The sequence below is a fragment of the Lygodium microphyllum genome, chromosome 26 (assembly GCF_053477565.2).
Source record: "Lygodium microphyllum isolate KBCC chromosome 26, Lygodium_microphyllum_v1.1.10, whole genome shotgun sequence".
Classification (NCBI taxonomy): Eukaryota; Viridiplantae; Streptophyta; class Polypodiopsida; order Schizaeales; family Lygodiaceae; genus Lygodium; species Lygodium microphyllum.
In genome coordinates this window covers 57,887,913-57,960,001 of record NC_141160.1, presented here as the reverse complement: position 1 = coordinate 57,960,001, position 72,089 = coordinate 57,887,913, and the positions used below count along the sequence as shown (strand labels likewise).

At 40.6% G+C, this 72,089-nt stretch overlaps 1 protein-coding gene across 5 annotated transcripts; it reads left to right on the top strand.

Annotated features, from left to right (window-relative positions):
* The first annotated feature begins 24,844 nt into the window (after positions 1–24,844).
* LOC148013306 (lysine-specific demethylase JMJ27-like) lies at positions 24,845–70,475 on the top strand. Of its 5 annotated transcripts, none has more exons than XM_087668407.1 (15): positions 24,845–25,094; positions 25,395–25,452; positions 25,639–26,466; positions 26,563–26,677; positions 26,771–26,891; positions 26,970–27,027; positions 27,113–27,791; positions 27,889–28,218; positions 28,312–28,566; positions 28,661–29,701; positions 29,922–29,994; positions 30,082–30,167; positions 53,734–53,853; positions 69,636–69,703; positions 69,795–70,475. In XM_087668407.1, the coding sequence occupies exons 3-15, from the start codon at positions 25,676–25,678 to the stop codon at positions 69,817–69,819; spliced, it is 3,762 nt and encodes a 1,253-aa protein (XP_087524533.1). In that variant the 5' UTR covers positions 24,845–25,094; positions 25,395–25,452; positions 25,639–25,675; the 3' UTR covers positions 69,820–70,475. The 5 variants fall into 5 exon arrangements, with proteins under 5 accessions (XP_087524533.1, XP_087524534.1, XP_087524535.1 ...); XM_087668408.1 differs by having other exon boundaries at positions 25,525–26,466; XM_087668409.1 differs by having other exon boundaries at positions 24,845–25,452; positions 26,774–26,891.
* Positions 70,476–72,089: the final 1,614 nt, after the last annotated feature.

Here is a 72,089-nt window from a genome sequence, read left to right as displayed (position 1 = left end):
CTGATTCTCTTTCACAGATTGTCACTGAAAAGCTTGACAAGAACAACTTCCAAGCATGGAAGTTTAGAATGACGAATTTCCTTATGGGAAAAGGATATTGGGAATTTGTTGCAGGAAATGAAGAAGAACCAGTTCTTCCTGATGTTCCCAATCAACAGCAAATGCAGGCATTTAAAGCATGGCATGAGAGAGCCAGGAAAGTTATGTATTGGCTGTCTATCAGCATTTCAGACTCTATGATTGTGCATATTCAGGATGCAAGTACGCCAAAGGAGGCATGGGATACTTTGTCAAAAATGTATAGCACAAATACGCAAGCCAGGAAAATGCAGCTCAAGCAAGAGTTGCATAATGTGCAAAGAGAAAATATGAGCATCAATGACTACCACATGAAGGTGAAGAAGATTGCAGATGCACTTGCTTCCATTGGGTCGCCAGTGGAAGATGATGATTTAGTTTCTGTGACCTTGAATGGTCTAGGAAAGGATTATGCACAGTTCTAAACATCCATTTCTGTCCGTGAAAGATTTTCTGATTTTGAGGAGTTGATTGCTCTTCTAATTTCTGAGGAGCAGAGAAATGGTGGTGCATCTTCTTCAGGAGGAACTTCAAAAGAAGCTGTCTTCTACTCAAATGCTAGAAGAGGTAGAGGTAGAGGTAGAGGAGGCCGATTTGGAGGCCGTGGTAGAAATCAGAATATGCAGCAAACTCAAGAAAACCAGTCCTATGGAGGAGGACGTGGTAACTCTAGAGGCAGGGGGAGCCAAAGAGGTCGTGGTGGATGGCAAAGAGGCCAAAATGCAAACAGTAATGTTGAATGCTACTACTGTGGTAAAATGGGTCATATGACTAAAGACTGCTATAAAAAGCAGAATGACATCATGAATGGAAAACTGCAACAAGGAAATTATGCATCTTCCAGTAGACAGGGTGATGACAGAAATGAGCATTTGTTTATGGTGCAGCACATGAACAATTCTGTGACAAGTGCAGAAGAAAGCAATGATGTGTGATATGTTGACTCAGGTGCATCAAACCACATGACAGGTCATGCAGAATGGATGGAGGATGCAAGGAAAATGGAAAAACCAGGATTTGTGGAGATTGGTGATGATACTGCACATCCTATTGTGCAGATTGGAAAAATTTCTTTGTCTATGCAGGATGGGAAAAAGAAATACCTGTCCGATGTATTTCATGTCCCGAATATCACCAAGAATCTGGTTTCTGTTGGTCAAATGGTTGAGCAGGGCTTGCAGGTCAGATTTAATCTTCATGGATGCTTCGTTGAGGATATGAAAAATAAAGGTCGCTTGATAGCAAAAGGAAAGAAGAAGGGTAGAATGTTTACATTGGATGCAGACATGTCTGAATTGAGTGCAGCAATGTTTGCACATGGGACCGGTGTAGTTGCAGATATTGATATCTGGCATAAACGCATTGGTCATGTTAATGTACAACGACTTAAATCAATGCAGGCCCAAAATATTGTTACAGGATTGCCCAAATTCAAGGTTGCAGAAATGTATAAGGTATGTGAAGCCTGTTAGTTTGGAAAACAGGCAAGGAAACCATTTCCTAGACATGTTCAAGAGAGTGAGAAGCCATTGGAATTAATCCACTCTGATGTGTGGACTACTAAAGCTGCATCTCTTGGAGGCTATCATTATTTTGTCACTTTTATTGATGACTATAGCAGAAAAGTTTGGGTGTATTTTATGAAAAAGAAAAGTGAAGTTTTTGGGCATTTCAAAACTCTTAAAGCTATGGTTGAAAAAGAAACAGGCCTGTAGATAAAATGCCTAAGGTCAGATGGAGGGAGAGAGTACCTCTCAAATGAGTTTGCAAGGCTTCTGCAGGAGCATGGCATAAAGCAACAATATTCATGCAGTTATATCCCACAACAAAATGGAATTGCAGAAAGGAAAAACATGCATATTGGAGAGGTATCTCGTGCCATGCTCAATGAAAAAGACTTGCCAGATTTTTATTGGGCTAAAGCAGTTGCTACAGTAGTCTACATAATGAACAGGACTCCCACTGCAGCAATACATGGAATGACTCCAGAGGAGAGGTATACTGGTAGGAAACCAGATATTTCTCATTTGAAAATTTTTTGTTGCATTGCCTATGTACATGTGCCAAATGAGTTGAGATCCAAGTTGGATCCAAAAGCTGAGAAGTGCATCTTTATTGGTTACTCTCTGCAGCAAAAAGGGTATAGATGCTATAACCCTTCTACTCGTAAGTTTACAGTTAGCAGAGATGTTGTTTTTGATGAGATGAGTAGCTGGTATAAACCAGTAAATGTGATTGATGATGCAAATGCACAAAATGGTAATGCTGCATAGAATTCACAGCAGCAGTCACAAAATATTAGTGGGCCTGGAACGTCTTTTAGCAATGGTTCACATTCTTCGCCATGGACAGGCAGATTGAGATCAGGAGAATCTTATCAAAGCAATGCAGATAGTGGTATGTAGGTATCACGAAAAGGAAAAGAGAAGGTAGATCAGCCCATGTTTGATGTGAATGCAGGTCACTCTTATGTGGATGGTGAATCCAGTGGCTCAGAACAGAGCATTGATGATGAGTTGGGTATTCCTTCTATTGTTACACCTGGAGTAAGAAAGACCAGGGATGTTTTGAGAGCACCTGGGAGTGAAACTATTTTGCGCAGGTCTACGAGAGCTAGGTATCCTGTGGATAGGCTGAAATATGATGGATTTACAGCCATTCACTATGCATATATGGTCAAAGTGATACAGGAACCAGAACCCACTTCTTTTGAGCAAGCCATGGGAAAAGAAAAATGGGAGAAAGCCATGGATGAAGAAATGGATGCATTGGAAGCAAATGCTACATGGGAGTTAGTACCTTTGCCTAAAGGTAAGAATGCAATTGGCTGTAAGTGGGTTTATAAGGTGAAGCACAATGCAGATGGTTCTGTGAACAGATACAAGGCAAGATTAGTAGTCAAGGGGTATGCACAAACATATGGCATTGACTATGAAGAAACATTCAATCCGGTTGCAAGGATGGCAACTGTAAGAGCAATCATTGCTATGGCTGCATCAAAGGGATGGTCTTTACATCAGATGGATGTAAAGAATGCCTTCTTGCATGGTGATTTGCAAGAAGAGGTCTATATGGAGCAGGCACCAGGTTATGTGCATGCTGTTCATCCTGAGTTTGTCTGCAGGTTGAAGAAAGCCTTGTATGGCTTGAAGCAAGCACCTAGAGCATGGTCTGACAAGATAGGACAATATCTTGTCACTATTGGCTTTCAGATTTCTAAGGCAGATTTCTCACTTTATGTGAGAAAAACAGAGAAATGTATTATGCTACTTGGTATTTATGTTGATGATTTGATTATGACAGGTGACAGTGATGAAGATATCCTTCATGTGAAAATGCTATTGAAGCAGAAGTTTGAGATGAAGGATTTGGGAGAGCTGCGTTATTTCTTGGGCATTGAGGTGATTAGATCACCAAGTGGGATACAACTCTTGCAGAGGCAGTATGGATTGGACATGCTGTCCAAATATGGGATGATAGGCTGTAAGCCTATTTCAGTTTCTTTGGAGCAGAATGTGAAGCTGAGCACAGATGCAGGTGAGCTTCTAGAAGACCCTACTATGTACAGACGCATAGTAGAAAGTTTGATTTATATGACTATTACCAGGCCAGATTTGAGCTATGATGTTGGATTGGTAAGTCAGTTTATGCAGGCTCCAAGGAAACCATATTTGGATGCGGCTAGACGCATACTCAGGTATGTGAAGTCTACATTACAGTATGGACTATTTTATGAGACTGGGGTTCAGATACAGCTGCATGGATACACTGATGCTGATTGGGCTAGTAGTATTTCTGATAGACGATCTACCAGTGGATATATGTTCTCTTTTGGAAGTGCTGCAGTCACTTGGAGCAGCAAGAAACAGCCTACAGTTGCCTTGTCGAGCACAGAGGCTGAGCACAGGGGTGCAGCAATGGCTGCATGTGAGGTAGCTTGGTTGGATAAGCTACTTTATGATATGCATCAGTCTATAGATGGACCAGCTGTCAATTATTGTGACAACATGAGTAGTATAGACTTGGCAAATAACCCAGTCTATCATGCTAGAACAAAGCACATTGAGGTGCATTATCACTATGTGCGAGAGAGGGTTTTATTAGGTCTTATTGATCTAGTTTATGTCAGCACAGAGGATCAGGTAGCTGGCATATTCACGAAGGCATTGGGCGCAGAGAAGCTGCGCAAGTTTAGAGACCTACTTGGTGTGCAGGAATTGGGATTAAGCTCGAGGGGGAGTGTTGAGATATCGAGCTCCACTCGTGATACGCCAGGGTGACCGTTGTGTATTTATGTCACCGACTTGTCAGTTTGCAGACGCGGTTGGTACACCGCCCATGAATAATAGCTACATGATAGCTATCCTTATCTACTCTAGTTTGTGGCTCAGTTAGTATGCCACCTTAGTTAGTTGAGTTTGGTTTGAGACCCATATATAGGGTTCTTCTATTTCTTTGTACTTGAGTTCTTTTGGCTTACACAACTAAGAAGAGGAAAACTGTTTTCAGCCTCCACCTCTGTGTGTATTCCCCCATTGTGCAAGCAAGAAAGCTACAAGTGAGACTCCTTCCTTCTCTCCCACAATCTTGACAGCCTAAATATGCTACATGCACTCCTAAGTGCGCACACAAAGTATAGGTGAAGCAATGAGTGTGACCAAGTTGTTCACGTATATTCTATGCTTCATTAATTTTTTTGACTCTATTATAAAAAACACTTCTTGTGCTCTTCAAGGTTGCTTCTAATTTGTTTTCAAGTTGCTAAAGTATCATATATTACCACCTGGAAACATGATGCTTGAGTTTCATTATGAAAGCTTGGCATGGACTACAATAGCATCCATGGATGTGTCAATGATTGTGTGATGTTTTGAGAGGACTATGAGACTATGGAGACACGTTTGAAGTGTGGTGCTCACAGGTTTTAATAGGATTGCAAAGGCAAACCATCCCTCAGAAGGTTCTTAGATACTTTTCACTTATACCACGTATACATCACATGTTTCATACATCGAGCATGGTGAACTTGACAATGTGGCATGTGTAGAATAGATCCACAGATGAAGTCCAACGAATATCAGCGAATTCGCATACAACATGGAGCCAAATTGACTCCACCTTTCCAGGCTTTGCACAAGAACCAAGGGATCTTCGGCTTGGTCTTGCTATGGATGGTGTGAATCATTTGGTTTCTGCTCAACTTTTTACAGTGATGGCCTATATTCTTTGTGAACTACAACATCTCGCCATGGTTTTTTGTGAAAAAATGACACATAATCCTTAGCTTGCTTGTTCTTGGGCACTAGAAAGTCAATAACATGGACATCTATCTCCATCCATTAGTTGATGACCTCTAAATTTTGTGGGAGGAGGGGGTCATTGTGGAAGACATGAGCAAGCACGATAGTCAACAGTCTGCTAATATATGAGCCATTGTCATGTGGACCATGCATGACTTTCTGGGATTCGGGTGCTCAGGTAAGTGGGCTTCCATTGTTGTTGGTGATATCTGACATAGCTCGTTTAAGTTTGTGTTGACTAGATAGGGTATTGTAACAGGTCTGGTTACCTTATGTTATCATGCATGTCCACTGTATGGACCATAGTTAGACTCTTGAAGGTCATAGACCATGAAGAAGATGGTATATCAAGGATATGCCACTTCTTTACCAGACGGTCATGAGCTTGAGGGAAGGTTTTCTTAGATGACCTCCAGCACGAATGAATTCCCAAAGCTAGTATGAGTTGAAAATGGTCCACAAGGAGTCACATCCAAGTGGAATGCGACGATTCTTAGTTTTCTATGAGTTGCCATTTTGGACCCACTTACATATCAACCATTTGTTGGATCCCATGCATATTTTCAAGAATGTGGATAGCTTATTATGGGACCAAATCACACGAAAGAGTGACACTATAGAGGCACAAATGGATTTGAAGGAGGTAAGCAAGATGGAGGCGCTTTGGCCACAATCGAGCATTGAGTGGTCACTTGCAACTACCTCATGCTCCTTGGGTCATGTCCATTGAAGAAGAGTGCATTGTGAAGCAAATTATCAGGTCTATCCACACCCCGACAAGTATGATGTGTTTTCTCAGGTTTTCTTTTTCTAAAGATGACCAGCAACAATCAGGGTTGAAATCCCATGATTGGCATAAGATACGTTAGTTTTGTCCTGACCTTGATTGTAAAGTAGCTTCAATATTTTGCTATTTAGTGTCTACTTGATGTTCATAATGCTACTTCATTTCTGATAGTTTATACTATTGATCGCAATCGTGAGGTGCCTTATTTAAGAAATACACGAGGTGATTTATAGGTTGTTGAATTTAGTGCAATGGATCTCATAAAAGGAGATCAAGACATCCTCTATTGAATCCGCAAGGTGGGGAGTGGTGGAGATGGTCTATCTCTTTGCGAAGTACCTACTCACGAGTATGCTCACGATACAAACTCACCTCTTGATGCATCTCGTAGATGAAGTGGACATTGTGGGACCCATCTATATGCGATGGATGTTCTTCTTGGAGTGTTTCATGAAAATCCTAAAGAAGGGCTTTGTGCGGCAATGAGCTTGGCCACCATAAGGTAGCATAGGTGAAGGTTGGCTAGTGTTGGAGGTATAAGTGCATATTTCAGAGTGGCTACCAATAGTGGATTCAGACAACAGTATGCGATGGTCACTAAAGGATGATAATAGATTGACGGGAGATATGGTGGTTGAAAATGGAGTAGAAAAAAGAATAGATGCTGCCATGGAGGAGAAAGTGAATCGTTTTTATACGTTACATCATGCATCCATGGAGAAGTGGCTCACTAGGTACGAGTAGGCCAGAAAAGATCGAAAAGAAGCACGATCAAAATTTTGACACAATACATGCCATTGATCGATTTGATAACCTAAGGGCATAAAGCAGATATTGAGGTTTATGTATATGCAGTGGTTACATTGAGCTTTGATCACAGCTTCTCACGAAGGGGTAGAGGTCTCTATCAAGGAGTGGGAATTCTCGAGGGGATGTAGTCCAAAGGCTAACCTCATGTTTTATTTGTTGTCATATCTAGATTTTATACACAACAACTAATCTAATTGTTTGAAAGTACATTACAAAATCTATAGTGTGGCGTGGTCATACATGTGATATTTCCAAATTAAGCGCATTGATAAAATGTGTGCCATAATGAATTGTGGTGTCATAACAAAGTTCGAGCAAGAGAGTCGACGACAGGCCATGGATCTGAATACCATAGTAATGAGATGGAGTATTTTGGAAACTTATAAAGTGTTATCTCAATGGATTACCATAGCTTCTCCATAATCATATTTGATCTAAAGCGGTTTAAAATGGTATTGGGATGAGCTAGGCCAACCATTCAATGAGGTCCATCTAGATTTTTGAAAATAGATTCCGAGAAAATATGGACAAATTTGCGTGACATACAGAGTCATTATAAATAAGTGCATGACCTATTTTTTAAATTTTTTCATGACACAAAACAATCACAAATGTTGATTCACTCTTATATGTGATATTAAACATGTAATCTTCTATCCAAATCCCCAACAACCTCTATGGTGGTATGTTGTGCCATCAAATCCTCAAAGTGCATGAGTGTATGATGAAAGCAATGTTTCCAACTTAAACGAGGAGAATTCGCAGGTGGAGGGTTCGATATTGCAGAGGGTGGAGGGCAAAGAGGGCTTGGAGCGTGCTGAGGAGATAGGCACAAGTAACGTAGATGAAGAGATAGGAAGCCAATAACTTTTTGAGAATGAAGTGGACTCCTCCTTCTGTGGTGACCTATCTATAGACCTTCCAGTGTATGCCGAGCTATGCTGGGAGATTGACATGGGACTATAGGCTAGGTTACATTTACATATGCTTACTCAATTTGTTGATGATTCACTTTTAAGGGTGCTTTAGTATATGCGTTTTAATTAGCATTCTCTTTTTCCGAGTTATATCGTTGTGCTTTACCTAAATCCTTATGTTGATTATGTTAATATCATTTTCTATCTATTCATGTTACCTTTGATGATACCTAGAGAGCAAGATGAGTCGAAGGATGACCGATGAGGAGTTGCAAGAGATGTTCACACATATGTCTCCAGATTAGATGGCCCAATTTAGAGATATAGTGGACCAAAAGTTGTCACGGACATTATCAGGTTATTCTAGGAGGTCTACTTTAGCACAATCCGATGCTTTGATCTCTAGTAGATGAGGATGATGCTCTAGACTGGCCCCGAATGGAGGGAGTGATTCTTTTGGGGGGGAATACTGCAGAGATGGGAATGTTATGAGCCTGCAGTCGGTTGCAGAGAGGATTGCTACTCCTCGCTCTCATACCAATTCCCAAGAGAGTGGCTTAGGTGCGTGGAGGCATCGATGTAATGTCTATGTCTCGTTGATCTAGTGGATACTTGTCACCTCCAAGATTTGACACACCTGTAGTGACATCTACTCCAGTGACTTTGGGTTTTGCTTAGCTATCCAAAGGTGGCACCCCTATGGGTGATATTCCAAGAGATACTACCCCTATAGGTATGCCAGATATACAGGGGTCTCCTGGTTATGCCTAAGAGCATGGTCGCAGGTGGAGTGGACACACCTTAAACATTCCCCAATAAGATATGGATACCTCGTAGATGACAAGACAATTGCTATAATCATGAATGATGACAAGACATCTCTTATAATCATGAATGATAAGGGGTGGAGGATAATGTCTTGCATGAGAGAGTTGTGCCGATAAGTACTTAGACACAACATTCTAGACCATTGGAAGAATATACCCAAGGAGAGGAAGGACTATGTAGTGGCATCTTTGCATGAGGAGTTTCTGGCACCTACGCGATAGAGGGGTTTTCCACTGGGTGAATGATGGAGTGTATGCGTGCATATATATCACATAGACGATTAGACATACGCAAGGTAATCAAGAGTGGTGCCTCAAAGCCCGAGTGGCTAGATGTAGAGGATTGGCAAAGACTCAAGGAGGAGACGATGGTGGCAACAATGGGAGGTAGCAAGGGCACGATTAGAGGCAAGGGTCATGCATCGTTTGAGAAGTGGCAACCATAAGACTTATTTGGAGGACTTTGTAAGTTTTCTTTTGGTTCTTCTCACTTTCTTATTTGGAATATCACTTGTACTAAAAATCTTATCTCTAACACTGCCTTTTTTTTTGTATTGCAGCACTCCATCACAAATCGTGATCCCACAAGTTTGGAGACTCGGTACACAGGGAGACACGGTCTCACTGCACTTATCGATAGATTGTATGAGCGTGGTGGCCTAGTATGTCAATCCTCTTTCTTATCTATAGTCACTAGTTTTTTTAATGATGCATTATGTATAGTGGACTAATGTCTGGTTGTTCATTTTGTTGAGTTTGTTTGACGTTCCTTTGCATCAAGATGAGCTTTTAGATGGCAAGGATCTATAGCATGCTTTTGGATTCGTGGAACCACATTATCTTCTTTTTTGATCATGTGATCTATATGGACTTCTTCCATGTAGCATTCTTTAGATATACTTATCATTCTTTGTATAAAATCACACTTTGTGATATTTACAAAGATAGATTTTCATGTTTGTTTTGGCTCTCCTATCCATGGTTCCATGCAATTTCATGAGTTGTCATCACTAGTCTTGTACTTATTTTATGAGTTATCAATCTTGTGGTTTTAAGTAGTTTTTGCACCCATCTTGATGATGATTGTGTATCCAATATGTAATTGCTTTGCAGAATATTATACAACACATAGTGCTATGGGTGGCAGGGCAACACCAATTATTTTCCTCTATAACTATCACTAATTTATTGTATGTGTCACTATTTGTGTTGTAGAGCATCGCTATTTGTGTCACAAATAATGATGCTATCTCCGACGAATTTGTAGAGATGCTTTTATTGAAGCTTTTAGTGATGATAGGGCAAATTTTTTATGAGCATTTGCATCATTCGAACATCAATATGTTGCCTATATCTTGTAGTGCTTATGAGGATCATTGAGTTTACCAAGAACTTGATAATTTATGCTACATCAAATTGACAAATAAAGGCATTCAAATCCTCATTGCAAGATCCAATGAACTTTGAAAAGGAGGTACTAGGTGGCTAAGCCATTGGAATTGAAAGTAATAGTGAAGTTGGGGGTATTGAGGGGACAACAATCAGGTTGATAGAAGCCAAGAAATGACTTGTTAGGTTTCGTGGAGCTGTGGACACAATTAGGGGAAGGAAAAAGTCACTACCTTTTACCTATCTCCTTCAAGTCCATCCATGCTCCCAAAGTGTCTCTCTTTCCCATGATATGGTCCACAATAAGGTACCAACATTCTTGAAAATGTGCATAGGATCTAATAGTTGATCTTAGAAAACTAAGAACCATTGCATTCCACTTGGAAGCAACTCCTCATGGACCATCTTTCACTCATATTAGCTTCAAACATTCATTTGTATAGGGGTCCTCTAAAGAAACCTTCTCTCAAATCATGGCCCTCTAGTAAGAATGCATTGTGTCCTTGATAAACCATAATCTTCATCATCCACAAGCTTTAGGACTCCAACTTTGGTTTACACAATGGATATACATGGTAATTTGAGGTGACCAAGCCTACCACAACATCTATATCTATTCAACACAAATACAAATGTGTGATGTTAGATACCAATAATGAGAATGGAAGCTCACTTACCTAACCACTCCTCGAAACTCAAAAAGTCATGCACGGTCCACACAAGAATGACTCATACATTAATGGGCCACCTCCTAGTATGCTTACTCATGTTTCCCATAGTAATCTCCTTCTCACATATTATCTTAAGCTCATCAACTAATGGATGGAGATAGATATCCATATTCTTGACTTTTATAGTACCCGAAAATGAGCAAGCCAAGGATCATTGTCTTTTCTTCAAAGAAAGCCATGGTGAGATGTTGTAGTTCACAAGGACTACTAGTCACACACTCTAAAAAGTTGAGAAAGCTGCAACATGGGTAGCAAAGTAGTGCAAATCCCTTGAGCCATCATAAGGCTTTGTTAACAACCTAAGTGGGCTTCTCCACTAAGAGGGTTTGGAATAATTTCTTCCCTACTATTCACACAGAGCAAAATCGTAGCTATGGGTTCTTCAACAGTCATAGCCAAAAAGCTTCAAGCTTTCTTCTTCTAACATTAATCACCCTGGTTGACACTAATAGTGATTCTAATCACTGACTTATGTGATGTAGAGTCTCTTGCAGATTTGGAAGCTCAATCTCAGGTTCAAAGACACTTGAGGAACATCATTAAGCTCATGAGAAAGCCGCGACATATAGACATATACTATGAGATGAGTGCTTGTAAGCACTAATGTTACATCTCATACTCATGATCCTAATTCTAATTAGCATGTGGAAGAGTTTCTATCTTAAGCATATATATTGAGTGCATCACTATCATTATGAGGCTATCTGTAGGTTATAAATACATAGACCATTGTCCTCATCCCCCATCTCATCTTGTAACACATCACAATTAAGCCTGCTACGTATTGATCATCTCTTTTTGCTTCCGCACTCATTAGCCATTGTGTAAAGGACTAAACGCTGCCATTGCCTAGAGCAATCGGTAAGATCTTCCTATCATGGCCATGGCCTATGCTGATGTTAGATCTCAAATCCATAAGTTTGATGGAAAAGACTTTCATCCATGGCAATATAAAATGATGGAACAAGGCTACTAGCCCTTCATCAAAGGGACCAAGGTTATTGATCCATCGAACCCACTTGATGTAGAAGATGATGAAATAGCCCAAGACATAATCGTACTTCATCTAGGCGAATCCTTAATCATCACATTGACCAACTCTCCACTACCAAGGAGAAATGGGATAAGCTTGAAAAGCTTTATGGTGATAAAGGAAAGAACTCTAAATTTTTTCTTAAGATCGAATTTTTTAGTCTGGAGTATAAACAAGTAGAAGACCTAGATAAGTTCATTTCTCACATGAAGGGGTTCATGGAACAACTATTCTTAGTTCAAGCTTCAGTTCGTGATGAAGATGCCATTGCAATTCTCTTGAAAGCTATAAAGAAGGTATTCCCAATCCTTGTAATGACTCTTACCAATATCTCTAATCCAATCTTGGAAAGCACCATTCCATCTTGTTTAAATGAGGAGAAAAGAAGTCAAGGATCTACTTCTTTTGAATAAGAAGGGACATCTTCTCAATAACTATTGGAAAAAATATCCTGACAAAATGAAATGCAACAAATGTAAGAAGATAGGGCATATTACTAGTAATCTTCTTCTTGTACTCTCTCTCTCTCTCTCTCTCTCTCTCTCTCTCTCTCTCTCTCTCTCTCTCTCTCTCTCCCCCTCTTATGCACACTCTCTTACTTTCACATTGATATTTCAACACATGATTGGTACACACTTTGCTAACCATTAACTCAAAGTCGAAAGACTGCTTAATCAACTATTTTTAGCTCAAACTCACCGAAGCGTCACACATGGTCTATAGACAAGTGACATTTTTGTCAAATTATAAGCTTACACTAAGTGCAAGAACATGGGATATGCTGATGAGATACACCTCTCGATCTCCACACATCATGAGCCTCATCATTGTCCATTTCTTTTATGTAATGGGCAATACATTTCTCTCTCTCATTTCCTCTCTCTCTCTCTCTCTCTCTCTCTCTCTCTCTCTCTCTCTCTCTCTCTCTCTCTCTCTCTCTCTCTCTTTTCCTCTCTATTTCACTCTCCCCCTCTCTCTCACACTCATTCTCTATCCCTCTCTCTATTTCTCTCTCCCTATATTCATGTCTCGCTTCCTCTCTCTCTCTCTCTCTCTCTCTCTCTCTCTATGTATATATATATATATATATATATATATATATATATATATATATATATATATATATGTATGTATGTATGTATGTATGTATGTATGTATGTATGTATTATCTCTCCCTCCCTCTCTCTCAATCTCTTTTTACCTCTCCATGTCTCTCTATTTCTATCCCTTTCACTTTCCCTTTCCCTCTCTCTATCTCTATCCCTTTCCCTCTCCCTCTATCCCTCTCCCTTTCCCTCTTTCTACCCCCTTGCCTCCATCTCGACTCCCTCTCCCTCTCTCTATTTCTCTCTCCCTATCTCCACGTCTCTCTCTCTCCTTCCCTATCTCCTTTTACCTCTCCATCCCTCTATCGCTTTTCCTTTCCCTTTCCCTCCCTCCCTCCCTCCCCCCCCCTCTATTTCTCTCTCACTATCTCTATGCATCTCTCCCTCCTTCCCTATCTCCTTCTACCTCTCACTCCCTCTTACCCTTTCCCTATTCCTCTCTCTGTCTCTCTCTCTCTATTTCTCTCTCTCCCTTCTCCATTTTATCTATATCCCTTCCTCTCTTTTTCTTTTTCCTTCCCTCTCTCAACTTTCTTTATTTCTATCTCTTCCCCTCTCTCTTTCTCTCTCCATTTACTTTTGTCTCTCCCTCCCTAGCCTCTCTCTATTTCTCTCTCTCCCCCTCCCTCTCTCTATTTCCATCTCTTTGTCTCCATCCCTCTCTTTATTTCTCTCACTATATTTTTCTCTCTCCCTCCCTTGCTCTATTTTCCCTCCTTTTCTTTTATTTCTCCCTCCCTCTATTTCTCTCTCTCCCTCCCTTTTCTTTATCTCTATCCCTCCCTCTCTCTCTTTTTTCCTTCCCTCTCTCTATTTTCTTTACTTCTCTCTCCCCCTCTCTCCATTTTTTCCTCCTTTTCTTTATTTCTCTCTCCTTCTCCCTCCCTCTATTTCACCCTCCATCTCTCCCTCCATCTCTCTCTCACTCTCTCTCTCTCTCTCTCTCTCTCTCTCTCTCTCTCTCTCTCTCTCTCTCTCTCTCTCTCTCTCTCTCTCTCTCTCTCTCTCTCTGTGAAGGAGCATCGGAGTGATGCTTCGATCGGTAAGGAAGCGTTTTTGAACCATGGCTCGTACAGTTTTCTCTGCTCTTGGGCAGCTTTTGTTGTAGAATCCCACCTGGATAGTTGACAAAGCCGAAGAAGCAACATACTGAAGCAGCACAACATAGAGGAGCATCCTGACCTCTCCCATTTGCCTCAACATGGTTGTCTCACCACAATGCAGTAGCACAGAAGCCTGAGACTGCGCATTGTCTGGACACCCAGGTCACATGGGGCAACGGCTTCTATCTTAGTAAACCAAAGGACCATTACAGCTAGCAATAACCTCCAACTTCTGTTGAGAAGGACCTATGTAACACACACACACACACACACACACACACACACACACACACACACACACACACACACACACACACACACACACACACACACACACACACACACACAGAGTCTCTCTCTCTCTCTCTCTCTCTCTCTACACCTACCCTAGAAATACCCACAGGTCTAATGTGCCCACCTGCCTTGCCCATCTGATATACCTGCCCTAATCCTCACATTCGGTTACTTAGACCAGAAGCTCAGTATCTAGCCATTAAGAGTGATGTCACGCACTCATGTAGTGATATTGAAAAACTGTTGATGTTCTACACCACTCTCAGCTGGCCCCTGAGAAAGTAGATTGCACACCTCTCTCTCTCTCTCTCTCTCTCTCTCTCTCTCTCTCTCTCTCTCTCTCTCTCTCTCTCTCTCTCTCTCTCTCTCTCTGTGAACCAGGAAAGATGACTATGGTTGGAGATACTAACGAGGGCCTTTCTCGAAGTGAATGATCAGTCGCACGTAGCAAAGCCAACTCAACAACCACAAATTCACCTCTCTCTACTGGCATGTTGGAGCAGCCATGTGTTGGAGAAATCTCATGGGATGGGATATGAAGTTTTTTGGCAACACTTCAAGCATCAATCAATGCACAGAATCAAGAAATCACATGCTTGGCTCTCAAGTGTCAAGCGTTGGAAAGTAAGAATACACAGTTGGAACAAACTGTGGAGGAACATGCCAAGAGAATCACAGACTTGGAAATGAGTATGGCAACATGCACATGCATGGAAACACCAAAAACATGGGCCGGAGTAGTATCACATACTTCCCCAAATGGAGGCATGCCTATACTTCATGCAAAGGGTGGTGATGCACTGGTAGATTATGTGGATGCACGTGAACGTAAAGAAAGAGAAAACCGCACCCAAAACCTAGTTATTTGGGGATTGCCCGAAACAAATGATGAGACTACATTGTCTCTTACTACAGAAGTCATGTAGTTTTTTTGTAAGCATTTTGCCATGCAGATGTACATGTCTTTGGTGCTCGACGTTTGGGCAAGAAGAAAGATGATGGGAAGGCAAGAGCCATTGTATGCACTCTATTGGATGCACGTAAGAGAACTATACTTTTAGACAGTAGTCGAGTATACCTCAAGGGAACACATTTTTATGTAAATGAGGATTGCACCCCCATGCAGCAAAAGGAACATCGGAAGCAATACAATAAGCAAAAGAAATCTAGTGATAACACTTCAAAGGATGCATAGGGATTCGCGACCCATGGGAGCTATGTGCTTGTGAAGGTGTTGTTTTGGAATTGCAAAGGGTTTCCATGGCATAAAGGTGAAAGCATTAATGCTATGGTTGGTGATATTGACATCGTGTTCCTCGCCGAGACATGGGAGCAGGAGACATGTAGAATTTCGAATGTCCCAGGGTACATAATTCATTGCGCATATTAGCCACATGTAGGAAAAAGAGGGCAAGGAGGAGTTGCATGCATATACAAATGTCATTTGGAAGGGATGATTGATGTATGTAAAGTAGACCGACATAAGTGGTACATATGGTTTATGCTCAAGCACACTACACCAATGTACATTGTGGGATGTTACATTCCACATAAGGAGTCCCCCTTCTATGCAGACATGAAGTGGATTCCCAAGAACCTTTTGAGTATGGATACATGCACATATATGCAACAAGGACATGTAATGGTCTTAGGTGACTTAAATGCGCGTATTGGACGTATGCAATTTCAGCCCATAGTGCGTGATGAGCTAGACAAGGAAGAGGTTGTGGATGTAAATGCACATTGGTGTAGATAGATAGTCTGAGGATATAGACATTAACGCTCACGGACGTGCTTTGATGGATATGGTTAATGGTTTGCACATGTCGATATTGAATGGTATGAATTGTTTCCCCGATACTAAAGGATACACGTGCTACTCAACTAGTGGAGGTTCCATTATGGTAGATTATGCAATGGTACACGTGAATGATTTATACATGATCAGTGAGTTTTGGTTAGGTTAAAAACATCTAGAATCGGATCGTATAGCTTTGGGCTTGACACTTGATATTTGCCACCATGTAGGACAGGTAGGGGACATAGTAGGTGCTGGTGCATTCTGTATTGATGTAGACAAGAAACAAGCATATGCTGGTCACCTGGATAGTCTTATGAGCAATCTTACTAGAAGCACATGGGCTGATCTGAGAGATGCAATGTTAAATACAGCTATAGAGGTTTTTGGGAAACCAAAGAGCAGTCACAAAAATGTCAAAGGATTGCCATGCAAGAAATGGTTTGATGATGAATGCAAGGATGCATGTAGAAAGCTGAAAATCCTCCCTAAGGGACAAGAATGAAGTGAGACAAAAAAACAATATAATGCTCACACGTAAAAAGTGATGACGATATGTAGTGGCCAAAGAAAGTGAAGATGCTAGGGAGTTTGAGAAATGTCTAAGGCAAGCATGGAGAAATTTGCAAACCAAACAGTTGTGCTATGGGGGATTTTATAGATGCTATCATATGCTACATAACTTTACATGCATAAAGAGGTATAGCCCATCAAATGTAATGTACATACGTAGTCATTTAGTGCTCTGTTCACTTTAGAAACATTGGAGGCAGCCCTTAACAAGATGGCTAATGGAAAAGCATGTGATACTTTGCAATTGAATGTGGAGATGTTGAAATGGACAACAAAGGAGACGAGACTGTTTATGTTGCATGTGATACATCATGCTTTTGCATATGGTTTTTCCCAAGAATGGTAGGAGAATTGGATTCAACCGTTGTATAAGGGAGGAGATCGCAAATTTCTCACAAACTACTGCATGATTATGGTCAGTTCAGCCATGGCAAAGCTATTGAACACTATCCTAGAAATGCAATTGAGTAAACGGGCAGAAAGTAATAACAAACGAGCTTATGGACAAGTAGGTTTTCGCCCTAGTCATAACACCATAGACCATTTGGTTACTTTATGTGTGTTTATGGATGAGAGTCGGCTTGAGGGAGCAACCTTGTATTGCTATTTTGTGGATTTTAAGAAGGCTTTTGACATCGTATCAAGGGTTGGTTTATGACAACGAATGCAAGAATTAGGGGTCCCAAATGATCTATGCATGGGAATTTACAGGATATATTAATGAGTGGTGTGCCACCTCAGAGGTCGCAATGGGTTGTCACAAGTATTTGAGAGTAATATGGGAGTCAAACAAGGTTGCTCGCTCTCCCCTACATTATTTGGCTTATGCATTGATAAGCTAGAGGAAATACTTCTCACGGCTATGAATAAAGAGGAAGCCAAAAGCTCGCATATTGGTATGTTTGCCATCTTGCTCCTGCTTTATGCAGATGATGTGGTCTTCTTTACATATACTGGGGAATGTATGCAACAGTTCATGGGGATTCTTGAACGATTTTGTCAAGATAATGGTTTGACAGTGAATGTATCAAAAACAAAACTAATGGCTATGCGCACCAAGCAATTAAAGACCCCACCAAAAGTACATTATGCAGGACAATCTATGGAGGTGATATCTACTTTCAAATACTTGGGGATTGAGATACCTGCAGACCATAAATCGCAAACATGTGTGGAGCGGCAGGAAAAGAGAAGTATTATCACTTTGAAAATGACTGCAGCCATACGGATACTAAATGTTGGAAAATACGTTGTAGGATTTTTTATGCATATGTTCTATAGACGATATTATATGGAGTGGAAGTGTTGGGGGGGAGGGGGCGGGGGGAGCATCTCCTCATCTACATGGAACAACATTGAGAAGCTACAAAAAGCTTTTATTCGTAGACATTTGGGCATCAAAAGTACCACACCATATGTACTTATGCTTTTGGAAATTGGCCGTCGGCCAATTGAGGTACATGCTATGATCCGAGTACTGAGATATGCCACCCAAGTACGTCAAATGGATGACATTAGGCTCCCCAAACGGGCATGGGATGCTAGCACATGCTTACAAAAAATGTGGAAAAGTAAAGTGCTTTCAATAGGATGGGTGCTGGATATATGAAATGGTTTAAAGGGTGGGGAGTGGATAGATATCTAGATATGGCATCCGAAGATATATGCATGGACACATTTCAATCAGACCTCTTACGACCCTATCAAGCAAAACATCAAAGCAAGGGAGCAAATGGCAAACTTGCTTATTATAGTATGCATATCTATCCTTCATGTTGGGAATCCTACATGCAAGCAGAGGCACACACGCAGCCATACATAGCCAACCTGCTCTCAGTGGTATTTAGATGAAGTATTGTATGACTTCAAACTCGATCACATACTTTATTGATTGAGACAGGTGCATGGAGTGGATAGGCAAGAGAGACGAGGTTCTGCAAGCTATGTGGACTATAGAGTGTAGAATCAGAGGTACCTAGCATACGCGCACATACGGGGGCTAACTTTGATATCCCTTTATAGGGGCTACTTCACCAATTTTTGACCACTACTCCTATATCAAAGTTAGGGACTCTCATCGCCCGCATGTTATGCTTTCGGGAGAACCATGCTGCATAGATCGTTCTTTCACCGTAGCTACCCTTTCCTACCATGGGGGGGAGGAGAATCATTGTATATCTGGAAAGGTCCCATGGGTCATAATTTGGCCTTCCGTGAACGATAATAAACTACTTTACTCTACTCTACTCTCCCTCCCTCCCTCCCTCCCTCCCTCCCTCCCTCTCCCTCCCTCCCCTCTCTCTCTCTCTCTCTCTCTCTCTCTCTCTCTCTCTCTATCTATCTATCTATCTATCTATCTATCTATCTATCTATTTGTATATCTCCCTCCCTCTCTTTATTTCGACCTCCCTCTCTCTCTCCTCCCCCTCTCTCTCTATATATATATATTCTCTCTTTCTCCCTCTCTTTTTTTCTTTTGTATTTCTCCCTCTCCCTCCCTCTATTTCTCTCCCTCCTTCCTTTTTATCTCTATACCTCTCTCTCTTTCTCTTTTTTTCATTCCCTCTCTCTATTTTTTGTACTTCTCTCTCTCTTTATTTATCTCGCCCTCTCTCTATTTCTCTCTTTTCCCCCTTCTCTATTCCTCCCTCTCTCTTTTCCCTTCTCACTCTCTCCACACACACACACACACACACACACACCTCCCTCTCTCTAAACAAAAAGAAACAATAGAAGAAAAGAAAAAAAACAAAGAGAGAAGAGACAATGCAGTTACCTAAAAGCTCGAAGAAGAATCTATTCATGCTTTCCTCCTCCTCCTTCTTTTCCTTCATGACTTCTCTCCTTCTTCTCCTTTGTGTGCCTATCTCCTTCTCCTCCATGGATGGTAGTGGCAGTAGTAGTGGCTGTGGCCTCACACACACATACACATAACCTCCCTCAAGGGGTGTACCTATAAAAAATAATCTATATAACATGCATTCAAAGGGTATTAAAAATACCCTTTCTTTACATGCTATAAGGCCATAAAATGACCCCATTTACTTTACTAAACTTATGATTTTTTTTCAAATTATAAACCCCTTTTATAAATATAATCCTATAAAATTTACTAAATAAGATATCATTTTCTTTGAATTCATGTGGTATATTACATGTTATATAAGGTGGACTCCTTGGGTAACCTCCCTTACTTTGAGCTCTCTCCCTCTCTCTTTTGCTCTCTCGCTCTCTCTTGCTTCTTGTAAAATGTCGTGCTGAGGCATTCAATACCTTTTTTTTTCTCAGTACATTGTCACTATTCGCATCACAAAGCATTGTTATGTGTGCTGCAAAAGTGCCTCGATATACATCGTAAAGCATTGCTATTTTTTATGCATATAATGACATATATAGTGACACTATTAAATCTCTCAGAAATGGTTATTGTTATGCTTCCATTTCCTTGTAGTAAAAAGAACTAAGAGTTAGGATAGAAGATTCTTAAAGCCCTCTTTAACACTTGCTTAATCCAAACTCGCTCTTTTCTCAAAGTTAATCCCCTTAGTTCTCTTTTTTTAAACTCTAGATTATTATATTTTAATATGCAATAATAATTCATGTAAAAAGAGTACTAGATACATAAGAATAACCTCAATGTTTAAATACATAAGCTGGAGGCTTATGTAAGAGATGATTGATAGTATCCCTTTACATAAGTCACTTTGGATGGGGTCCTTGTAATGGTAGCAGCTCTTTCAAGAGGAAGAAGTTTGAGTCACCTTCTATAGACCCATATAGTTTTAGTTGTTGGTTTGTTATTTACACATAACAATTTATCTTCATGGAAGCGTAAAGAAGAAATAGACTAATAAGTTTAAGTCTCCCAATCGTTGAATAACTCAAAAATGATAATTAAGATAGTGGGTATTGCTAGCATAAATCCTCAAATAAGTATCACTTCTAGGCTATAGATATATAATACCCATCCTCTTGATGGATATAAGACATGTGGAGGAATGTGTATCTTATCAACTTTCAAGGATTTGAAAAACTAGTTCTCTTAATTGATAATTTAGCGATCTATCAACGATCTGGTAACTAGGGAAAAGCCGTAATGGATTAAGTATGAAATATTCTTTTATATGAAAGAATTTGCTTAGCACAAAATATGTATTTTACAAAAGAAATAATTTGTAGTACAAAAGAATATTGGTCTATAAACACTGGGGTTTCACTATAGTACAAAAGAATATTGGCCTATAAACATTGGGGTCTCACTATGCCTGTCATGTCTTGCTAGTCTTTGTAGCTAAAGGACTATTAGAACAAAGATAAAGATATTTAGTAAAAAAATTTAAACGAGCTATTTAGTTCCATAATAAATCTCCATGACATCTTAAGGGGTTAATAAGCTATAAAAATAAGAATAATTTGTTTAGATTTTTTGTATAAAAATTAATCAATGAGCTAAAATCATATATTTAATTTAATACTATTTATTAATTTAATAAGTTATATAATAATATTAAATTAATTTTATCTTGAATTGGACAACTTTAAAATATTTGTAAAAGGAAAAGCAAAGAATAGAAAGAACTTCACTTAATAAATTTATTCTTAAAGCATACCTATTTAGGAGTAGGGGAAAGTTAGAGGATAGTAAAAGCTTTATTGATGAATTTATCAAGTAGACTTGTGTATGAGTAGGTAGAAATTTAGAGGATAATAACTTCTTTTCTTATTATCCTCTAAAATCCTTTTTCTTGCAAACAAGTCCACTTGAGAAATGTATCACTTCCATCATAACCTCTCTTTATTTCCATGGTAGAAGTTTATTTTGAGAGAGTAGTAGAAGGTTGCAAGTTTTGAGCAAGCACTATCTTCGAGTAGACTTATAAGGGCAAATATTGACTTCAAGTAGAATATTTGTTTGTAGACTTGTAAATGGGATTTATTGACTTCATTAAAATTTTATGATTTGTTAGTAGACTTATGTAGAAAATATTTTGATTATTTAATTTAGAGTGTAGTAAACTTTATACATGAAACTAACATTAAGTCACTGTGCAATACATAGGTATTATGCATTTTAGTAAACAACAAGCTTGCACCTTAAAAAATAGCAAAGTTCCAAAATGACAAGACATCGAGGTGATTGAGAATATGCAAAGGAGCTATACCAAGGTCCCACTAACTTGCAAACGGAGTGTGTATTTAAGTTGGAGCTTCATGTATCAAATAACATCTCTTAAGGATAATAGGAAATGTAGTTACTTACACAAATCCACCACCAAATGTAAAAGTCTTCTTTTGGTAGTTTTGGAACAAACATAGAACAAAAGAGGCTAAAGGACTGCATATTGATAATATTGATGTATTAGGATCAAGAACTACATCTAGAGTCAATGAGTATGATGAGGGGAAAGAATTATGGAATATTCAAGATGGTAATGAGGCAAGTTCATCTCATGCAACACATATCTCAACACAATCTTTGCAAAATACAAGGGGTGCTAGATCTTCTAATGCAAGACAAAGTTCACACTAAGAGGACGGAGAGCAAGAATTGAAAAGAAAAATAAGTTAATATATATCTAAAGTGGACATATTCTTTTATAGCATGTGGTATTCCTTTTAATTTCATCCAAAATCCAATATTATCGGACGATTTAATCTCCACAACTAAAATTGAATTCACTTTGCTAGACTATAATGAAATGTGTATAAAATATTGGGATAGAATTCAAACAAAGTTAGAGACATCTAAAGTTCTAAGTATTTTATTTTTTTCTATTTATATGAATGCACAATTGTAATGGATGGTTTGGACAAATAATCAATGCAAGACATCAATTGATAGTGTCATTATACATTGAAGAGGCACAATTTTTTTGGAAGCAATTGATACATCTCTTCAAGAAAAGACGATTCATTTCATAGAAGACATTTATGAGTAGCCATTAGCAAACTGGGAGATCCAAAGAATGTCACGACTATGTTATTAAATAATGCCTCCAATTATAAGAGAGAAGGTACACACACAATGGCCAAGTACTCATAAATTGCTTGGGTTCCTTGTGCATCTCACACTCTTAATTTACTATTGAAGGATATGAAAAAGTTACCAATTATTCAAATTGTGTTATGGGATGCAAATTACAAGCATTATTTCAACATCATTTTGATAACTGCTTAAGAAATTTTTGTGCCATAGGATTTTCTACTGCTTATCTACTTCTTAGTAGATTAAAAAACATGAAAGATGTGCTTCAAGAGAGCACTATAAGTAGATTCTACCATAATTGGCTCATTAAGAATCCTCAAATTACTGTTGGTAATGTAAGAAAATGTGTCAAATGTGTTCAAAGCAATACATTTTGGCAAAATTTGGAAAGAATCATTGCGTTGGTAAAGCCATTTGTGCTCTTATGCACATGGTTGATGAGAACTTCATCATGGGATAGATTTATTGTCACTTCCATGAAGCATTAAAAAGAAAAATGATCTCACCTCTTTCAAGTCACAAAACACTACAACACATAGGCCCCATATTGACATTCAAAGTGATGGAAATATTCATGCAAAAAATTTCCCTTATTGTTGTTAAAAACATGGATATATGTGTCTCTATAGATCCATTGCTATTTGCGTGTCATAACAATGCAAATAATGATGGTTATAGAGTATCTCGCAGCACAAATAGCAACAGTCTTAGGTTATTTTGTGATGCAAATAGCAATGGTTATAGAGAGAAAAGAATTTGGATGGCAAGGTATGTAGCACACACACACACACACACACACACACATATATATATATATATATATATAGAGAGAGAGAGAGAGAGAGAGAGAGAGAGAGAGAGAGAGAGAGAGAGAGAGAGAGAGAGAGAGAGAGAGAGAGAGAGAGAGAGAGAGAGAGAGAGAGAGAGAGAGAGAGAGAGAGAGAGAGAGAGAGAGAGAGAGAGAGAGAGAGTCTGTGTGTGCGCGCGCGTGTGTGTGTGCGTGTGTGTGTGTGCGTGTGTGTTTTAGCATCACTTACTGTTTTGTATTCCTTAGCTTGTGTTATGTTTGTTTGGGCAAAGACTTTAACTATCAAACTCTATAAATAGTAGAGTAGGTTCTAGTTATACATGCATCTAGAATATATTATAAAACTCACCCACAAAGTTGGAGTTGTGTACCTCATCTTATATTTGACCAAGAACTAAAGTAAAATCGCGATGTAATGTTCTTTGGAGTTAAATAATTTCTTAGAACTTGAAGTCCTTACCTTATGTGTATCACAACTTTTTGCCTATCCAATGACTTTCCAATTACAAGTAAAATAAAGTCAAGTAAATGGGTGCACTGTGGGGGGAAAGTTGGGAGGTGATGAGGACTTCTGTCTTGCTAAATTGGTCACCCCTCTCTACTTACATAAAACTCTTTCTTGTTGAATTAGTCACCCCTCTCTACTTATATGCATGCACCTCCCATTGTACTTTGTTTACTTTCCCTTGCCCTACAAGTAGAGCTGGTCCATTTTGAGAAGTGAGACCTTTGTGCTCTAAATGATGCGTTTTGCAATGGTAATGTTATGAGGAACAAAGCTACAATGTTAGCGCAACTAATGGGGCTATGACCACATGTCCAATGTAACATGGATCTTATTTAACAATGCATTTTGAGATAGTACAGTGTTTATGACGTTGTTTTGTCACATGCTATACGTTTGATGCCAATTTTTCCAAAGCCTCATCATTAGAGGGCGAGAACAAGCTACTTTATAATAAATACTTGTAAAAATAAATTCTCTACTTTGATGGAATCCATCTTATCATTTGCTAACAACAATTGTCTTTGGAGAGAGTTGTGATTGTTTGGCCGCAGTTGCAAACACGAACTTTTCACTTTTCAATCTAGAGAGCAAATGTGCGAGCATGGACTTTTTCACTTGTGAATCCACATAAGTCAAGACCCCTAGGGTCAAGGGAGATGAGGCACTATGTGGGTGCATGGTGATGGCCATTGAGATAGACCAGATTTTAAATACATTTTTAAGTGAGTTCAACTTTTGGGAGTGACATAGGGGGGAGGGGTGGGGGGGGAGGGGGGCTGGGGGGGGGAGAGAGAGAGGAGTTGATTTTGGAACTGTTCACGAATGGTAATGGTGGGCTGTGGATTGCCCTGTCAATCTGGGGTTAATACTATGTTCTATGCAGAAAATGCCTGTGGGCAATGCTGCATCAATCAACACAAGAACAATAATAATGGTTCTATTAGGGGAGAAGGGGGGGAAAAGGACACCACAACAAAGGCAGCACAGATGGCCATGGGCACAGGGGTTGCAGTCTCTTCTGGCTGTGGACTTGATGAGAATTGCAGGTATCATCACCAGGTCAATCTCTTGAAATAAAAGGAAAGAGAGAGAGAAATAAGACTAGAAAAGCACATGCTTGTTGAGAAGCAGAATTCGATCTTTACAATCTATCTTTCGTGTCTTTCTGGATTCTCTGTTTGTCTGTCTGTCTGTCTGTCTCTCTCTCTCTTGTTGCTCTTCTTCTTCTTCTTCTCCTCCTCGTCGTCGTCCTCTTTCTGTCTCCGTATCTCTCTCCCCGCCCCCCTCTCTCTCTCTCTCTGTGCCCGTGCACGTGTCTTTGTCAGAGGTCTGTTTTGCATATGCAGGTCTGCCGCCACGGATAGAAAGCGGATGAAGCATCGTCGACTCGTTAACTAATTACAGGTTGGATTGCCTGCCATGTTTCCTCCTTTCCTTTTGATTGCCTTCTAATTCTTTGTCTTCCCCTCTTTGTAGATCTGTTTCTATCATAAAGGACCGTCGCTCTAGGTCATTTGTCCGTCTTTCTCCAGATCATTGTCTTCTGCATCCTTGAACTGACGAAGATCACTCCTTTCGGCTATTGCATAGGTGAGCTTCCATAAAACTCCGTGACTTCCATCACGCCATGGGTCGTGCAAAGAAAGGTACTGTCAAGGAGGATGCTGAGGAAGTTCCGGATGAGTTCCGGTGCAAGCGTTCTGATGGCAAGCAATGGCGGTGCTCTGCGCGGGCCATGGAGGGCAAGAGCATGTGTGAAAAGCATCACACTCAAGCAAAGAAAAGAGCTGCTATTGGTGCAATGAAGCAGGGCTCTGCAAAAAAATTGAAGACCAAGGCTTCGCGACAGGGGGGTGCAGATGATGATGAAGTGGAGGAAGGCACTAGGGTTTCTGAAAATAGGAGGAAACCAACCGTTCAAGTCAAAGACACGGAAGCTAGGCTCAAAAGCAGGGAAACAGGGGAAGGGCCTAAAAGGGCTAAGCGCATGCCTATGGTAGTGCCAGACACTAAACAGAAAAATGAGATTTCTGATGGGATATCAAAGACCGGAAATGGAGTCATTAGAAGTAAGAATTCAACCTCTAAAGAGCATGAAAAAAATTCAGAAAAAAATGTAAGAGAAAAATCAGAACTATTGGAGCTTAAGGTCAGAGCCAAAAAATTGAAGAGAAAATTAAGAGAAGAGGCAGAATCTTCTGGTTTCAAATCAAGACATGAGAAACTTGAAAGGAGAGGAAGAGAGAAGGGAGAGCTGCAGGAGGATACTTCATTCTCTGTTGGGAAAGCAAGCAAAAAGCAGAAGAGTCTGAAGGAAAGCAGAATTTGCCACCAGTGTCAAAAGAATTTCAGGGATGGTCTTCTAGATTGCAAAAATTGCAAGAGCATACAATATTGTTCCCAATGCCTTGCTAGATGGTAAGGCAATTTGTCAGTGTTCTCTGTCATTTGCTTAGGAATAAGTAAAAGTTATAGAACAACATCAGTTTCATCGTTGATTTCTGCCTACTAAAGGTACCCTGACATGGACGAAGCAGACTTTGAAAAAGCATGTCCAGTCTGTAGGGGAGATTGTAATTGCAGAAGTTGTCAACGACTGAAAGGTCTGAAGTCTTTGTCTCCACATGAGGTATTAGCAAAATTGCAATTGTCTATCCTGACTGGGCAGTAAAGCATAACTCTTGATTTCTAAATTCTGATGAAGCTTATGTTTTGTTTGCAACAGGACATGGTATCTCAAAGGATTTCAGCTTTACGCTTCATTTTGTCTTTTATTTTTCCTGTCCTCAAGGACTTGAATAAACAACAAAGCGATGAAATTTTGCTGGAGGCTAAGATTCAAGGTCTCAATTGATATGCCTAAGAATGTTGCAATTGTAGCTTGTTTTCAATCTGTCATTAAGGTGGCTTTCCATATGCAGGATCCAGTGGTGTAGAGATCAAGAGGTCAAGACTTCAATCAGATGAACGTCTATTTTGGTTTGTCTCTCTGTCTATCTATTTGGTCTTGTGTATGCCTTTAGGTTGAGTGTAGGCCAATAGTGAAGGTGCTCTCCTTTTGCAGCGACAACTGCAATGCCTCGATTCTAGATGTACACAGGACATGTCCAGGTTGTCACTACGATTTGTGTTTATCATGCTGTTGGGAGCTCCGGCAGGGGCAGCAACCAGGTGGTCAACATGCATCTACTGCTGAGAACCAATCTCATCGAAGAACAGTGGAGTCAGTAGATACACGTTCAAAAGAGGCTGATGTTAAATCATCAATTTGGAAGGTAAATGATGATTGCAGTATTCCCTGTCCACCCAAGGAATGTGGTGGCTGTGGGTTTCTGCAGCTCTCTTTAAGGCGACTTGTCAAGCAAAACTGGATTTCCAAACTTGTGGCAAATGTAGAGAAAGCTATTGGTGATGAGCCCCCAATAAAGACTGACCTATCTAGACCATGCAGTCTGTGTTTTGACAAGAAAATTAGTGGCTCATCTCCTTTGCGGGAAGCTGCCCACAGAAGTGGTGCCTTTGACAATTATATTTATTGCCCTTCAGCTTCAGATAGGAGTCCAGAAACCTTCCAACATTTTCAGGAGCATTGGCTCCATAAGGAGCCTGTAATTGTGAGAAATGTCCTAGATAAAGTAAAACGTCTAAGCTGGGAGCCTATGGCCATGTGGCAAGCTGCAAGAGAAAAAGCTGATGAAGAAGCCAAGTATGTAAGGGTGACAGATTGTGTTGATTGGTGTGATGTAAGTAACTTTTTCAAAGCTATTTATATGATATGTGTCGCAGGTCTAGGTTTCTGATTAGCACATTTGAAATTCTTGTTATCTTCTGTATCCTTAGGTTGAGATAAATATCCGTCAGTTCTTCAAAGGCTACATGGAAGGGAGAGTACGTGAAGATGGCTGGCCTGAAATGCTAAAACTGAATGATTGGCCTCCTCATGACTTCTTTCATGGAAGTTTGCCACGCCATGGTACAGAGTTCATTAGCGCTTTGCCTTTCCATGATTACACACATCCTACTCGAGGAATGTTGAATCTTGTGACAAAGCTTCCAGACTATGTCTTGAAACCTGACCTGGGGCCTAAGACATACATTGCATATGGACTTCAAGAGGAACTTGGAAGAGGCGATTCAGTCACAAAATTGCACTGTGACTTGTCAGATGTTGTAAGTTATTTCAGATCTCTGAAATTGCAGTTAGTGTTTATGTTTATGGCAGCTTCTGATGTGCTCTTCCAATGTTCTGGTTGAATTTTACAGGTTAATGTGCTAGCACACACTGCAGAAGTGAAAATGTCTAGATGGCATTGTGAAAAATTTGACAATCTCAGGGAACTGTATAAATCCAAGTATTTGGAGGAGCTAAGTAAGGAAAGTACATTACAATGCGAAGAGGAACATATTGTTTCCAACAGAGCGTCGCTCATGAATGCTCAGGTTGAAAGACTGGAAACAAAAGCAGCTGCTACTTTGACCCCAGAATATAAAGGTCCACACACGTTTTTGAAAGATGAGGTTTGTTCCTTCCCTCCATTTGTAACATGTGTGTTGCTATCAAATCTTAACTTTCTGTTTGGAGCTGTAAAAGAGTTTTGACTGTGCCTTGCAGATTTTGGAAGGTAGAGATACATCAGCAATCATGGGGCATACGAACAGTGCAGCAAGAGAGAAACTTCAAACTAGTGATCACGTTGTAGGAGCAAAGCATTTTGTGAATGCGGATTTGCAAACAGGGAACATCTTGATTGAGCAGGGATCTGGCCTCAAAATCAACAGCTTGGCAGCTGCAAATGTACAACAAACTGTTGGCGAGGATGTGAGAGACTGTGATCTGGCTGCAGCTGGATCTGTTAGGAGGATGGCTGAAGGTGAGGATATAGAAGACCAGCATATGGATGACAGTCGTCAAAAAGGATTGGTCTCAGTTCTGCCTGGTGTTGTAAATGAACAGACAGATGACCAGGGAGGTGAGAGTTTTCAGGCTCACAGCAAGGAAGGTGATCATACAGCTATGCAAAAAGAAAACAGCAATCATGGACTAGATACAGAAGAAGAAATGGGCCAGCATTTTGAGACATCAGTGTCTGCTGAAAGAAACTTGTCAGGTGACCAAGAAAGTGGCCATGTAAACATGCCATTCAGGCAGAAAAATGATATTAATGGCAACTTGAGCAGCGAAGAAATTGATGATTGTCTATTAAGAGAAAATGTAGGATGTGCACTAGATGTAGCAAAGGGCTCTTTTGCACTTGACTCTCAAATAACCAAAGCCAATTGTCAGGTGCAAGATGAAGGACTTGTATCAGATGATATCCATGGCAACAGTCCATGTAAGGAAGAAGAGTATTGTCTTGGGACTGACAGCAAGAAAGGCAATGATTTGACAGAAGATGTCCTTGAGCAGAAAATTGGAACTTGTTCTGCTTCCCTAGTCCAGAGCAAGGATGATAGTTACGGTGATAAACGACAAGATAATGGACATGTGGCTGATGATGTCTCCCTAGGACCTGATAATTCTGGTAAAACAGAAGTCTTAAGGGGTGGAGCTTTATGGGATATTTTCCGCCATCAGGATGTACCTAAATTACAAGCTTATTTGAAGAGTCATTGGAGAGAATTTCGGCATATCAAGGAGAAGCCTCTCGATCATGTATGTTCTTTGCAGGCTTTTCTTTTATGAATCTTGATAGAAGTCAACTGGTTGTAACTTGTCATTGATCTCGTATTCAATCTGTGGATAACCTGCTATACAGCAGTTTGAACAGTTCAAAGAATGGTGATACTGAGATGGATCCTGGTTTTAGTTATATACATACATACACATATATATATATATGTATATATATATCTTATTGTCTGAGTGTTTGTAGGTTACAAATCCAATCCATGATCAAACCATCTATCTGACTGAGAAGCACAAGAAAAGACTCAGGGAGGAATATGGTGAGTGGATTTGCAGGGCCTTGATTTGATTATTCCAGTGTGATGGCTTTTCTCCCCAAAGGTTAAATTTTTTGCATCTCTTTGTAGGAATTGAACCTTGGACATTTGAGCAGCATACCGGAGAAGCAGTTTTTGTACCTGCTGGCTGCCCTCATCAAGTGAGAAATTTGAAGGTACATTGCTTGTTTCTGCCCAGCAGAAAATAACACCAGTGAGAGTGCTCATAAAGGATGTGAAACAATGTAGACATGGTTCTTTTCCATCCATTAGTCTATGCAAAGCTTGGAGTTGTCAATCCCAGCTCAACACCCATAAGAGCTATCTTGGAAACACTTGAAATGTTGGACCTTGAACTGGAAGTACCAAGTTATGAGGGAATCAAGCAAGGGTCAAGCAGAGATTTAGTATGTGCTTTGTATGGTGATTCTTGTAGTGACCAGCATAGACTAGTCTGGCATACCATGTAATTGGGATAGTTGTTCAACAAGTAGATTAGTCAATTTTTGGCTTTTCATGGTTGTGTTAGTTGAAATTGAGCTTCTTTGTTAATTGATCTTTCATGCCTCCCTTTGCATTTGGCCTTGATTAGTATGTGAGAATCCTACGACAAAATAATCATTTGGTGGCTTTTCATGTGTCTTAATTCAAATTAAAATGAACCATGTTACTAAACTGATCTTTCATGATTCAATTTGCACCAGTCTGCGATTTGTCTGGGGCAATCCTATTACAAAATCCCTGGATGTATTCTTGAGCTATTGAAAGTTAGGCCTTAGGAAATTTACTTTGAATTCAATTAAGGGTAGTTTTTGCTAGGGGCCACGAAACTTGCTTAAAGCCACAAAACTGGCTGTAATAGGATCATTGGCGCCTACATGCATTTTCACAATTAGATGGCTTGCAAACACTGCATGCATGCCCAAATTCATGGCTTTGAGCACATGCATAGCAGTAAACTGATCTAATCTTTTCCAAATCTGACATTTATCCATAAATAGGGGTATTTTCTATGGCGTGCAGCCCTAACAGCCCAGATTCATCATATGCATTCTGTACATACATGTGTGCACGTAATGCTAGATCTAGTGACTCGGCCATTGGTTCAACTGAGGGGTGACATTGCACCCTATAGAGTTAATTAGGGGTGCACGTCCAATTTAAAAAACCACTTTATAGCTTTAATGGAACCCAACATCAAGAAATAAAAGATAGTTAAGGAATACTTAGACAAGGAGGATGGCTCTAGGCAACTTTGTGTTACCGCTGAATAATACATTTCCTATCCCCACGATTGACAATCTGTTTATCAATTGTAGGTTCACACACTGCAATTCTTCATAAAAATGATGTCAATCAAAATTGAAGTCTCTTACCAGCCTTGGTCAGTTGGTCCATGAGGTCAATAAGTTTCTGCACCAACTCATTGAGATTTTATTCCCCTAACTTGAAGTTCACAATTGCTCCTTAAGTTGATAATTGCATAGGTTGTGTGTACCAGCAAATCTGTCAACAAGATCAGTAAGCGGCATACACCTTTTTTTGACTAAGCTGGATGAAGTCATCTAGAGCCCCCTTATTGCTGACAACAAACTCGTGGATCTCCTCTTTAGAAGTAGCTGCAAGCAGAATAGGGGCACATCTATTGAGATACTCTTAGTGGTAGTGCATTTTCAGAATAGGCTCGATGGACTGCTTCCATACCTTGAAATTTATATCCATCAGCTTGATCTTAGGGATGAATGCTGATGCCATCAGTACAGCCATTAAAACACAGACCTGTAAGAGGGCAGACAGAAGAGAAAGCCTGCAGAAGCAGATAGGCAGAACACAGATGTTGATGGGACAGCTGTTGCCAATCCTGCAAAATGCAGGGGTCTGGATGTGCCTGGTGTTACTGCAATGCAAAACACAGCTAGAGCAGGGTGGGGACAGGGGAAGATGACTGAGAAGTAGGTAAAGATTGGTAGTAGAGAGAGGATGTATGTAGAAAACAATGAGAACTGCTCCCAAAACATGTAGAGAAATGCCCTAACACAGAAACTCAAATGCAATGGTACGACAAAACACAAACTAGTAATAGAATACAATTAGGGTCAGGCTAACTTAGAGACAATGAACACATTGAATAATAAACTGAATAAACTTGAATAGAATACAATGCTCATGCATCAAACACACTATGTAGTGAATGAATATTAACCCTTGAATGCTGGTGTCTTGAGGGCTGGGCAAAGAGTGAGTTGGAGAGTGTGTTGTACCCATGACGGATCCCAAAATGCAGCAAGGCAGTCTCCATGAGGGTCTAATAGGAGCAAACACAGCAAAATAAAGCTGGATCAGTCGGCGGACAGGTAATTGGAGAAGAGAGACAGCAAAATGCAGCTGTTTTGACAATGTGGAAGCTGGTTGGAAGGTCTGAACAGCAAAATGCAGATCTTCTGGTGGAGAAGACCGGCTGAGCAATAGTAGTCTGATGCAAATGCAGCTGTATGTTGACATCAACAGGCTGGGTGACAACTGTGTAGGCTAGGTGGCAGCATCTAGTGATGAATATGTAGTAAACGCAGGCTGGAACAGCTCTTGGCAGCAGTACAGCTGATGTAGGCGCTGGACAGGCTGAGAATACTCCAAAATCTGCAATAGGGTGCTAGAAATCAGGTGCCACTAGGTAGATAGCAATGGGCAGCAGCTTGGCTTAGATATCCTCCTCAAACAAGTGTGGACAGCAGAGAGAAGGCACTTGCAAGCTGCAAAAATGAGATTGGACTGAATGGAGGGCAACTTGTCTATTTATAAAAAATTTGGGGCCTTCCAAATTAGCGTTTGTATGTGGGACACAAAAACTCTGGAGGATCATGTTTCTTTTTAATAAAAGGCTTAAATTCATCAACTAATTTGAGTTTTGGGTTGGTTTTAATAAAGGCAACGCATTTTTAGCTCAACATTCCCTCTCAAGCCCAAAATTGGAAATAGAAAGGGATTGCAAAGAAGCCTAAGCCCTTTTTCTTATCTTGTATCCCAAGGCATCCCACCCCTAGGGCATTTGGCCAAGGGTGCATGTTGGTTGCTAAGTGATCTAACAAGACTATAGAGGTAATTATAATCTTACCAAGAGACCCCAAGTGTTCACCCCAAAGAGGTCAAAGCATTAAACAAAAGATGCACGTTAGTTGCCCAATGGCCTACTAAATCCTGCAAAGGTGAATGCAAACACAATGGACTTTTTTTTTTCTCGAAGGGCTTTTGTTTTGTTTTTAAAGATTTTAGCATGGAGTGAGTGTTTTCAATGAGTTTTTGGCCTATTGAGTAACTGTGCTCCAAAGGAAGAAGGAGAATGGTTGGTCAATCCCAAGACCTTCACAAAACAAACAAGGCTAGACCTACCACTATTGGGTGTTGATGATGAAGAATAGTGAAATGTGGGGAGTATATGGTAGAAGCAAAAAATATAGATGGAAGCAAGCTAGGCAAACTAAGCAAGCAAGGGAGGCTGCCCTTGGAGATTGTGCAATTCCATGAATATGGTGGAACTAGAGTTGACCACTCCAAAGACTAAAAAGGGATAAATGTGTACAGATCATGTTTACAAGAACAGAATTCTGATGCATTGGAGTTATGCAAGAGGCAATGCAAGTGATCATGCTTGTGCAAAATGCTATGCAATGGTGCTAGTTGGACAATGCTTTCATAGGGGAATTGTTAATATGTCCAAGTATTCTTTTACAATCATGGTCATCTTGATGATGTAAATGATGATACAAAGTACAAAATAAATATATAATGTTTGAATCAATTTGTAAATAACACCCGATCACCATGAAGAGAAAAGTCGTCCCCTCTCAAAGTGGAAGGAAAAGTTCGTGGGAGTCACTCTCCACATCAATCCGAAGTCATAGGGGCAGGTGCACCCAAGTTGATCTTGAGAATTACGTGATGTAGAACTAGCTGATTGACTGTCTTGGTCATCATGTCAGAGTGCAGTGAATGCAGAAGCGTATGGACAAGAGTGAAAGACAATTACCACAAGAGAAGAGGGAGAGAGAAAAGAAACAGAAGAATGCAGAAATCCATAGTCAATGAATGCTGAAATGAAGAAGGTAGATACACAAACGGGCTGCGAAGTATTTCCTTGAGTCAATCTCTCTCTCCACCATGCGAATGACAAATGATGAGAGTAGGGGGCCTAGTGGCTATAAATAAGATGAAATAAGGCAATAAACAATCAGGCTAGCCAACAAATTGGCTAACCTGTAGCAAAAAGTGTCAGTGTGCTGCATTCGTGTATATATCTGCATTCTTATGCAACATTCTTCACTGTAGATTTTTTTGCGTTTTATTCTCTCTCTCTTTCTCTCTCTCTCTCTCTCTTCTCTTTTTGTTCACTCTTTGTTTTGGTTATACGCTTTCGCACTGCTTCACTCTGACATGGTATCAGAGCATTGAAGGACTGACCAAGGGTAGATCTACTTGAAGAGGAGATTTCAACACGACACAAAATTGTGTTTTCAGCGTTCAAAGGTGACCAGGAGGGCTGCACATTAGGTGAGCATGGGCATGCGAGAAAGGAGAAGATTTGTTGAAGTTGCTGCTCGTTTTTGCTGTTAAGAGAAGGAAGAAGGTTGTGCTTCGTGTTACATTAATAAATGTAACTTATGGGGAGACAAGCGCGAGGGATGACCGTCCGGGGTTTTTGGGCGCCCGTATGGGGTTAAGGAAAGCTTAGGAAGTAAGTGAGTCATACTTAAATAGTAGAACTCACCAGGTAATGACAGCTAGTAGAGGGAGTCACGACGGGGTAGCACTCCAGCATCTTCCTGAGCGTGGTCGGGTGGAGAGACAGATTTTCTCGTGCTTGTTTTCCCCAGAGCGGAGTAGGGCATCAGCTGAGGATAGAAGACAGACCTGTAAAAATCGTAATATTGGTATTAGAGCCACTTCGACCACATCTTGTGTTGGTGACGATTGCAGTTAGGCCATGTCCTGCCGAAACGATTACGTCCCGCTGAAACGATCGTGTGCCGTCTTCAATCATTGCAGCCATGTTCTGCGTCATCGTGTCCCGTCTTTAGTCATTGCGGCCATGTTCTACGTCAACATGGGCTACATTAATTATAACTCTGGCCACGGCCTTGTTCCCACACGACCTGGCTGTGGTGTTTAATCACACCCTTACCCAGCGGTCCTGCCGACAGGCTTTGTTTCCATGCGACCTGCATACAACCACTACAAATTGGAGGAAAGTCACACTGTTCCTCATGTTCTTTCTACCACTGAACTATAAAGGCTGTTGACATTTGTCCTACCTTTGTAATCAAGGAAGTACCCTATCTTTGTCTGCAAATTTCTTATATTTTCTTTCCAATTCTAGTGTATAGATGGGGGAAAAAGGGAGAGAGGGGGCAACGGAAGGTTCTAGTTCCGGGGACCACCCTATGATGGATCCCCATGAAACTGAAATGCAAGAAGAACACTAGGAAATTTTTTTTGCTACACGAGAACAATTTGATGATTTAACTGCTTGTGTGCAAGCACAGGGGATTCAAATGGAGTTGCTAACTCAAGCACTCACTGAAATAAAATCCCAATTAGCCTTATTACTAGAAAGGGATAAAGGTAAGGTAGAGACCTTAGACATTCCATCCTCATCGAAAGATCTAGATGTGACTATGCAAGACCCTAGGGAACCCCACCAAAAGCTGAGGGATAACCCAGTGTTAAAAGATATGAAACCCTCTCAGTTTCATGGGGTGGAAAAATATAGAAACAAAGATACTATCTTTAACTTCCTTAAAAAATGGGAGGATTTGCACAAACTTAAGAATACTCCACCACATCTCCAGGCGCTGGAGGCCAGTCTAACCTTGGGGCCGAAAGCATATAAATAGTGGAGAACTTTAAAGGAGACAAATAAAATACTTGAAACTCGGGCTCAATTTGAATCAGTTTTTTTGAAAGAACTTCTTTTTGAAAATGAAATGGAAAGAAATTGGGAAGATTGGGACAAAAGGGAAGACCTTTGCTAACATATCTCGAGGAGTATCGTGAGATAATCCTCAAATTGGAAGGAATAGATGAATTTCAAAAGACGAGGATTCATAAGGGGACTAGATAAGGCTTGTATAAAGGAAGTGAAAAGGAGTTCACCTAAGACTCTTGAAAAGGCAATTAAATTTGCATTAATCAATGAAGATTATACGCGTCTAGGTGCACTCACTAGTCTCATTGGCACGGAGCCCAAGACTAAGGAATTTGAGGCCTCAAAATTTGTAGGCAAATCTAAAAGGAAAATGCCATTTCTTAAGGGTAAGAAACAATCCTTTGAAAAGAAACAATATGTAAGGTCGAAGTTAAGTCAAGATGACTTTGATAAGGCCAAAAAAGAAAGGCTGTGTTTCAATTGCCTATCCCCTAACCATACTGCTTGGAATTGCCCTCAAAGGAAAAAGGGGAAAGATAAAGGAAAAGATAAGGACAAGGGCAAGGGAAAAGGGAAACAAATCCATGTAGTGCAGACCTTGGGATTAAAGGGGCATGAAAATAATAAATCTTTAGAGGTCTTGCACAAGGATGTACAACACAGGTGTTGTATGTCAACTTCTATGTGGCAACCTACCTTTGGGCCACATGATTTAGTTAGAGTGCATGGATCGATAGGTGAAAAGAGGGTTAGAGTCATGATTGATGACTCTACCACCCACAACTTCATAAATTATGCACTTGTCAAAAAGTTGAAACTTCCCCAATAAAAGAGTGAGCATCAATATGTTGTTTGTATGATGCAAGGTCAGGATAATAAAATATGGGATATAATGGTATCCAAATTGGAAATTGAGATCCAAGGATATAAAGATAAGCTTGATTTTCAGATTATGAATATGGAAAGAGTCGATATTGCTTTAGGAAGGGAGTGGCTATGGGGATTAGAACCATTCTTAAAGCATAGTTATCATTATAATACAATGGAATTTGAAAGGGATGGTAAGACTTTTGTGATTCAAGGTAAACATGAAGTATTTGATAACCCTTTGATGTGTTTCCTTGAAGTTCAGAAGCTGATAAAGAAGAAAGCTTGTGAGGTATATATGTTATGGTCCCTCCTTGTAGAGGACACTTTTACTTCTTGTAATATAAAGCAATAATTTTCTTATGCTTGTGAGTTGAATGTAAATAATGAATTAAGTGGTTTGTTAGATGAATTTAATGATGTGTTTCCATCTGACTTACCTAGTGGCCTTCCACTAGATAGGGGTGATGTAAATCACCCAATTGACATAGATAAGGATACACGCCCTGTTTCTAAACCACCTTACAGGCTAAGTGAAACACAACACCAAGAAGTCGAAAGACAAATTAAGGATTACCTTGATAAAGGGTTTATACAACCCAGCAATTTACCTTGGGCTTCGTCAATTTTATTAGTGAAGAAAAAAGATGGTTCTATGCGACTTTGTGTTGATTATAGAGCACTTAATAAAATAATGGTGAAGAATAAATTTCCTATGCCCAGAATGGAAGATCTTTTTGATCAATTACAAGGGGCAAAATTCTTCACAACGATTGATTTAAGATCAGGCTATCACCAAGTAAGAATTAAGGCCCAGGATGTTCCTAAGACGGCATTTCGTACTAGATACGGGCATTATGAATTTTTGGTGATGCCTTTTGGTCTCACTAATGCACAAGCTACTTTTATGAAGCTGATGAATAGTGTGTTACGGCCCTATCTAGGACACTTTGTAGTAGTCTTCTTGGATGATATCTTGATCTTTAGTAAATCAAGAGAAGAACATTTGGAATACTTACGGCTAGTATTCGAATTATTAAGAACCCATTCCCTTTATGCGAAGAAAACTAAATGTGAATTCTTCGCACAAGAGGTCAAATATTTGGGGCATATTATCTCGAAAGAGGGAATCAAGATGGATCCAGAAAAAGCAAGGGTAATTTTTGAATGGCCATCTCCAAGGAACCTGGAAGAGTTGTAGATCTTCCTAGGTTTTTCTGGATTTTATCGTAGATTCATTCGAGATTATGCCAGGATAGCTGTTCCAGTGACGGACCAACTTAAAGGAAAAGGGAAGAGCTTTAATTGGGGAACAGACCAAAACGAAAGTTTTAAAAAACTTAAGGTAGCTATTGCTACAGCTCCAGTACTATTAATTGTGAATCCCAATAAACCATTCGTGGTTGAAGCTGATGCCACTGACAGGGCAATAGGCGCGGTCTTATTACAAGAGGGTCGACTGGTTGCTTTTGAAAGCAAGAAATTAGACCATGCAAAACGGAATTATTCCGTTTATGAGAGGGAGTTGTATACTACATGCAATGAAGAAGTGGAGGCACTATCTATATGGTGCCAAACTTTTGATCTTGTCGGATCATGAAAGCATTAAGTGGCTTAATGACCAGCTGGATCTACAAGGGCGTAAGGCCAGATGGGCCGAACTCCTCCAAGAGTTCGACTATGAAATAAGGTATAGAAAGAAAAGTATAATATAGTGGCTGATGCACTCAGCAAAATGCCCATCATAAATGAATTGAGTTTTACTCAGTTCACTTCCGATTTGCTTGAATCCTTAAAAGAGAAATGCCAGGTTGATTCGGCATATTCCAACATATGGGAAGCAATAGAAAATGGGGATCCAAATGGAAGAGCCTCCACTGAGGAAGGAACATCTGAGGATGTTCAACAAGGAAATGGAGCATCAGGGGTTGCTTGAATGGGATTCGAGTGGAAGAATTTTACCATTGATAATGGTTATTTACTCTACAAGGGTAGGGTATGTGTCCCGAAAGATGAAGAAATAAGGTGCCAGATACTCTTTGAGTGTCATGATACCCCTAGTGCGGGACATCCAGGAGTTAATAAGACTTATAGTCTTATTAAAAGGCAGTTCTATTGGCTTGAAATGAATAAGAACGTCCTTGACTATTGTTAGAGATCATAGCCAGGCAGGCAGGCAGTTTGCACAGCAGTCTGCACAGTCGGACTGTGCAGTCGGACTGCCACGTGGCAGTCCGATTGCCTGCAGCCCAGTCGGCTGCATTTAATGCAGCCGACCTGTCCTGGTTGCACCCTATTTTCTGGCGCCCTCTTTTGCCCCGGTTGTCGGCTATTTATACCCGACGTTCCCAGCAGTCTACACACACTTCTCTGCTCGCAGATTACAGACCGGTGACGCGCAGATTCTGTCTCTGTTCACAGATTTCAGACAGCAGACAGTGCAGACTGCAGCGGACTTCAAGGTGGACAGCAGGTTGCATCGTCGAGGTGGAGACACGCAGTCCAGCGCACTGCGCCCGTGTATATATCTGCATATCTTTGTATTCAGCATTCTTTATACAGCAGATCTTCATCGTCCACTGTCTCTTTCTCTCCCTTCTCTCTCTGCGTTCTCTCTCTCTCAGTCCTACGCTTCCGCACCGCTGCACTCTGACATGGTATCAGAGCAGTGTTTGAGGGCTGACTGAGCGCAAAATCAACCTGAAGAGGAGTTTCCATCGCGACACAAATTTACATTTTTTGCGTTTAAGGGCAGACAGGAGGGCTGCGCCTTGGAACAAGGCTGAAACGAGTGTGGGCGCACAGGAAAGGAGTACAGGTGGTGGATTTGCTGCTGTTTACTGCTGTTTGACGTAGAGGAAGTTTGAGTTTTCAGCCTACAAGTGCAGGTTTTGCTTTTTCATCGCCTCCGGCGGGTGAAGAAGTTTCAGGACGCGGAAGAGCCTTAGCAGGCTGAGTTTTCCCAGTTAGAGGGGGCTGCTTTTGCGTTTGAGAAGGCATTGCAGGTGAAGATGTCTACAGAGATTGACTTGGAGTTCCAGTCGATTATGGACCGGAAGGTGCCTGTCTTACCGGCTCTTCCTACAGATCAGAAGCTCGACGGCGACAACTACCGCATTTGGCGCGTCATGATGTTGGCTATTCTTGAGTCCTATGATTTGGCGGAGTTGGTACAAGAGGAGATCGACCGGCCCTCGGTAAGAGATGAGTCCAAACTCTCTTCCGATGCTCGTGCGGAGTTGGCCAAGGCCCAGTCTCATTGGGACAAACTGAATGCCAGGATTCGATCCTTTCTCTTTCTATCATGCACTACAGCTGTGATCGCTCACATCGAGCACTTGACGGTGGCTCGGGAGATATGGCTGGAGCTTAATCAGATGTACAATCGGATGACCCTAACGAAGAGGGTTTCTTTGGAGGTACAGATGCGGACCTTGTCCGTAAATAAGTCTTTTTCGCTACGGGAGCACATTAACAAGCTAAGGCAGCTACAGATGCAGGTTCAGAATGCGGGGAAGCCGATTTCCTCCGAAGACATGGCGATCACACTATTGTCCCAGTTGCCGCCACAATTCGGTACATTTTACTCTGCCCTCATTGCTTCTGGGCGAGAGTCTACTCTTCGGTGGGAAGAGTTGGTTCCTATGGTCTTGGACCAAGAGGAACAGTTAAAGGGACAGAATGCTTCCAAGTCGGAGGCGCTGACAGGTCAAGCCTCTCAGAAGAAGGGGAAGGACCAAAAGAAGAAGAAGGGGGATAACAAGTCCAAGAAGGACAAGGAGAAGGACAAGGACAAAGACTCCACATGCCATATTTGTGGAAAGACTGGCCATTGGAAGAAGGATTGCCCTGACAAAGACACGAAGGACACCAAGAAGAAGGACACCAAGGATTCTGGAGCGGTGGCTGCACCCTCATCAGCTGCATTTCTTCATCTAGCTGTCATTGAGGACGCTTCACCGAATGCTTCTGATGCTGCGATGACGGCTCCCCAGGCTCGGGAGTGGATTGTTGATAGTGGTGCCTCACGGCACATGACTCCTTCATCAGATGGTGTTGCCCAGTTGCGACCCTCGCGTGGGCAGATTCTCATTGGAGACAGCTCTTCAGTTTCTGTTGCAGGTCGGGGTAAGATGCAGCTCATTCCGGATGGTCGAGGTGGTACCCATACCTCAGAGGTTTTGCATGTACCAGGATTAGGGTACCATCTCCTTTCAGTTCATAAGATTTGCTCCCTTGGTCTCTTGGTGGAGTTTGACAGTACTACAGTGCGAGTCCTTGATCGTGGATCGAGGAAGGTTCTCTCATCCGGATATGAGGAGAACGGCATTTACAAACTGAAGTCTTCCACCGCCCTCTCTACTCTTCTTCTTACCTCTCAGTCACAGTCAGAGTTATGGCATGCTCGGTTTGGTCACTTGAACTATGACTATCTTCGGAGGGCGTCACGTGGACAGCTTGTTTGAGGGTAGCCGGATATAGTGGTGAGCCAGCAGCCATGTGTCTCCTGCATTCGGGGGAAGCAGCATAGGGATGCCATTCCCCACACAGCTTCGCGGCGGTCTACTTCACCGATGGAGCTAGTATCTACGGATCTATGTGGCCCTATGAGGAATGAGTCCCTGCGTGGGAGCTCGTACTTCATGCTGATCGTGGATGACTACAACAGGATGACATGGGCCTACTTTTTGGCATTAAAGTCAGAAGCTTTCTCGCACTTCAAGGATTGGCTTCTCTTTGAGGAGAACCGATCAGGCCGGAAGTTGAAGACCTTGCGATCCGACAAGGGAGGTGAATTTATGTCTAATGAGTTTGCTCGGTTTTGTGCAGATAGAGGAATTCACCAGGAGTTTGCCAATACCAACACTCCTCAAGAAAATGGTATTCTTGAACGGAAGAACCGCAGTGTGATCGAGATGGCGCGCACCATGATGGAGCACCGACAGACCCCTCAGGTTCTGTGGGCCGAGGCTGTGGCTACTGCAGTCCACATCCTTAATCGATCCCCTACTTCGGCCGTGGAAGGGATGACCCCATTTGAGGCTTATTTTGGGATGACGCTAGATGTTTCTTACTTTCGGGTCTTTGGGTGTGATGCCTATGTTCACATCCCCAAGGCTCACCGTGATAAATTTGAAGCAGCTTTCCGAAAACAGGTATTTGTTGGCTATAGCTCCCAGTTCCAAGGCTACCGACTGTATGATCCCGTCAAGCGGGATGTGTACACTAGCCGTGATGTGCGGTTTGTGGAGGTTCCGGCTACTTCAACGGGTGAAAATCATCCCGTTCTTGGAGATCCAGGGGAGAGTTGGGCTCCTTCTACAGTTCCACTGGAGCCCGTGCCTTTTGATTATGATTCTGTTTCTGACACAGAGTCTACTGTTCCACCGGATACCTCTGAGGAGTTACCGCCGGTGGATATTCCAGAGTCTTCTGCTGATGGAGAAAGACGAGGGGAGGTTCGGCCTCCTCGCTGGGCCCGTGACACACTCCGTGATTTAGGGATCGAGGGGGTTCCTGAGGAGTGGGGACCGCAGGATGGTCCGCGGCGGTCACGGAGGCACCAGGCACATTCTACGGAGCTTGTTTGCTCCAACTATTGTTTGATGACCCGTGTTATGCAGGATCGAGAGCCCACCTCCATGAAGGAGGCTTTACAGTCCGCACCATGGAAGAAAGCTATGGAAGCTGAGTTGGAGGCTATTGAGAGGAATGGCACTTGGTTGCTCGTGTCCCGCCCCCCAAAGAAGAAGGTGATTGGAGTCAAGTGGGTCTTCAAGACCAAATACCTCAGTGATGGTACTTTGGATAAGCACAAGGCTCGCCTTGTTGCTAAAGGTTTTGCACAGCGCCCAGGTATTGACTGTCATGACACTTTTGCCCCCACAGCTCGTATGGCGACCATTAGAGCTGTTCTTGCTTTGGCTGGTCATAGGAGATGGCCTGTTTATCAGCTGGATGTGAAGTCGGCCTTCCTCAATGGTGATTTGAAGGAGGAGATCTATGTTGAGCAGCCTCCTGGCTTTGGTTCTTCAGATGGGCAAGTCTATAGGTTGAAGAAGGCCTTGTATGGCCTCAAGCAGGCCCCGCGTGCATGGAACGAGAAGATTGATTCGTTCCTCCAATCTCAGTTGGGATATCGGCGGTCCAAGGCTGACCGCAGCTGTATGTTCACACTTCCGAGGGTGGTTGTGTGCTGTTTGTCTTATATGTTGATGATTTGATTGTCACAGGTGATGCTGCACAGCAGGTCCAAGAGACGAAGTCAGCTTTACATCGGACGTTCGAGATGACGGATTTGGGTCTACTCCATTTCTTTTTGGGCCATGAGATTTATCAGTCTCAGAGGGGGATCTTTATCTCTCAACTGAGATATGTACAGGAGCTCTTGGTGTCTCTTGAGATGGAAGATTGTCGGGCCCTCTCTACTCCTATGGATCCGAACTGGAAGGCCACTTCCCATTCAGCTTCTCCTTTGGCGGATGCGTCCCGCTATCGACAGTTGGTTGGATCCTTGATTTGGCTTCTCAACACGAGGGTTGATCTATGTTTTGCTGTTGGGCTCTTGGCAGGGTCCATGAGTGAACCTAAGACGGTGCATTGGCAGGCTGCTCAGAGGATACTTCGGTATCTGAGGGGGATGTCTGATTTAGGGATTCATTACCCCGCAGGGACAGATGGGTCAGATCTTCTACTTGCAGGTTGGAGCGACTCGGATTGGGTCGGTGACGTGGACCACAGGCGGTCTACTACAGGTTACTGTTTTACTTTGGGTGCAAGTGTTATTTCATGGAGTAGCAAGAAGCAGCCCACGGTAGCCCTTTCGTCTACTGAGGCTGAGTATCGGGCCGCGTCTTCCACCACATGCGAGGTTGTGTGGCTTCGGAGATTATTGGAGGAGCTTGGGTGTCCCCAGACTCGTCCTACATTGCTGCGATGTGACAATGAGAGTTGCATTGCCTTGGCAAGGAACCCTGTTTTTCATGCCCGGACGAAGCACATTGAGATCCAGTACCACTTCATCCGAGAAAAGCTTCTGGATGAGACCATCACTGTGGAGTATTGCAAGACGGAGGACAATCTTGCGGATTTGTTTACGAAGGCACTTCCTCAGGCTCTACTTCGGAGACATTCCAGATCCCTCAGGCTTCTGCCCTGCCCAGGCTCTGAGAGGGGGTGTTAGAGATCATAGCCAGGCAGGCAGGCAGTCTGCACAGCAGTCTGCACAGTTGGACTGTGCACTTGGCAGTCCGACTGCCTGCAGCCCAGTCGGCTGCATTTAAGTCCTGGTTGCGCCCTATTTTCTGGCGCCCTCTTTTGCCCCGGTTGTCGGCTATTTATACCCGACGTTCCCAGCAGTCTACACACACTTCTCTGCTCGCAGATTACAGACCGGTGACGCCCAGATTCTGTCTCTGTTCACAGATTTCAGACAGCAGACAGTGCAGACTGCAGCGGACTTCGAGGTGGACAGCAGGTTTGCATCGTCGAGGTGGAGACACGCAGTCCAGCGCATTGCTCCCGTGTATATATCTGCATATCTTTGTATTCAGCATTCTTTATACAGCAGATCTTCATCGTCCACTGTGTCTTTCTCTCCCTTCTCTCTCTGCGTTCTCTCTCTCTCAGTCCTACACTTCCGCACCGCTGCACTCTGACAACTATGTGGTCAAATGTAATAAATACCAGGACTTTATTGTCGCGTTACCCAGAATAGAGAGGGGGTACGACTCTATGTGGGTGATTGTGGATAGGTTAATCAAAATGGCTAGGTTTATTCTAACTTTAACTGATGTTAAAACACCAGAATTGGCTAGATTGTTCATAGAGAACATATACCGATTGTATGGCCTTCCGGCAAATATAGTTTCTGATCGGGATAGAAAATTTGGTAGTCAATTTGGCGTGCTGTATTTAGGAAATTGGATACTAAACTTAGCATGAGCACGGCGGAGCACCCGCAAACAGATGGGCAAACTGAAAGGGTTAACCAAATCCTTGAAGATATGTTGAGAGCATATATAAATAAAAGGCAAACTAATTGGGAAGAGTATTTACTGATAGCAGAGTTTGCATATAATAGTGCCAAACACTCTTCCACTAGATATAGTCCATTTATGCTCATGTATGGGTTTCAGCCCAGAGCTCCTCATCAGTAGGACTGCACAAGGAAAAGGTTCAGGCAGCAAATGATTTTTTGGAGGATATGAATAGTATGTTAAAATTTGCTCAAGAAAATATTAAGAAAGCTCAAAATCGAGCTAGAGCATATGCAAATCTTCACCGAAGAGACGTCTCGTTTGAGGAAGGGGAATTGGTCTATCTTAAGGTGCCTGAACAAACTAAAACCATGAAAACGGGATGATGTCCAAAGCATTCACCCAGGTATTGTGGTCCTTTCACAATACTTAAGAGGATGGGAAAACAGACTTACAAGCTAAGAAAGAAACTTGGAGATATGGATAATTTAATCTTAAATGATAACATTGACGAGCTATTAGGTGACCAATCTATTCCACATGAACCAGAAAGAATTTTTAATGTTCGTAAGAGATGAACAAGTAATACTATTTATCAAGAATATCTGGTGAAATGAAAAGATTGTTCAGAAGAAAGCTCAACATGGGAGCGAGTAAGTACTTTAAGGAAAAGGTTTCCCAATTTATAGTTGGACCTCCCAAGCATCGTTTTCGAGGACGAAACCGATTCTTTAGGGGGAGGAAATGTTACATTAATAAATGTAACTTATGGGGAGACAAGCGCAAGAAGGGATGACCATCCGGGGGCTTTGGGCGCCCGTACGGGGTTAAGGGGAGCTTAGGAAGTAAGTGAGTAATACTTAAATAGAACTCACGACGGGGTGGCACTCTAGCATCTTCTTGAGCGTGGTCGGGTGTGGAGAGAGATTTTCTTGTGCTTGTTTTTCCCAGAGCGAAGTAGGGCATCAGCTGAGGACAGAAGACAGACCTGTAAAAATCGTAATACTTCGGCTTTCAAGTGCAGATTTTACCTTTTCATTGCCTCCGGCGGGTGAAGAAGGAACGCGACGAGTGGCGAAGAGCCCTAGCAAGTTGCATTCACATAGTGAAAGGGGGTTGCTTTTTGTGTTTTTTGCAAGCATTGTAGGTGAAGATGTCTTCTGATGCCGAGACCGAGTTTTAGGCGATTATGGACCGGAAGGTGCTCATCTTACCGGCTCTTCCATTAGATCAAAAGCTCGATGGTGAGAATTATCACATCTGGCGAGTTATGAGGCTTGCCATTTTGAAGTCCTATGATTTGGCGGAGCTTGTTACGGAGGTTATTTATTGTCCTTTTTCACAAGGCGAGTCCAAACTCTCTTCAAGTGAGATAAGGTAGAGTTGGCAAAGGCTCAGGCACATTGGGACAAACTCAATGCTCGCATCCACTTGTTTTTATTTCTCTCATGCACTATAGCTGTTGTCTCTCATATTGAGCATTTGACGGTGGCCCGAGAGATATGGTTTGAGCTCAATTAGATGTGCAATTGTATGACCTTCATGAAATAAGTTTCTTTGGAGGTGCAGATGACGACCATGAGTATCAACAAGTCATCTTCTATACATGAGCATATTTACAAGCTGAGGCAGCTTTAGATGTAGGTACAAAACACAATGAAGGTGATCACTTTTGAAGACATGGCGATAACTCTTCTTTTACAGTTATTGCCTTGTTTCAGTGGTCTTTATTATGGCTTGATTGCCTCAGGGCAGTCAGAGACTTTTCGTTGGAAAGAGTTGGTTCCATGGTCTTGGACCAAGAGGAGCAGTTGAAAGGGACCAATGCTTCTAAATTTGAGGCCTTGGTTGGTCAATCCTCTCAGAAGAAGGGGAAGGATAAAAAGAAAAAGAACAAATCAAAGAAGGACAAGAAAAAGGTGTCTACCTATCACACTTGTGGCAAGACATGTCACTAGAAGAAGGGTTGCTCCGACAAGGAGAAGAATGAGAAATCTTCAAGGGATTTCGGAGCGGTGGTTGCTCCCTCGTTAGTTGCTTTTCTCCACTTGGAGATGGTTGAGGAATCGACCTTGACGGCTTTTGATGCTGCGTTGACGGCCCCATATACTCGAGAGTGGATTATTGACAGTGGTGTCTCATAGCACATGATTCCTTTTTCAGTAGGTGTTGCTCATTTGTGGTCTTTGCTTGGCTAGATTCTCATTGGTGATAGTTTGTCTGTTCCTATTTAGGGACGGGGTGACATGCATCTTATTCTAGATGGGCGAGATGGTGCCCATACATCTGAGGTGCTTTATGTATTGGCCTTGAGATACCATCTACTTTCGGTGTACAAGATTTGTGTCCTTAGCCTTTTGGTTGAATTTGATGTGGATTCTTTTTGGATTCTTGATCGTGGATCGAGATAGGTTCTTTCTTCAGGATATGAGGAGAATGATGTCTATAAGTTGTGGTCTTTTTTTGCCTTTGACTTCTCTTCTTCTTTCCTCTCAAACTTAGTTTGAGCTTTGGCATGCTCTGTTTGGTTACCTCAACTATGATTACCTTCGGAAGGCGTCTAAGAGACAGCTTATTCGAGGCTTGCCAGATATTGTGGTGAGCTAGTAGCCTTGTGTATCTTGCTTTCGTGGGAAGCAAACTTGTGATGCTATTTCTAGCAAGGCTTCGAGGCGGTCTTCAACACCTTTGGAGCTTGTTTCTACCGATCTTTGTGGACCATTGAGGATAGAGTCCCTTAGAGGAAGCTTGTATTTCATGCTAATTGTGGATGATTATAGCAGGATGATATGGGCTTATTTCTTGAAGCTGAAGTCAGAGGCTTTCTCCAACTTTACGGATTGGTTGCTCTTTGAGGAGAACCGATTGGGGTGGAAACTCAAGACCTTATGATTTGATAGGGGTGAAGACTTTGCTTCTAATGAGCTTGCTCATTTTTGTGCAAATCTTGGTATTCACTAGGAGTTTGCCAATACAAACGCCCCTTAAGAGAATGGTATATTGGAGTGGAAGAATCGTAGTGTGATTGAGATGGCTCGTACCATGATGGACATCGTCAGACACCTTAGTGATTATGGGTTGAGGTTGTGGCTACTGTAGTTCACATTCTTAATCGATCCTCTACTTCCACTATTGTATGTATGACCCCTTATGAGGCATACTTTGGGTCTAGACCAGATGTTTCTTATTTCTGTGTTTTTGGGTGTAATGCCTATGTTCACATCTTGAAAACATAGCGTGACAATTTTGAAGCGGCTTCCAAAAGACAGGTGTTTGTGGGCTATAGTTCGTAGTCTCAAGGTTACGGATTGTATGATCTTGTTAAGCGGGATGTCTATATACGAGCTGTGATGTTTGATTTGTGGAAGTTTCAACCTCAGAGGGGGGGTGAGGAACACCTTGTTCTTGGAGGAGATCCCGGTGATAGCTGGGCGCTAGCGATTGTTTCTTTGGAGCCTATGCCTCTTGAGGACTCTTGTTCGGATGAGGAGCTTAGTTCTCAGCCACTGGACTTACCAATTGTGCCCTAGCTGTCTGTGAACCTTCCAGAAACTTAAATAGATTGCGAGTGATGAGACAAGATTTGGCTTCCTTCTCGTTGGGCTTGTGACACTCTTCATGATGCAGGGATTGAGGGGGTCCTTGAGGAGTGGCAACCCTAAGATGACCCATGACGTTCTTGGAGGAACCAAGCACACCACACTGAGCTTGTGTACACTAGTTACTATTTGATGTCTCGTGTCACGTAAGATCGGGAGCCCACCTTCGTGAAGAAAGCTTTATAGCATGATCATTGGTGCAAAGTGGAGCCGGAGTTGGAGTTGATTGAGAGGAATGACACTTGGCAACTTGTGCCGAAGCCTTCTCATAAGATCGTTGGGGTCAAATGGGTCTTCAAGACCAAGTACTGCAGTGACGGCATGTTGGATAAGCACAAGGCCTGCCTTGTTGCTAAAGGTTTTGCACAAAGCCAAAGCATTGATTTCCATGATACTTTTACCCCTATAGCTCGGATAGGTACTATTCGCGTAGTTCTTGCCTTGGCTAGCCATAGGAGATGGCCGGCCTATCAGTTGGATGCAAAGTCTGCCTTCTTAAATGGGGAGTTGAAGAAGGAGATCTATGTTGAATAGCCTCCCGGCTTTGGTTTTTCTGATGGTAAGGTATATAGGTTGCAGAAGGCTCTCTATGGCCTTAAGCAGGCTCCCCTTGCTTGGAATGAGAAGATTGACTCATTTCTCTAAGAGAAATCAGGGTATCGACATTCCATGGCTGACCCCTAGCTTTATGTTCACACCTCAGGTGGAGGTCATGTGTTGTTTGTTCTTTATGTGGACGACTTGATTGTGACAGGTGACCATCTTTAGATGGTCATGCAGACAAAGGCTGCTACACTTCAGGAGAAGTTTGAGATGATGAATATGGGACTTCTTCACTTCTTTCTAGGTCATGAGAGCTATCAAACTTCGAGGGGGATCTTTATTTCCCAACAACGGTATATACAGGAGCTTTTGACTTCGTGTGAGATGGATGAATGCAAGTCTCTTATGATTCCTATGGACTGGAATTGGAAGGCTATAACTCATTCCGATTCTCCTTTGGCAGATGCTACTTGTTATAGACAGCTAATTGGGTCTTTGATCTAGCTTCTCAATACTCATGTTGACTTATGTTATGTTGTCGGTGTGCTGGCCAGGTTCATGAGTGAACCCAAGATGGTGCATTGGCAAGCTGATCAATGGAATTTGTGGTTCCTATGGGGGACTCTTGATCCTGTGATCTATTATCTAGTAGGTATAGTGCTATAGACTTGGTCCTTACAGGATGGAGTGATTCCGATTGGGTTGGCGATGTGGATCATCGAAGGTCCACGGTAGGTTATTGCTTTACCTTGGGTGTTGGTGCTGTTTCTTGGAGTGCAACCACCCATGGTTGCCCTATCTTTGACCAAGGCAGAGTATTTGGCGGTGTCTTCTACTACATGTGAGACAGTGTGGCTTCGTAGGCTCTTAAGAGGAGCTTGGCTGCCCACAGCAGGGTACCACTATTCTTTAGTGCGACAATGAGAGTTGCATTGTCTTGGCCAAGAACCTTGTGTTTCATGCTCGGATGAAGCATATTAAGATCCAATTACCATTTCATTCAGAAGAAGATTCTGGATGCGACTATTTCCTTGGTTCATTGCAAGACAGGGGGTGATCTTGCTGACTTGTTTATGAAGGCTCTTCCTCAGGCTTTACTTCGATACCACTCCAAATCCCTTAGCCTTTTACCATGTCCAAGATTTGAGAGGGGGTGTTAGAGATTGACATTCCCTGGACAGTGTATACATAGGTTGTCGACAAGGGTTGGAGGTTTTCCTTGAGGTTGTCATTGGGATTGGGGGGGGGATTGTGGCTTGGGCTAGGAGGGTTGACATGCTTCCTCCATATCATGCCAAAGAGCTTCTAATCTTTACGGTCCTCTCTCCACTACTTTTGTGACCCGCTCTATACTTGTCTCGATTCAACCCATTGACGAACTTCTTCCATGGCCTCCTCATGACCTTGTATAACAACTGCCTCCTCTTCTAGAGCCTAGTGACTTTTGAAAATGCCCAAAAGTGACAAGAAAAATGCATAATTGTGCTCGAGAGGATTGACTATACCAATTATAGCCTAAGAATTGTGGAAGGAGCTTAGGGAGTGAAGAATCTATGGAAAGGTGAGGAACTGGTAGTAGACTTCGCTCAGAAGGCACTATCTTTGATGGTGTGTCTTGAGGAGCTGGCTTGGAGTTTGGTTTAAAAGACTGCACAATGTTCCTCTCATAAAAAATGACCTCTCTCCATAAGATTAGATGTAACTCCTCATTTGTGATGGAATAGTGGTTTGTATTATCCACGTAATTAGAAGGATCTCCGACTATGTCAAAACCTTGCATAGTTGGCAATGGATACCACTCTTGCTTAGTTCTTGGCATAGGCTCCTTTAGGGATTGAGTAGGTGTAGATGCATTCAAAGTCATCTATCCTACTATATTTCCTAGCTTTTGAGAAGAGCTTTTAGGTCAAGGTTTAGGTTTCTTCAGAGAGTACCTAGTGTAAAGAAATATTTTGACATAGAAACACAAATAACAATCGTACGACAAAGCACAAAGTGATAAAAGAACACAGTTAGGGTTAGGGTAACTCAAAGACAATGAATATAGAAAATAATTGAAGTGATATTACTGCTGAATATACAATGCTCATGTAGCAAACACACTATGCAGTGAATGAATACTGAACCTCGAACTCTTGTATCTCAAGGATTAGGGCAAGGGTAATGAGCTGGAGAGTGTGTTGTACTCTGAACGGATCCCGAATTGCAGCAAGGCAGTCTCCGGATGTCAAACACCAGTAAATGCAGCATTGAGAAGATGGATCTGATGCAGTCGGTAGTGAGGAGAGAGAAGAACTAAAAACGCAAGCAGGACAGCTTGCAAGAGAGAGGACAAGCTGTAGGAGAGAGACTAAAAACGCAGGCAGGATACTTGCAGGAGAGAGAAAGACTAAAAAGGCAGGTAGGACAGCTTGCAAGAGAAAACTGCCAAACACAAGCTGGACAGCTTGCAGAAGCTGGGCAACAGCTGGAGGAGAGAGAAAACTGCCAAACGCAGGCTGCAGATGACATGGCAGGCAGTATGACAGGAGGTCTGTGCAAGAACAACAGTCAGCTGATTGGGGTTAGCTCCAAACTGTGAGAAGAGGGCTGGAAATCAGGCGCCAATTGATGTAGACAGCAATGGACAGCTTCGGCTGAGATGTCCTCCGCGAGCGGGGTGTGGGCTGCAAGCTGAAACACTTGAAATTTGCAAAAACGAGATTGAAGATTGAATGGAGGGCAGCATATGTATTTAGAAAAAGTTTGGGCCCTCCCAAGTGGGTTTGTGCTTATGAGACATAGAAACTCTCTAGGATCGCGTTTCTTTTAAATAAAGAAGGTTTCTTCATTAATTAAGCAAGTTTTGGGGCTGTTTAAGTAAAGCTAATGTATTTTTAGCTCAACACCTAGCTTTGATACCATGTAAAGAAATGCCCTAATACAAATTCAAATGCAATCATATGACAAAGCACAAGTTGTTAATAGAACATAGTTAGAACTCAAAGACAATGAACACAATGAATAATAAATCGAATGAATTTGAATAGAATACAATGCGCATGCAACAAAGACACTATGTAGTGAATGAATACTAACCCTTGAACTCTAGTGTCTTGAGGACTAGGGCAAAGAGTATGAGTTGGAGATTGTGTTGTACTCACGACGGATCTCAAAACATAGCAAGGTAGCCTCCATGAGGGTCTAATAGGAAAAAATGCAGCAAGTTAGAGCTAGATCAGTTGATTGATAGGCAGTTAGAAAAGAGAGAATAAAATGCTGCTGTTTTGATGACGTGGCAGCTGGTCGGAAGGGCTGAATGGCAAAACACAGATCTGCTGGTGAAGAAGACAGGCTGAGCAGCAGCAGTCTTATGCAAACACAGCTGTGCAAGCTGGGTGCCATAATCTGGTGATGAATGTGCAGTAAAGGCAGGCTGGAACGGCTCTTGGCAGCAGTCGCCAGCTGATGTATGTGCTGGACAGGCTGAGAGTACTCCGAAATCTGCAACAGGGGTTGGAAATTAGGCGCCAACAAGTAGACAACAATGGGACAGCAGCTTGGCTGAAATATCCTCCGCAATTGGGGTGTTGACAGCAGAGAGAGGGCACTTGCAAGCTGCAGAAATGAGATTGGGCTGAATGGAGAGCAGCTTGTCTATTTATAGAAAGTTTGGGGCCTTCCAAATTAGAGTTTGCATGTGGGACATAGAAACTCTCTAGGACTGCATTTCTTTTGAATAAAATGTTTAAATTCATTAAATAATTTGAGTTTTGGGGCTATTTTACTAAGGCTAGTGTATCTTTAGCTCAACAAAACATAGGTACAAACACTATCACATGCTGCTACGACACCAATCATAGCCGTTTGCCTTGAACCTCACAAACATCACACGTTGCAATTGAATGTTGAATAAATATAGACCCATGCATTGTGTTTAGTCTCCCATGTACCAAAGTGTAAGCAAAGATATGAACATTTGGGTTAGATGGGGCTGGTTATCTCGATGTTCAATCAAGGGTGGGACTGACTTCTAGGTGTGTATTAGAATCTACAAGTCCAAGTCTCAAGGTATGGATATAATGTTGGGGCAAGGGTGCGACCTATGAGTCCAGTGTAGAGACATAATTCAAAATGCACTAGGGTGGGTCTACAATTTGCTGCAGGATGCAGCCTCCTGCTGCCATGAACATGAACAGCAATGGAATGATGAAGCAAGGACCCCCAGGCCGCAATGAATATGGAACGCACAATAAAAAGTATGTACAGAGGAAGCCTATAAATAGGTGTAAAGTGAATGATTTGACCAACTAGGTTGGACAAATCATTGCTGATATGTAGTCCCACCTAAAAGGACCATCTAGGAGTAGGCAAAAGTCTGGTAGAAAGACCCAAATACTGGGCTCCCTAATATGGAGCTGGCCACATACTCCCACAAAATTCAATATTCGAAGATTTTGTGCTATCACTCAGAGTCATTGTGTACTAGCTATTTGAGATTTAAGATTTCAACTTCAGATTTTCAGATTCCCAGGTGGCCCAATCCCTTGGCTGTGAAAGTGTGCCTGGTGTAGGTTATGTAGTGTACTACAGCATCTTGATGTTGAATTGAGTTCTGTTTATTCTTTCTTCTGCCTTTGTTATTGAAGCTTTTATATGTGGAGATTGAAAACTAATGATTCTAGTTAGATAATTTGTTTTCTACATGTTTTATCATTTTTCTCTTCTGAAACTATGGTATTCTTGTCAAAGTTTTACCTTTTCATCGTGAGTGTCTTGTCTGTTTGAATTGATGGAGACTGGAGATGATAACTTACACTATTTTGCACTTTTTTTTTGGTTGAAAAATTTTCAGTCTTGCGTGAAGGTGGCTTTAGACTTCATAGCACCTGAGCATGTGCAAGAATGTGTTGACTTAACAAAGGAGCATCGCTTTCTTCCAAAATACCATTGTGCCAAGGAGGATAAGTTAGAGGTATTTCCTACAGTCAATTGATGAGTTCCAAAAGGCATTTAAAGCATACATACTTATTAAAGGGAAGTTCTATATGGTATCTCTTTTTTTTTTTTTTTTTGGGTTGGGGGAAAGGGTGTGGATGCTATAAAGCAAACCACTAGATTATACAGCTCTCTCCCAATAATATATGATGCACTCACAGGTTCTGGAAAGTATGGCTTACATGGTTGTAATTGGTCTTAGATGAGGCAGCGTGGGCTCACAAACTGATTGTGAGTCTTACATAGGACATGCTGAGAATGCGATAATCTTTTAATGCACCATGCCTGACGCTTGTAGCCTTTGACATGGTAGGGGTGGGATGAGGCAGGGCTGAAATGATAGTCTACACAGATCATCCTACCGTTCATCTTGCAAGTTAGATTCATGAGAATTACTTCATCTACACCATCTTAACAAAATGATGGCCAAGAAACATTCTTGAACCTCTTACATTTGTGCTAGATGGTTGAAAATTTTGAAACTGTTGGAGGTTTGAGCTCTTCCAAGGAGGAGTGCACACAACTACAAGCAGTGGCCAGCAGACTGTGTTGCACTTATGTATATAATCCTGACCCTCATGCATCAAATCAGGCTTCACAAGATAGTTCAAATTCTGCACGAGATAGCTATCTCTGAATATTCAATGCAGGTTAAAACTTTCACCAACTTGTGTACACTGTAATAGAATGCAAGTTCACATGTACATGATGGATTTCAATTTGGCTTCATTTTCATTCATGGGAAAGGGTAATCGGTAAGATACTTGATGTATGTGACTGAGGCACTTGGTTCATAACATTCACTTGGTCCATTGCAGATCTAGGAAAATGAAAAGGCAGAAATAATCAAATGCTATGTCACATTTCTTATTCCATTCTTCTGTGTGACTAGCAAAGGCATTTTTCTTTTTTGGAATTGAGGCCTCATTTTTTTGTATTGTATACATCCCTTGCACATTTGCATTCTTGCCATATTTTGTACTAAAATTTAAACCTGATTCTGTAGCCCTGCTGCCTTTCTCCTCTTCTTTGAAAAGTAACACGTGAATCTAACCCTTAATTATACGTCCCTTACACATTTGCATTCTTGCTGTATTTTGTACTCAAATTTAAACCTGATTCTGTAGCCCTGCTCCCTTTATCCTCTTCTTTGACAAGTAACACATGAAGCCAACATCTTAAGGGATACTGTGACCCTTTAGACAATTCATACGTGAAGCTCGTTAGTGTGCTCACTAAGCCAACAATAAATTCTTAGCCACCTTCAAACTTGGCAGAATGCACATTAGTATTGGCCCCTTTAAGACAATTTATATCCAAAGCTTCTCAATGTGCTCACTAGCCAACAATAAATTTCTATCCATCTTCAAAGTCAACAGAATTCACATTCAATATGCAGGCGAACCTTCGGAGTCAAGTGAAGTGTCCCAGAGTGCATATGCAGTAAAACAACGCAGTACCATATTTCAAAATAACAAATAAACCGCAGTAAATATCTCATACAGATGGATGTATGCTTTGCTGGGAATCCATCTTTTCCACATCTTGTGGCATCCAATCTGTTGTCACCTACAGAACAACATTAGATTTTGGTATTTCTTTCAACTGACTTGCCTTGGTTCACTGATATTAGCCTGGTTTCCTCTCAATCAGTGTTGCGCAGGTGCCCTTGACATGAACTGCCCCATCTCCTTGGCTTTCATGCTCAACTGAATCTTTCACCAAACCAGCTCAACACATGAAACATACCTTTGAGTTTTGGTCTGGTATATTTTTGTTGGAGTCTGGGTCTTCACTAGTGTGAGTTCTGGTCTAATGTCATTTCTTCAACCAATATTTGGTTCAATGTGTTACGATCCTGAATTTGGACTCTAATATTATGACCTTAAATACCCGGATTTCTGTTTTTTCTTTTTGGATGATCACCCTGAAGTCGAATTTCAAATCGATGCCAAATGATGTTGGAAAATTTGGTTCCTTCAATCCAAGCTTAAGTTTTTGATCGATATCTATGTTTAGAACATATTTGGTTACCTATGGACTACTTTCAATACAGAATTGGTTGTTGGAAGTCCAAAGGCAGAGGGAAACTGTGGGCTGCTGCAGGACATCTTTAGAGAAAATCTGAGGGGGGCTCTCCTGCATGGTCGAGGAAGAATACTCGAGGAAGATGCCTGCTGGTGCAAACATCGGGAGGCTGTGCTTGGGTTGGTCTTGTGTTTTTCAGTAGAGCCAGAACTATATATGAGTGAGCAAGATCTCTCTAATATTTGGTTGTTTCCAATAGCAGGAGTTTTAGTAGCCCCAAAAAACCTGCTGGGCTGGGTGTTCTTGGTCTGACTTGTCTTGCTGACTTCTCTGGGCAGACCTGGTATGGTATACCTATTGATGAGTTTACCAAATACAAAAATCATTGTAGTGGATGTACTGGCTTGAATTGTGATGAGAACTAGATACATACAATGCAAACAAACATTTACATGCCATGGTGGCTTTTTTGGATTTTTGGGAGTAAGTGAGATCTATTCAACAATGATTTCCCAATGTAGAGGTAGACCTCCTAATATGGTTTTAGAGGACACAGAATGCTGTAGACAAAATGCAGACAACAGATGGCTGGAAACACGTTGATTTTGGCTAGGGACAAGTTACGTGGACATCAACAGATAGAGAAAGATCTGTAGTAGCAGGAGACAGTGATCGCAGATTTACAGCAGCAGAAAACAGCACCTCAAGATGGAACACGACGTTTGATTCCATGTCAGAAGTGGGTGTAGTGTTGGAATCAAGGTGGTTCCATACGTAATGTATGGTTCATATGAATATGTACAGTACATTGTTCTGTGTGGATAACTTTTTTAGGTATGTAAAAATACGTATCTTGGTAAAAAATAATAAACAAGAGGACATTTTACGGTATTTTTCACTTTACACTGAATATTATCCAAACTACTTGGAGAGAGATTTGTCACGGGGAGGTGAAAATTTGAGATGCTTTAATCTTGTCGATAACGTTTGATTAAGTTATTAATCAAATGTGCAAGGTTGTTTAGCACATGTGATGCACACGACGATTATTTCATGGAAACATGTAACAAACCTTTTGTATATCAATTGCTACCAAGACATATTGACTCAATGATTTCAAATTAATTTGATGCTCATGTACTTTGAAAGGGCATTTGTATTATTTAAGTGCTTCAAAATATGATTAAATGTTTATCTTTGTATCTAAAGGTGGCCAATGGTTAGAACGCCCTATAATTATACTTGGATCGCCATTGACAAGATGTCTAAGAGAAATTAAAAGTTTAGTCGGATGGTTAGATTGATTAGAAAGCTCAGATGACAGACTTTTACACTTAGATAGTCACATTGACTAGAAGCCTATATAATGAGTGGTTTCAAAAAGTGAAATCAGATGCTCATGATCGAAGAAACAAAACATGAATCGGTAAACTTATATAATGAAGCTTTCCAAAAGCTAAATTTGCGGACTTCTAAAATTTAAGAGGTTACTTTTTTTAGAAGCTGCTCAAATGAAAATTTTGTTCGTATCAAAGACTCTAGAATTTCTCAAGGAACAATTTTGTCCTCAACAACTATCTCAAATTCTTAATCATTTGAGAGATTAAAAGAGTAGAATGTTTGGAAGCTTCTTTCTCTAGAAAAGTGACATGTGGCATCTAAAAGATAACATGTATCATTTTGAAGAGATAAACGTCCTTATACTTGTTATTTTCAACAAACACTTGTTATTTGTAATCTCTACTTTCCACTTTTGAGCATCCAAGTTTCACAGCTATATATTGCAGGTCTCTCTCTTTATTTGAAACAAGCTCTTAAATGCTGAAATTTCAGGCGTATGGTTTGTACTATTCTATCTATCTCTTATCCAAGAAACACTTTTTACTTAGCTTGATCTAATCCAAGCACTAAATAAGAAAATCAACTTGTTGCTCGGAGTTTGTTGAAATTCGGGTTTTAAAATCCTAATTTTTAAAATTGTAGCAAATCATCCCTTTTGTATATGGTTCAGGCACTTGTGATTATGGTTTTGTTTCAATAGATTCTTGAAAAGGAGGAGGGACCGGTTTCCCTCTTAACATGGTGTCGACTCTTCTCTCTTTTTCACTCTCTATATTCTAACTTTCATGGTGATAACTGATCAAGTTGGTTAAGTTAAAAATACTGTCATTCTCATGTTTTTTCCTGCGCTTACATTAGTATCAGAGCAAAGACTTTTTCTTTGCAAAAAGTTTTTTGGGTTATGATCTTTGGGCTTAACTTTCTCACCATGTCAAGAGGCGAAGAGAAGAATTTTGGTGAATAACCGAAAGGCTTTCGACACTTTGTATCTATATGTTTCTTTGATTATGAGAAGATACAAAGATACAAGGAGTTGGAAGCCGATCCAGAAATTCAAGCTTTAATGGAGAAAAGGGCTAAAGTACGGGTTGAAGCGAATGTCTTTGAAGATTTCCTTATCGAGAAGGTTCTTGAGACGGGATGGTATTATGGCTGCGAAGGCTTATGTCAGCATGAAAGGTATCAATGTTATTGATGTAACTAAGTCTATGAAAGGTAATATATCACCAATCATTCGAGGATCCACCCAAACAGTGACTTCAAAGTCTCATCATACACAAGCTTGCCTCCTCTTGTTCCAAGAATCTCCCTATGGAGAAGGACACAAAGAAAATTAAAGATTCGGCTATTTCCATGGTAGTTGAATCTCGAAAGATGCTTTTAGCAAAGGAAAACGATGCTTAAAGAGACTTTAAGCTTGAAGAGAAGAGCGTCAAGTTTGACATTTTCTATGGTAAGAGAGATTCTCAAAAAGCTGTGTCTTTTACTACTTTGATTTTGTTTTTGATAGTGAAGATTATATAGAAAAATAAAAAATTAGAGTTTGTTGTTGTTCAAGAGGGAAAGGAATCCAAGTCTTTAAAAGAGTTCTAAGGATATGTTTAATAAAATATTTCTGTCTTTATTCTTTGAAGCCTATGCGCAACAAGAATGGGATGAGTTGTGAAGTAAAGTCATGGAGACAATGTTGAAATATATATCAATAGATTTGTAGCTGTTTTTCTTAAATTTATATTTCTTAATAAAGTTTCTTTCAATATGAAGATGAAAAAGTTTATCCATGGTTTACGTTTGATGGTATGACGAGTTGTGAAGATGACAAAGCTTGATACTTTTGAAGCAATCCAGTATGTGGCCTTGGAAGCTAAAGGATTGCATATGCCATGGATGGTTGGTAAAGCCTCAAAAGAAAAACCACAAAGGAAGAAGATCAAGATGTTTGACCAAAAGAAGTTAGATAAACAAGGACCAAGCATAAGAATGAATATAGATGACCTTTGCTATAAAAAAAGAAGCTAATATATCAGCAGTTAGTAGAATATATAAGAGAAAGACGATGTTTCTCTTGTGGAGAAAAAGGACACATGGTTGTGATCAATGTCTTAATAAGGCAAAGAAGAAAAACAAGCCCCAAAAGGCACCTCAAGGAATTGCTATAGTCAGAGAAAAGAAAGCTTTTTATGGCTTGGAGTAATATTGCTAATCAACTTGTTCTCATTCATGCTGATGCAAGGGCTACATATCATTATATTCATCCTTGGATTGTTGAAGCTCTATATCTACCAAAGGAGAGGTTTGGAACACTAGAAATGTCAGGCGCTGCTTTTCAAGGAATGGAGTTTGAAGTTACTCTTATTCTTTGGAAACTACAAATTGAGATATGAGATTATGTAGATTATGAGAGTTTTGTCATGGGAGATCTTGGTCATTGTGATGTTGTATTAGGAATACCTTGGCATAGAATAATAGATCTAGTCATGATTGGAATCAAAATAAGTTTGGATTCCCTTTTAACAGTAAAAATGTATCTTTTGATATGGGAGTAGAAGAAAACTCTATTTCCATTTTATCCCATGTACAAATTTGTAAAGCAATGAAAAAGTTTATTTTCTCGTATTTGATTTTTGTTAAAGATTTTAACAAAGATTCTAGAATTAAAGAGTCTATCTTACATATGAGTGAGGATTGAACGAGTTTCTTAAAGGAGTATGAAGATCGTTTTGAAGATACTTTACCTAACAAGATACTAGTAGAGAGGCTAGAAGATCATCACATTGATCTCATTTTTTGGAGCTCACCTCCAAATAGATTACCCTATCGTGTGAGTCTAATATAACAAGAGGAGATTATGAAACAATTAAAGGAGCTTTTGGAGAAGGGTCTAATAAGACCTTGTTCCTCATCTTTTTGCTCTGCAGTCCTCTTAGTGTAGAAGAAAGATGGATCTTGGCGTATGTGTGGACTATAAGGCTCTCAAGAAAATTACAATTTAGAATAGGTTTTCCATTCTAAGAATTGATGATATCTTGGATAGATTGGATGGATCCAAAGTATTCAACTAGATTGATTTGAAGAGTGGCTACCATCAGATAAGGATTGCTTCCCAAGATATTCATAAAATAACATTTAGGATAACTTTTGGTTTGTATAAGTTTTTTGTGCTACCATTTGGTCTTACCAATGCTCATGCAACCTCAAATAGAATGATGCAAAGAATCTTTAGTACATATCGGAAGTTTACATGTATTTTCTTTGATGATATTTTGGTTTATTCAAAAGATGAAAAAGACCAAAAGTAACACTTGAAAATAGTGTATTAAGAGTTCCGTAAACACAAACTTTATGTGAATGGCAAAAAGAGTAAAATTTTCTTAGAAGAGATTCACTACTTTAGCCATATTGTATCCAAAGAAGGGATTCAAATGGATCCAGAAAAAGTCAAGGCTATTGTAGAATGACCATAATTCACTAGTGTTATGAAGTTCGAAGTTTCTTGGGGTTATGCTCTTATTATAGGAGATTCAGTAAGTGATTTGCAATGGTTGTTGAACCATTGCATGATTTAACTAAGAAAGTAGTGGTATTTGGACAGACCAAACCAAAGAAGGAAGCTTTTGAAGCTCTAAAGTTCTATATCAACAAAGGATCTGTTTTGATTATACCTAATTTGTCGAAACCTTTCTTTGTGGAATGTGATGCTTGAGGAGACTGCATTGGTGCAGTCTTAAACCAGGAAGAACATGTAGTTACTTATGCAAGCAAAAGGTTGCAAAATACAAAAAGCAATGCCACTACCTATGAAAAGGAGCTAATGGCTATCATTCAAGCTTTAAAAGATTGGAGACACTATCTTTTAGGTGAATTTTTTTTAATGAAGACGGACCATGACAGTTTGAGACATTTTCTCAAGCAATCAAAGATTTTTGAAAAGCATATTTGATAGGCCAATTATTTAGCTCAATTTAACTTTCAAATATTGCTTATTCTTGGAAAGCAAAACAAGACAATTGATGCCCTATTAAGAAATTTATGTAGTGTCCATGATTCATCATACAAATTTCACTATTATGAGATATGTATGCTTCTGATGAAGATTTTAAAATCATATGAGGAGAGTTTATAACTTGGAAAAAGAGTAAACTCCTATATTATCAAAGATGGATTTTTTTTTATGGAGAATAAGTTATGCGTTACTAAAGGTCATTGGCCTTAAGTTACGGAAGAATGTCATGGGGCTTTTAACATAGCTCATCGTGGTATTTTGGCTACACTTGAAATGTATTTCTTTTGGCCAAGTCTTCGACGAGGCATTGAACAATTTATCAAAGAATGTGTTGTGTGCTAAAATATTAAGTTTAATCGCTAAAAGCCTATAAGGCTTTTGTAACCATTATGAATTCCGAGCCAACCTTGGGAAAACATGGCTATGGATTTTATTTTTGGTTTGCCAAAATCAACAAACAATAATGATGGTTGTCACGAGTACATGTATTTTTGAAACCTCACTTAACATGTGGATTAATTTTTAATCACATGATTAAGTAAATCTTGCACTTGTGAGGTGCAACTGGGGTTAGAGTAAACTTATGAGCTTGGGATTTGAGAAAATCACAAGATGTCAAAGGCAAAAGTTGCTATAAGTTATATTGCACAGATACTTGGTGGCATCTGGTGTCAATTGTTGGCCTAGGTCATTCATTCGGCCACAACTGTCAGTTGGTGACACTAGAGATGTGGCGTTTAATGATACCTAACGCTGATCTAATGGTCAAAGATGGCCCAGAGAGACTCGGAAGTGGAGGATGCCTAGTCAATTTAATTTTTGGCTAGTCAGATTAGTTTTTTGGGCACCAAAATAAATATTAGATTACTTTTTAGTAATTAAAGGTTGAAAATTAATATTTAATGATCGATAATGTTGAAAAAACCATTTGGGAAGGCTGCCACTTGGCAAACTTGCCCATACAGACTGGTAAAAGGCTAAAGAAGAGGAAAAACGAGATTATTCTTGCTCTAGCGAATGTGAGAGAGTTGTGAGCAGCCATGGCCAGCCTATTTTCAGCCATTGCAGCCAGCTACGAGTGAGTTTTGAGGTGGCGATTGCAGATTCAAACCCTCCATAGTTGGGCGATTGCATCTAGATACAAGTTGATAGCTGATTTGGATGTCTCAGTTGTAGGTGACCGCATTTAATGCTGTTGTGGCATGGCAACAGCTGCATTTGAGTGATTTTCAGTTATTCTTTGTGACAAAACTCTGAATTTTCTCTCTACAACTTTCTCTCTCATCTCCTAGCTATTTCACAGCCTTGCTCCGAAGATCTTAGCATTTGGATTCTTGGAGGCTAAGAAATTGCAAATTTCTCTACTGTAAATCTTAATTTACAGCAGAAATTAGGGTTTAGCAGTAGCCTTGGGAAGCGAGCTAGAAATTGGAAGCTCCAAGACTTAGATTTTTTATCGTCTATGAGGTGGGTGAAGGCCGATTAAGTGCCTGAATGAAGGGGCAAAACAGATTGAAGACTTGCTAGTCACTTTGGACAGTAAGGGGAGTTTGGATTGCGAAGGGGATTGGGAAAATGCCATTGTAAATCAACTTTTTCTTCAATAAAGCTAAAGAAATACCGAAAGGGGTGCCAATTTGGAAGCCAATTGGATGTGCATTGTCCAAGATCAGTAGGTAAATTTGTATTTTCAAATTTACATTTATTGTTTGCTACTATAATTTAGTTGTAATTAGAAATTTACCACCCATCCACGGAAGGAAGACTGGTTTCAATGGTATGGACTATTATTGACAAGTTTAACAAACATACTCATTTTATTTCAGTCGAGAAGACTTTTAAGTCTCAACATATGGTTGTATATTTATTCAACAAATCTTTAAGTATCATGGGTTATCACAATCTATCGTAGGTGATAGAGATCCACGAACCATTAGTATCTTTTAGCGAGTTTTTTATGAAAATTTGGGTATAAAGCTTATTCTTTTTTTTTCTTATCATTCTCAAATAAATGATCAAAGTGAGATAGTCAATCTCATAATATTGGATATGTTGAAGTGCTATTACTATGAAGGCAATCAACTATGGAATTTTTTTTTGTCTTTGGTAGAATATGCCTATAATATTACAGTCTATATTTCTATAGGTAAAACGCAATTTGAGATCATATATGGAAAACCACTCTTATTACCTATTCTTAAAACCTAGGAGGAGATATTTCTTGTCGATGAGTTTGTGCATAATATAAATACATCTTTTGCTCAAGTTAGACGAGCTATCCAAAGAACTCAAGAAAAATAAAAAAAAGCAGCAAATAAGCATCGCGAAGGCAATTGATTTTACAAGAAGGAGATTAGATATGATTGAAATTTGATAAAGCTAATCTAAGAAACCCTAACAAGCCTCTATCCCAAGTCACTAAGCTTGTAGGAAGAAATTATCGGCCATTTCAAGTCATTGAAAAGATTAACGATGTTTGTTATCGGCTACAACTTTCAGAGCTTTGGAGAATTCACAATGCTTTTCGTATCCATCTTTTGAAGCCTTATGAAGGGCCTTCACTATTGGAACTTCTAATAGAGGATCCACTCGAAGTAGATGAACAGGAGGAGATACTTCAACCAAAAGTAAATAGTCTTTTATATGATCAGATAACGAGAAAGTAACATTTCTAGAAAATTTCGTTTGAAATTTCAAAATTACTCTCTTTTAGATTCTAAATGGATGTCAGAAGAGTATTTTAAAGACTATTCAGAAATACTTATAGCTTATGAAGAAGCTGTAGAATCAGAAATACATCAAGAAACATCTTGAGAACAAGACAAATTTCAAGAGGGAGGGATGTAACTAACCTTTTGTATATCAATTGTTACTAAGATGTATTGGTTTAATAATTCTCAATTAGTTTTATGTTCATGTACTTTGAAAGGATATTTGTATTATTTAAGCGCTTTAAAATATGAACATTTGATCATATCTAAGGGTGGCCAATAACCAAATGCTTTATAATTATACTTGGATCGTCATTAATGAGATGCCCAAGGGAAATTAAAAGTTTAGTCGGGTAGCTAGATTCACGAGAAAGCTCAGATGGCTAAGACTTTTATACTCAAATAGCCATATTTACTAGAAGCTTATATAATGAGTGGTTTCAAAAAGTGAAACTTAAATGATTATGATCAAAGAAACAAATCATGAACCGATGAACCTATATAATGAAGCTTTCCAAAAGTTAAATTTGGCGACTCCTAAAATTCAAGAGGTTACTATTTTTGAAAGTTGCTCAAATGGAAAATCTGTTCACATCAAAGGTTTTGGAAATTCACAAGGAACAATTTTGTCTTCAGTAGCTATCTCAAATTCTTAACCATTTGAGAGATTTTTAGAGTAGAAGTTTGAAAGTTTCATTATCTAGAAAAGTGACATGTGTCATTTTGAATAGATAAGTGTCTCTACACTTGCCATTTTCAACAAACACTTGTGTTTTGTTGGCTTTACTTTCAACTTTTAAGCATCCAAGTCCTACACCTATATATTTGAGGTCTCTCTTTTCATTTGAAATAGGCTTTTATGTTGAAATTTCAGGCGCATGCTTTGTACTCTCCTATCTCTCTTTCATCCAAGAAACACTTTCTACTTAGCTTGATCTAATCCAAGCACCAAAAAAAGAAAATCAACTTGCTGGTCCAAAAGTTTACAGCAATTAGGGTTTTAAAATCCTAAATTTTAGAAGCAAATTAGCCCTTTTGTATATGGTTTAAGCACTTGGTGTTTGTGGTTTTGTTTCAATAAATTCTTGAAAAGGGGGAGGGGCCGATTTCCTTCTCAACACGGTGTTAACTCACTTCCCTCTCTCTCACTCTCTATCTTTTAACTTTCATGGTGATAAGTGATTGAGTTGGTTAAGTTCAAAGTATTATTATTCTTACATTTTTTCCCATGTTTACATAACAGGCCAAGGACCTTGAGGATGTAGTGGATATCAAAGGCAAAAGTTGTGATAAGCTATGCTTGTTGGGCTTGGGGGGTGAGTTGGTGTCAGTTTTAACCCTAGGATAATTATTTTGCCAATAAGTGTTAGTGATGACACTAGGGAGTAGCATTAATTAATTAGTTAATATCAGTCTAAGGGTCCAACAAAGGTTGGGGACCACTCTAGGTTGCAAATGGCCTAGCTAATTTAATTATAAATTGACACATTTAATTTTGGGCAGGGTCGGAAGGATTGAAATAAATTTTAAGGATTATTTAATTTTAAAAATTAATTAAATGGTTGAATAATGCTGAAAAATGGGTTTAGAAGGTTGCCACTTGATAAGAATGGCCATGCAAATTGATAAAACGTTTTTGGGGGCTAGTTTATAGCTTGAGAGAGAAAGGGAGCTGCTAGTCCATGTTTTGATCGGAGAATAACAATTTGCTGTAGAAGCTAGTCATTTGAGAGCTTCGATAGACAGGGGACAATAGGGAGACACCTTCTAGGGGCTGTCAACAGCATTGGTGATGAGATGACATTTCTGAGGTGCCTAGCAGGAGGTGACTACATTAAGTGGAGGTTGGAGTAGACAATAGGTAGATTTTAGGGTTTTTTGGAAAGAAAATTAGTTCTCTCTCATCTTGGCTTTCTCTTACCTTCACTAGTAAATTCTCAAAAGATCTCAATATTTCTCATCCATTCTCAACAGATCTCAGCTAGATTTGTTGGACAACAAGAGGATTTTTGCTGTAAATCCTAAATTTTTGCAGAAATTAGGGTTTTGACAGCCACCTTGGGACCTATACCAACATGAGAAGACATCATACACTGAAATCAGCACTTGAAATGTTTGGAATTGATAGAAATTTCAGATGCTAGCCCGTGGCATTTTTGACAAGTGGCAGCCTTCCCAAATGGTTTTTCTAGCATTATCCATAATTAAATATTAAGAGTCTTTAAATATTGAAAATTAATCTAATAATTATCTCGATGTCCTAAAAAATAATCTCATTGGCCAATAATTAAATTGGTTGGGCAACTTTCATTTTGGAGTGTCTTTGTGCCATCTTTGACCATCAGATTGATACTAGGTATCATTAAACACCACTTCTCTAGTGTCACCAATTGATACTTATGGCCAAATGAATGATCTATGTCAACAATTGACACTAGATATCACCAAGTACCTATGCGGTATAACTTACAACAACTTTTGCCTTTGATATCCCATGATTTCCTCGGGCCTGAGCTCATAATCTACTCTTAACCCCAGTTACATCTCACATGTGCAACATTTACTTAGCTATGTGATTAAAGATTAATCCACATGTTAAGTGAGGTTTCAAAAATATATGTCCTCATGAGAGAGAGAGAGAGAGAGAGAGAGAGAGAGAGAGAGAGAGAGAGAGAGAGAGACTTGTGAGAGTGTATGTAGAGCTAAATAAGTCAGACATGGAAGCCCTTGTTGACCATAACTCTGCCACCAAGTTAGAGGAAGGCTAGTAGCCTCTGAACGTAATGCCACCGCTTGCGAAAATGATGGTCCCAAGCTATTCATGAAGTTGCACATCTCTGCATCCCATCCCATAAATGGGACGACGTATAAACTTCCCCCCAATGCTCTACAAGAGTCAAGATATCATCTTGATTGCAAAAAGCGGAAACATCAAAGTTTAGACACATTACAAGGCTAATGCATGTGCTATGCATCAATACTTCGTAAATAGCATATGCCATAAAGAAGTATAAGAACAAAATATAGTGCTTACCACTGCTAGGACAAAGCTTGGTATGATATGATATGGCTCTTCATCTGCATGAAGAGGTGATAAACCAGACCCTATGTGGATTCTTGCATGTTCGTGACTCGTAGCATCATATACATGGGCTGCAAAGCCACTGTCAAATGCTGCACCTCTGTCCAAAAAGACTCATCTCTAGGATATGGCTTTGAATGGCCTTGGTCATCTCTTTTTGTGCGTGAGACATGTTCTTCCACTTTGGGTCCACGGCTGTCTACAAAAGTGGATCCCTAAGCTTGAAGAGCCTTTGGAACACCAAATACATATATGGAAACCTGGTCTTGGAGGGATACACCATATCTAGATCACTGTGGCTACGAAAGATGGGTAAAGCCTGATGCTTCTTTCGAAAGAATGTGGTTATCCTAGTAGCATTTGAAACTATGGGCTGCACCCAAGGTAGTTTGCCTATGCCCTCCATAAGCAAGTCTAGACAATGGGCTGCACATGGAGTCCACACAATGTGTGGGAACTCCGCCTTCACCGTTTTTCCCATTGCCTTGAAGTTGGATACGTTGTCTGTAACAACTTGAACCACATTCTCTTCACCAATCTTCATGATGGTTGTACGGATATGCCCATAGATGAACTCACTTGTGATCTTGTCTCTTGCCTTCCTTGCATCTACAATGTGCAAGAAGTAAGTACCAAGGCAAGAGGAGACAAGTATATTTATGATGTGCCACTTGCATATATCACTCCATCCATTAGAGATGATGGTGCAGCCAAATTGCTGCCATCCAGCTTTCACTGGGACCAATCCCTTATCTATCAAGGCCTTTTGCTCGTCGAGTGCAATGGTGCACATCTTTTTGTAATCGAGCCCACACCATGAGTCCCTAGCACTAGCACCCACTTGGGCAATGGCCCTAACTATCCTCTTCCATTACTTAGTCCTCAAGACATTGAAACTGACGTTGCACTCAATGTGAGTGCAAGCAATCTCCATCTCAGCCACCTTTTGACGCTCTCTCACCCAAGATTGAGAATGCACATGTGAAGGCAAGGCGGTCTGCTTAGGTACATGCACATCATTAGAATCCTCCTCCTCCTCCTCCTCGTGCATGACACAAGCCCTCTTCCTACTGGCAGATGGCTGCACAAAACCCTCCTCTATCTGTGTAGGAGGATCACCAAACTCCCCAAGAAGAGCATCGTGCAAGGTGTCTTGTGTTTTTTGGGATCCTTTGCCTTTCGCTACTGTCCCCATTGTTCGGAAGTTCTCAGCAATCAACTTCTCTCGGATAGCTTTTGGCACCTTCATGCATGCGCTCAGTATTGATGCCTACTGTCAAATGCCTTGCTACATGTGTTATTGAACTGGTCAATGAGAAATTGCAGAATTTGCTTGACCACTTGCAACTACCTAAACCAGCTTGCTTGGGAGTGTTGACAATATGGAGCACATTGGTGTACTCCTTCCAATAGGATTGATTGGTTTTAGAACGATGTCTCTTGGAGCATGATAAGAGAGAGAAAACATTGGTAAGTATGTGTGCACGCGTGCACGAGAGAGAGAGAGAGAGAGAGAGAGAGAGAGAGAGAGAGAGAGAGAGAGGGATACTTGGTTTGTGCACAGCTGTGCACATCACATGTTGGTGGCTGTAGCAGTCTCGAAATCTGTGAAACTCAGCATCCACGGTTGTAACAGTCTTGAAATTTGTGAAACTATTACTTTTGGGGCTTTTGACCTTGGGCTCTCAATTTGCCCATGCAAGGTACACAAATGGCTAGTCGATACATACATCGAAAAAGTGTAGGTTGTTTGGGGCCACAGATTAAAAAAAAAAAAGGGATCACATTTTTAATGATCACATATACCATACGTGCTACACGAACGTATCGTATGGTAAGGATCCGTATGTATGTACTAGTCCTACCTTGGTTGGAAGCGTGAGAATCTGCTGTAATAGACTGCACAACAAAAGAGAGACTACAAGAAAGACAAGAAACACTGCAAAGAGAACTCAGAAGAATGCTCAGGAAATGAGTCACTGGTTGTGTAGCATTGGCATTGCCTCCCTCTTTCCAAGAGGACCTGCAGATGTCAAGTATGCTGAGGATGATAACTCAGGAGGAGGGAGCCCAGCCTATAAATAGGCCATCAGCCTGAAAAAGTCAGGCAGTATCATGAGCACCTAATAATTCAGGTCGGCTAGCTCAATAATGACTAGTCAGCTACATTCTGGGGCAAATAAATCAAATGCCAACTACTGCTCATGCAAAAGAAATGCCAGTGTGGAAATCCACCTAAATTGTCTTTGACAAAAGAAATAATGGACAAATACATTGTGAGAGCTCCAAATGTCCTTGTCTGTTTCAAACTGAGGCTCATAGGGAGGAGATGACCATACATGACATACGACTGCTAATAGATACGAATATATCATGTTTACATGTCTGGTGTGTATTGTAGTCTTCTTCTTTAGCTGCTGAACACAAACATAAGATGTTATTAACTCGTTGTATTACATACTGTTATCATATTAGTAGGGACTTTACGCCCTACTCTAATAAATCACTGGTACATAGTAGTTGACTAGGAACTTGAAACTGAAATCTTCACATTGTTTCAAGCTTGAGTTTCGTCTGTTTTCCATCTTGTTCAGGTTAGAAGAATGGCTTTATTTGCAGCTGATGCAGCACTGAAGGAGCTGCAACATCTTATTTCCTCAAGGTAGTTAAAGTTGAGAGATTGATAAAAGTTGCAACACATTAGTATGACATAACACGGAATACTGAACTGATCTATGGTATGTTACGTGCAGTGAGAAACAGACTGAGGACTACTGAACCGATCTAGGGTATGTTTAATGCAGTGAGAAACAGGGTGAACTTGCCACACAACAATACTTGCAGAGATCACCTGCTGGTAGTTCCACTTGAGTTTCTCATGTAAACAACTGGTCTTTTGAGTTAGATATGTCTGTACCTTACTGAGCTGTTGGGTTGGGGTTGTACATGTGCCATATTTCTTGCAAAGCTCAGCCCATAAGTTTTTATAAAATCAACCGACCATTTTCTTGTTGTATCAATAATATCGCTCAACTCCATGAGGCACTATACAAGTCTGCTTTATAACCATCGACTTTCTAATGCCCATTGCCTGAAATGCTTTTGTGGCTTCTCCTTATTCTGCTATTTATCTCTGGTCTTGTCACTGAAGAGCCAGCCCTGAGCATTGAACAGTGGTGCTCTGCCATCAGTCTTGTACATAAAGAGCTGTAGTACAGAAGCCACAGTTTGTCTCCTATGTGGGAATGCCTAACTCAGTTGTACAAATTCTGATAAAAGTGTTAATGTCATGTCAGTCTAACTTTTTAGAATGTCCATATGCAGAACTTGTAAGTTTCTCTTGCTATGTGAAATATCTATCTACTTGATCCATTTATCATAGCTCATTGTAAAACATTGGTAGTTTTGGTATGCAAGCGTTTCCTTTCAATTTGAATCTGTACTTGATCCATATATAACGTAGCTCACTGTAAAGCGTTAGTACTTTTTGTTTGCAAGTATTGTCTTTCAATTTGAATCTGCTACATTTTGATAGTTGTCCTGTAAGAACTATACATTTTGTATTTTGTCATGATGGAATTTTTTTGTTTTAGCTCACCACTAATCTAGATTGAAGATTCAGGTTGTATGATCCTTTGGTTTAAAACTAGGCCTCTTGCATGAATTAATATTGCTGAGATTGTGGCAGTGTAAGCTGAACTTTATTCATATATTTAAAATTCTAGTTATTATCATATCCAAAAAACCAGAGCTTCAAATGCTATATAATGAGGTCTTATTGTCATTCAATAATCAGAGTCCAAAGACTTCAACAAGACACAATCATCGTATTCAAACTTGCATAGGAATTAAGCAATAGCATGCTGGAGTGTAGATAAAGTTCTTTGAAGAGAAACTTTGTATAATGGTCCATTGGGAGAGTGCAAGAATTGTCTTGTACCACCCATTGGAGAACACCCACTGCCTGAAAGAGAGGATGGAAGAGCAAAATGAGAATGATCACACAAAATTTTGGTCCTTGGAAACAGATTATTAATCAGCAGGGGTTGTGTTCAAATAGTATGCCCTTTTAGGAGCAATTAATTTCAGGATTGTATTAATTGTTTCTCATGCAAGACAATTTACCTTCCTTGATACTACTGTAGTATCAATCGTTCCTATGGCTCTGAGTTGTTCTTATCACAGTTCCTGTTTTGAGTTGAAAGTGTTGGTACCTGATGGAGAGGAGTGTGGGGTGATCTGCATGATTGCATTTTGCTAACTGGGTGATCCGCATGATTGCATTTTGTTAGTTAGCAGAGCAAGACGGCAAGTGCATGGGATTACTGGACGTATCTAAACTACTAATGCTTGTGAACAACCTTTGACAGTGGCTGCGCTGGGTGCTATTCAAGTGCAACAAAAGCTACTGTGTACCATTGTTGCTCCATATGATGGGCATGTGAAATAAATGTTCAGAAGGATAAAAATGGATTAAATACAATATGTAGTGAATATTCCATGTGTCAAATCATAGGTGTGCAATACATAATGTATGTTGGTGAGTTAATGCGCTTCTCTTCAAAGATTTTGAATAGTGAGGACATGCCTTGTTGGGAAGGCCCCCAAAACCCAAAAACCTGCCCCTCCTAATTTCAACTTTGTGCAATAGCAAACAATCTTGAGGTAGGATGATAGATTTATGCTTTTGTAGGTGTAGGAGTTTCCTAGAGTAGTAAAGATAACCTTGCAAAATGACCTAGTATTCCGATTGATAAGCTATGTGAATTGCTTGATAGGGCTTAGGCTATTTGGCCTTGGTTCAATTGATTCAAGGCTTTGTAGGTCTTGGTGTTTCCTCAATCAGTAAAGCTTGACACTAACAAATGATGCTAGTATTCCAATCTATTCAAATGTGAAATTGAAGCTATGAATGACCTAGTATTCCAATCCATTCAAGTGTGAAATTGAAGCTATGTTAAGGCTTGATAGGGCTTAAATTGTTGGCCTTAAGTTGTTAAGAAACCCATGAGCCAGGTTTCATGCATTACACTTCGAAGTTGGAAGCA

Excerpts from the sequence above, each read along its gene's own strand:
- LOC148013306 (XM_087668407.1), top strand. The coding sequence starts at position 25,676 with ATGGGTCGTGCAAAGAAAGGTACTGTCAAGGAGGATGCTGAGGAAGTT. Across the intron at positions 27,028-27,112 it reads TCAGATGAACGTCTATTTTG|CGACAACTGCAATGCCTCGA; the intron begins GTTTGTCTCTCT and ends CTCCTTTTGCAG. Across the intron at positions 30,168-53,733 it reads ATCAAGTGAGAAATTTGAAG|TCTTGCGTGAAGGTGGCTTT; the intron begins GTACATTGCTTG and ends AAAAATTTTCAG.